Here is a 70357-nt window from a genome sequence, read left to right as displayed (position 1 = left end):
ACTGGTTGAAACTATAGTAAAGAACAAAATTGTCAGACACATAGATGAACATAATTTGTTGGGGAAGTCAACATGGTTTTTGTAAAGGGAAATCATGCCTCACCAGTCTACTAGAATTCTTGAGGGGGTCAACAAGCATGTGGACAAGGGGGGATTCAGTGGATATAGCGTACCTAGATTTTCAGAAAGCCTTTGACAAGATCCCTCACCAAAGGCTCTTAGGTAAAGTAAGCTGTCATGGGATAAGAAGGAAGGTCCTCATGGATTGCTAACTGGTTAAAAGATAGGAAACAAAGGGTAGGAATAAATGATCAGTTTTCAGAATGGAGTAAGGTAAATAGTGGTGTTCCCCAGGGGTCTGTACTGGAACCAGTCCTATGCAACATATTCATAAATGATCTGGAAAAAGGGTTACACAGTGAGGTGACAAAATTTGCAGATGATACAAAACTACTCAAGATAGTTAAGTCCCAAGCAGAATGCGAAGAGCCACAAAAGGATCTCTCAAAACTGGGTGACTGGGCAACAAAATGGCAGACGAAATTCAATGTTGATAAATGTAAAGTAATGCATATTGGAAAACAATCTCAACTATACATATAAAATGATGGGGTCTAAATTAGCTGTTACCACTCAAGAAAGAGATCTTGGAGTCATTGTGGATAGTTCTCTGAAAACATCCACTCAATGTGCAGCGCCAGTCAAAAAGGGCAAACAGAATGTTGGGCATCATTAAGAAAGGGATAGGTAATAAGGCAGAAAATATCATATTGCCTCTATATAAATCCATGGTACGCCCACATCTTCAATACTGCAAGCAGATGTGGTTGCCCCATCTCGAAAAAAAGATATATTAGAATTGGAAAAGGTTCAGAAAAGGGCAACAAAAATTATTAGGGGTATGGAATGGCTTCCGTATGAGGAGAGATTAATAAGACTGGGACTTTTCAGCTTGGAAAAGAGACTACTAAGGGGGGATATGATTACGGCCTATAAAATCACAGCTGGTGTGCAGAAAGTAAATAAGGAAGTGTTATTTACTCCTTCTCATAACAAAAGAACTAGGAGTCACCAAATGAAATTAATAGGCAGCAGGTTTAAAAACAAACAAAAGGAAGTATTTCTTCACACAATGCACAGTCAACCTGTGGAACTCCTTGCCAAAGGATGTTGTGAAGGCCAAGACTATAACAGGGTTCAAAAAACAACTAGATAAATTCATGGAGGATACATCCATCAATGGCTATTAGCCAGGATGGGCAGGGATGGTGTCCCTATCCTCTGTTTGCCAGAAGCTGGGAATGAAAGACACGGAATGGATCACTTGATTACCTGTTCTGTTCGTTGCCTCTGGGGCACCTGGCATTGGCCACTGTCAAAAGACAGGATACTGGGCTAGATAGACCGTTGGTCTGACCCAGTGTGGCCGTTCTTATGTTACGGAAGAGTTTGTTGCCAGATAAACAACCACTGCGTAACCCAGAGGAGCAGTAACAAGTGAGGGTCGACTATCTTCCATTGAACTCAAACAAGCCTGAGGCGTTTGCTGGGGAAAATGCCAGTGAATGGAAAGGGACATGGGGATAAAAATACACACATCACTTAGTGTAAGAGCTAGGTTCTTTTGGGGTAGGTGAAGTGCTGCCGGAATCTCAGTTAAATAATTAACATGAAGAATAAACAATATCAGTGTTTGTAGTCTACAGGATTAAAACCCAAGGAAATAAAGAACTGAAAGCTAACAGACTGGCAGCACCATAGAACTATCCCGACTAAAAATCCACCCAGGTGGTGCCAGGGGGGTCTTGAAACTACTCTTAAAATAGCGTCAGCAGAAACCAACTGAGCACAATTCTGCCATGAGATACACATTCGCGACATCCCACGATGTCAGTGGGTGCTGCAGGTTTGTAACCAATGGCAAAATTAGACCCACACGTGACAGCAATTGTCTCCTACTCCGAATTAGGGGGTATGTACAAAGCCCTTCACAAAAGACCGCAGCATCAGACAGATTCATTAGCCCAAAGGGGCCCACTTCATTGGGGGCCCGCGGTCCGCTCTCAGTGCGGCGCCTAACACCCCCCTAAGGCTGTCCCCAGAGGGCAGCGCAGAGCGGGTCCCATTCGCAGCGGTGTTTGTTTCTCCAGCCTCTTTCCACCGCAGACACCCGGGAGCGTTACACAGGCGGCGAGCACGGGCGCGCCCGCGACGGGGGGAGGCGAGGCGAGGCGCGGCGCGGCACACGGGGAGAGGCACAGCACAGCCGCCGCGCAGAGCTAGGCCCTAGGGACCGGGGCAAACGCCGACCCCCTGCAGCTCCCCTGGGGGAGCAGGAACGCCCCCGGGCGGCGGGCGCAGGGGAGCGGCAGGGCCGAAGGGTCACAGGCGGCACTCACTGGGGCGGGGTCTCAGGCCGGCACCATGGCCCGCAGGTGGCGGCGGCGGCGAGAGAACCAGGCCGACTCCGCTCCGCTCACTTTCGTTTCTCCAGCTCCCCGTCGCGCTCATGGTCCTCCCTCTCTGGTGGCGCGTGCCAGTGACGTATGGGCCGCCCACCTCTCCCGCGCCTGCGCCGAGAGTAGCTGGGGCTGGGGGCCACCCGAGAGCGGGTTGAAAGCAGACGGGGGGGAGGAGAATAAGGAGGCGGGAGAAGGGGGCGGGACCATTAGTCTGGGTCCGTCACTGCGGGGCGGGGCATCCTTGGCCCACGCCCCGCCCCTGGGAGGGGCTAGAACACGACGGGCAGAGCCGCGTTCTGCAGTACCCGGCTTTCCCTTCCTCGTTCCCGCGCCGCCGTGGGCGCTGGCACTGGCCGTCTCTCGGCATAGAAGTAGAAACCCTAAGGCCCCAGGGGCTACTGCCTAGGGCTGGACGGGGAGCAGGAGCGGGGGAGCTAGGCCCAGCACTGCTGCTGCTGGGGGCGGGGGAGCTGTTCCCATTAAGCAAATCGTTTCTCTTTTGGCTGGTTTCCCTTCTCCCACTTTAACAAGGAGTGCGGTGGCACCTCACCTGAAGAAGTGGGTTTTTTACCCACGAAAGCTTATGCCCAAATAAATCTGTTAGTCTTTAAGGTGCCACTGGACTCCTTGTTGTTTTTGTGGATACAGACTAACACTGCTACCCCCTGATACTTCTCCCACTTTGTCTTTCTTCTCTGTTTAGGGCTTGTCTACACTGGCTCTTTACAGCGCTGCAACTTTCTCACTCAGGATTGAAAAAACACCCCCCTGAGCCAGGGCCGGGTTAACCTTTTGTGGGCCCGGCCCCAAACATATTTGTGGGCCCCCGTGGGGGCAAAGGAGCATGGCATGGAGAGGTCAGTCCCCAGAGCAAGTAGACAGCCTGGGGCAATGGGGCATAGCATGGTGGGGCCAACCCAGTGTAAGGGCACTGTATACAAATTGGCAGTTGCCAGACACACACTGGCCTGGCCTGCCCCGCCCTGTGCTGCCAGGGTGCCCCTTCCCCTCGGGGGTGGGCACATGCCATGCCACACAGCCCCCGACTCCCTATGCCCAGCATCCCCCAGAACTGCTATGCCCAGCAGCCCCTGACACAGACCCTCCACCACAAATGCACAGTAGCCTGCACACCACCACCCCTGCCCAGCACCCCCCTACACAAGAATTTTTGTTATAAACTGGGGACGCATCACTTGGAAGTAACAGATGAGGAGAAGGACCTCGGAGTATTGGTTGATCACAGGATGACTATGAGCCGCCAATGTGATATGGCTGTGAAAAAAAGCTAATGCGGTCTTGGAATGCATCAGGCGAGGTATTTCCAGTAGAGATAAGGAGGTGTTAGTACCGTTATATAAGGCACTGGTGAGACCTCATCTGGAATATTGTTTGCAGTTCTGGTCTCCCATGTTTAAGGAGGATGAATTCAAACTGGAACAGATAAAGAGAAGGGCTACTAGGATGATCCGAGGAATGGAAAACCTGTCTTATGAAAGGAGACTCAAAGAGCTTGGCTTGTTTAGCCTAACCAAAAGAAGGCTGAGGGGAGATATGATTGCTCTCTATAACTATATCAGAGGGATAAATACCAGGGAGGGAGACGAATTATTTAAGCTCAGTATCAATGTGGACACAAGAACAAATGGATATAAACTGGCCATCAGGAAGTTTAGACTTGAAATTAGACCAGGGGTAGGCAACCTATGGCACACATGCCAAAGGCGGCACGCAAGCTGATTTTCAGTGGCACTCACACTGCCTGGGTCCTGGCCACCGGTCCAGGGGGCTCTGCATTTTAATTTAATTTTAAATTAAGCTTCTTAAACATTTTAAAAATCTTATTTACTTTACATACAACAATAGTTTAGTTATATATTATAGACTTATAGAAAGAGACCTTCTAAAAACGTTAACATGTATTACTGGCTCGCAAAATCTTAAATTAGAGTGAATAAATGAAGACTCAGCATACCACTTCTGAAAGGTTGCCGACCCCTGAATTAGACGAAGGTTTCTAACCATTGGAGGAGTGAAGTTCTGGAATAGCCTTCCAAGGGGAGCAGTGGAGGCAAAAGACATATCTGGCTTCAAGACTAAGCTTGATAAGTTTATGATGGGATAGCCTAATTTTGGCAATTAATTGATCTTTGACTATTAGCAGTAAATATGCCCAATGGCCTGTGATGGGACACTAGACAGGGTGGGATCTGAGTTACTACAGAGAATTCATTCCTGGGTGTCTGGTTGGTGAGTCTTGCCCAGATGCTCAGGGTTTAGCTGATCGCCATATTTGGGGCTGGGAAGGAATTTTCCTCCAGGGCAGATTGGCAGAGGCCCTGGGGTTTTTTTGCCTTCCTCTGCAGCGTGGGGCATGGGTCACTTGCTGGAGGATTCTCTGCACCTTGAAGTCTTTAAACCACAAGTTGAGGACTTCAGTAGCTCAGACATAGGTCAGGGGTTTGTTACAGGAGTGGGTGAGATTCTGGGGCCTGCGTTGTGCAGGAGGTCAGACTAGAATATCATAATGGTCCCTTCTGACCTTAAAGTCTATGAGTCTCTCTCTGTTCTAGAAGGGCAGCACACTGATGTTTTGTCGAGGGTGGCAGATTCTTTTGAGCAGTCTCTGGCTTAGGTGCAGGATCACTGCAACACTTAGGCATGTACTTCACTTGCCTGTTTAACAAATTGCTAGGCTCGCATTCCCCTCCCCACCAAAATGTACACTGGCATTTATCCACAGCGGGAAGCTACGTGGATCTCAATGTGCTTTACAAATAATTAAACCTCACATCCCCGTGAGGTTGACATGCATATATTATCCCCTTTATACAAGTGGGTAAAACAGGCAGTGAGACGGGAGAGAGACTTGTACAAGGTCCAACAACTCAGCAGTGGCACAGTCAGAAATAGAACCCAAATCTTCCAACTCCCAGTTCTGTGCTTTAACCACAAGTCCATGTTCACCCTAAACCAGGTTTAAACTGAGTTAGTCTGATATGCTTTTAAACCCAATCAGCCAACGCTTCTGAATGTCCAGCACAGACAAGACTTTAATCTGACCTATCAAATAAATACAACTAACAGGAAATGGCCAGAAAATGGAAAAGTCATGTTTTTTGGGAAAAAATAAATAGGATGTACCATAAAAAATGCAAAATTTAACGGTTTAGGTTTTTCCAGAAAAATCCTGTTTCCAAAGAACCAAAACAGAATTTTTTGGCTTTCTAGCTGCCCATGTAGAAGGCTTCTGAAATTGATGAGAGCCCCAGCCCAGCAGCTGGAGAGGCAGAGAACTCTGAAGCTCAGCTGTGGGGATGGAGAGGCAGAGAGCCCAGCCGCTCAAGTCTCACCCAGAGCTCTGGGCTGGAAAGGCAAAGAGAGCCCAGCCCTAGAGCTGATAAGGAAGCTGAGCAGCTGGTCTCTCTGCCTCTTCGCCCCAGAACTACAAGTGTACTGTAGGAACTCAAATATGAAACTGCAGAACTAATAACTGTGGTGTGTAACCTATTGTTTAGATCAGACTCTGTACCAGGTAACTGGAGGATAGCTAATGTAAGGCCAATTTTTAAATGAGGCTCCAGAGGCAATCCTGGCAATTACAGGCCAGTTAGCCTAACTTCAGTACCAGGCAAACTGGTTGAAACTATAAAAGAACAATTATCGGACATACAGATGAACACAATATGTTGGGGAAGACTCAACACAGCTTTTGTGCAGGAAAATCATGCTTCCCCCATCTGTAAGAATTCTTTGAGGGCGTCAACAAGCATGTGGACGAGGGTGATCCAGTTGAGATAGTGTACTTGGACTTTCAGAAAGCCTTTGACAGGGTCCCCCACCAAAGGCTCTTATGCAAAGTAGGCAGTTATGGGAAAAGAGGGAAGGTCCACTCAGGGATCAGTAACTGGTTAAAAAACAGGAAACAATGGTAGGAATAAATGGTCAGTTTTGAAAGTGGAGAGAGGTAAATAGCAGGGTCCCCACAGATCTGTAATGGGACCAGTGCTGTTCAACATATTCATAAATGACCTAGGAAACAGGTGGCAAAGTTTGCCAGCGATACAACATTACTCAAGCTAGCGAAGTCCAAAACTGACTGTGAAGAGTTACAAAGGGATCTCACAAAACTGGGTAAGAAAATAGCAAATGAAATTCAATGTTGACAAATGCACATTGGAAAACAATACCAACTGTACATACATAACGATGGGGTCTAAATTAGCTGTTACCATTTAAGAAAGATCTTGGAGTCAGTTTGGATAGTTCTCTGAAATCATCCATTCAATGTGCTGTCAAAAAAGCTAAAAAAAATTTAGGAACCATTAGGAAAGTGATAGATAAAATAAGACAGAAAATATGCCACTATCTAAATCCATGATATGCCCACTGCTTGAGTACTGCATGCAGTTCTTGTGGCCCCATCTCAATAAGCATATTAGAAATAGAAAAGGTACAGAGAAAAGCAACAAAAATGATTAAGGCTATGGAACAGCTTCCATAGGAGGAGAGATTAAGAAGATTGGGACTTTTCATCTTGGAAAAGAGACTAATAAGGGGAGATATGATAGAGGTTTATAAAATCATGAGTGGTGTGGAGAAAGTGAACAGAGAAGTGTTATTTACCCCTTCACCTAACACGAGAACCTGGGGTCACCTAATGAAATTAATAGGCAGCAGGTTTAAAACAAACATAAGGAAGTACTTCTTCACACAATGCACAGTCAACCTGTGGCACTCGTTGTCAGGGGATGTTGTGACGGCCAAAAGTATAACTATGTTAAACTAGATAAGTTCATGGAGGATAGGTCCAACACTGGATATTTGCCAAGATGGTCAGGGATGCAACCCGTGCTCTGGGTGTCCCTAAACCTCTGACTGCCAGAACCTGAGACTGGATGACAGAGGACTGATCACTCCAAATTGCCATGTTCCACTCATTCCCTCTGAAGCCTCTGGCACCAGCTACTATCGGAAGACAGGTTACAGGGTTAGATGGACCATTGGTCTGACCCAGTATGGCCGTTCTTATGTTCTTAGTCATTGACCTTGTTCTTGATGTAAGCCTTACCAAGGACCTTAAATCTGGGAAAGGGTTAAATGCAAGATGCCAGGTTTTATCCTTACTCTTGTTTTCCAGTAGACATTCACTTACCAGACCATGTATTCTGTCACCACCATAAGGTAAATCTTTTCTTATTGGACTAAGAACTCTATTTGTGCCTTAGAACCCAAAATATGTGAAACTGCCCACTATTGCTCCATTTGAAATATTGCTGTCACCATGTGGTGCCTGTTAAGGTAATCCCACTTAGCAGAACTCACTTTTCACACGGTTGTTCCTTGGATAGTCTGTCCTCAGTGTGTTTCTGCTGTTCTGCTCCTTGCAAAGAGCACATTTAATTTTAAAGGGGGGAAATTTACAGTTGTGAAGGGCTATTTTGTTGATAAAATGTACATGAAGGGGAGCAATGCCTCCCTGGACCTGGTCTATCACATCATCTCATCTACACACAATGCACCTACTACTGACAGTATTGGAAGGTGAGCAGATTTCATTCATCCTAGTCTCCTTGCATTGTGGTTTTAACTGGCTTTAGGGAAGAAAAGAAACCACCCGCAGACACACTGAGAAATTAATTTCTTTGACTTATGTTTTGGAACAGGTATAATTAGACAATGACAGAAATAGCAAAGAAGCAAAATAAATATATTTAGTAAAAATAAAACAGGCAGAAAAAATAATACAGCAACATGGCAAAATACATCTGATAGAAGAAATCTGTAATCCTTGAGCTCCAGAGAGCTTATCCCATGCTAGATGGAAACGGATCTCTTCCACAGAGAGACCTGGGTTAGTGTCAACCATTCTCAGTCCTCTATTGACACTCCCCACCCCAAGTGACTAGCACTTCTAAAGAGACTATACATGTAGGAATTGAATGTCAAGAGCACAGGAGAGCAGGAAACCTCAAGGTAGTGTTGGCTCCTCCACAGCAGGAGAGAAACTTTATATTGAAGTTTAAGGAGGGTGACAGTTACCTGCACCTTGGTTTCTAGACCAGACATTTTGTCCCTGTTACATAAATCATGTCAGGAGGACACACTCGCCTCGTGGAATGGCATCACTCTTCACACATTCTTGCAATGAGTCCTTTCTTTAGCACAGGATAGTTTAAATTAAGAAATACTACATCCCCAGGGTTAGGGTGCTGTGTGTTCCACCTATATTAAATTGTTGGCTTATCTGCCCCAACAAATGCAGGGCAGAATGGTCTGTGTGATTTGTCATACAAATCCCTGAATGCACGAGTCTTTTGGAATCACGTCATAAAAACAGTAAAATGCTGAGGCTGCTCTGACTATCAGAAGGGAAAATATTTTTAACGTTAAGCAACCAGATCTATAAAAATGAGATCAGGACCCATTTTTATCATTTAAGTCAAAAGTAATTAGCAGAATGAAATTTGTGTCCCTGGGTGTGGCAGGCAGAACAGCGGAAATGGTTCACATTTCTCTCCTTAGAAGCAGGAGAAACACAGAAACGGGTAAATACATACACATGGATAGAGAAATACTACTACAGATGATTGTGTTTTTCTCTCTCACACAATCAAATGGTACCTTTCAGCTAACAAAACTAACTCAAGTATATAGGTCAATGAAAACAGAGCTTCACAGTCAGGCGCTTGCAAAAACGAGGCAAGATTTGTTCACCGACTCCTCAGTGAGGATTTTCTTTGCTGCAAGGCTAGTGTTATGTCCCAGCTGAACAGCAACATTTTGTAAACAGTAAAAATATGTAGATACAGTACTTTCCCCCTTCTTGCCTTGTGTTTTGCCACAGATGCTACCAGGCCAACAGGCCATTCCATTAACTCAAATAGCAATAGCACTTCTGAAGAGATAAACGTTCTCTCCGCTTCTGGCAGGGACTGACTAGGTTTTTTAAGTTACTGTTCCTAGATGTGCTCATTTCCCACCTCCTTTAAGCAGGAAAAGGCCTGGAAAGAAAACGACTAAGATGCTTTGTCAGCAACGAGTACAGCACTGGTTCGGGCTGACACTTGGGTAATTCAATCTTCTCCATCTCTACCTAACAGAAAATAAGTGACATCAGTAGAGCAGCCAGAGACCCAGCACCCTAACCTACAATGAACTGAGCACACTGGGATTGAAGGGCGGTACAGGTACTGTCAGCCAAGTGTTAATGACATAAAGACAAGCATGAGTCAAGCTGTCATGTAAAATCACACAAGGAAAACCCATCTTAAACTGGCACTGTACTGGTGTGTTAGGTGTACCTCTGCTATCTGCTGGGTGGAATGGCAGGCCTGCTCAAATAGCTATCCATTCTCTCCACTAGCTGAAATAAAGGAAACGGACAAACATTTGAATAGGTATAATTCAACCCAGCAGACAAGCAGCGGAGCATGCAGGGAAACCAGGACGTTATTCTACTGATCAGGTCACAAGTGATCGTGGAAATCAAAGTTTGTATGTAAATGTACTTAGCATGACAAGCATTAGTTACCCCCACAATTCCAGTTTGGATGCTTTAGAGGGCAAGAAATTATACATTCATTTAAAAACAAAAACAGTGCTTTGATAAGCACTCTTCGTCTGCAGCTCGAATTTCAGGCTGTTCAACGCCTATTTTTCCAAACATCCAATCCATTCACCTCTGATGGCAGTAGATCCAAGCACACTTAGGTTGATTCTGCATGACTCACAGGCAATCCAATCTGCGATATGGGTTTTCAGATACCATAGATATCATAGATATTATCGTAGTCAGAGTCCTCCTCAAAGTCATCACTGTCATAACTGCTCATCGACAAGATGGAATAGATAGAAGAAATGATACTGCTCTCACTGTCCGTGGCTGGGTTCACTAAGACATCCTGTTTCTCTGCATTCAAAACATACACAGATACTGTAGTTAGCTGGTGGCTAGATTACAGTCAGTGCTAATTGCTAGAATTCTCTTTGAAACTTTAGTACCTCCTCTTACTGCCACACTGTACGCTTTACAGCAAGTTTTTCAAGCTGTAGGTCTGGAGACCATCTGCGTGGGGCTTGTCTTTTGTATTTATAATCTTGAAAAAACAACATGATTGGGATTTTCTTTGATTTCTTGTATGCTTATTCCAGTTCCAACAGGGCTGCAGGAATAGCACTGAGGGCAAGGAGACATTCTCTTCACCTCTTGTTAATGCTCTCCCTGTTGGCACCCAACCAAATGCTCCCTTGTTGGTACCAATCAATGTGGAGTCACCAGAGGAGATTGCAGCAGCTGGCTACCTCAGAGCCTTATCAGTAGGGAGGGTGAAAATGAACAAAGTCAAAGCGGGGCATCAAGGAGCAAAAGACTTTGGAAGACAACAAGGGGTCCAATTCAAGCCTCTGGAAACTAAGAGCCTGCTGGGGCAGGGATTGTCTGCTGTTACTTGTTTGCAGAGGCCCTAATCTTTGACTGGAGTTCTTAGGTGCTATTGGAATATAACTAACCATTCCCTGTTGAGCCTGTCTCCCAGCCAGTTCCCTTCTGGAATCCACGTATAACTGGAGCTCATTCCAGTTTCAGCCAATCTTTCCACCACTGCATAGAAACAAGCTCATCCATCTCACTGAAATGTGTCAAAATAAAGGCTATTATAAAGCTTTCTTTGCCTTAGTATTCTATTAATAGTTAAACAGTGTATCGGGCTCACATGAAGGTGGATAAAATCCTGAGAGGATAAAATGTTTGAGAACCACTGATTTCCTGTATGGGAGAATGAAGTGGATTCCCATAAAGACACCATTTCATCCGGTCACATTAACTCCACGACAAGACACTTCAATGCTGCTTTGGTGTACTCTACAGATGTGCATATTAGGATATTACACCTGAGCAGAGTCAGTTCTGCAGAGATGAAAGCAATCCATGAAGCAGTGCTGGAAAGCCTCTGAGCAGTGCAGCATTTTCTGAGGGAATCAGACTGATTTGGCTAAAGGTGGTTTTTTTCAGGTTAGCATTGACAATGTTTAGTGATGTCATTCTGTTTCACCAAGGAGGATCTGAAATATTTCAAAAGCACCTTTCGTTAGGATGGATCCCAAAGAGCTGTACACATTATACATAAAAGGGATCATGCACCCTCCTCTAAAGGGGAACCAAGTAGTGATTTAACAGCACACAGAAACAACCGTTTTTAGGAAGAGCAGTGGAGAATAAATTCTGTATTTCAGCACCTAGATAGTAGTAATGGGTGCTCTAGAAACAGATTTGGAACAGGGATGTAGAATGGTGTTACCCACATTGGAATTGTGTCAGGATATCAAGCTTCACACCCTTACTACTCTTGTTTTAATGACAAGTGGACAGGACCATGGTTTTGTGCCTCAGTCATGCTGAGGCACTAAATTCAATATTGACTCAGAGGGAAGAGTGAGCAACCTGCTGAATGAGCAACACTACATGCAGCACTCCAGTTATCTTCAGTGGTCTCCCATCCAATGCCAACTATAAATTACCCCTCTAAAAAAGCAGATTAGAAAACAATATCCAGCAACTGTGTTCTGGTGCCAAGCTTCTCGCTGGCATGTTGCCCATAGAACTTGCCAACCAGCCCTCCCACCACTCAGCTTTCATATTGATCTATAGCCAGTAGATTTAATCCACTGTCTAGAAGTCACTTGGTAGATTTTTCAAGACCTGCTCTGAGCAATGATAGTTTATTAAAAATATCTCCAAATAAACTAATACTGCTTAGCCTCTAATAGTGAAGTCTTCCCACTTCCCTGGTTTGTAGGGTTCATACGATACAGTCTCTAGAAAGTTGCCCAAAATATTTTACAATGCAACAATCTATGTAACGTATTCTAAACCGTTTCCCATCCTAACCTCTGAAAAGTCTATTGGAAATACTGACACAGCCTTAACCTCATACAGGAATAAAGGTTCATTCCCAGGACTCTGTGCATTTCTAGTGCATTCCTGTGGTATACAGGTGCCAAAGGAAGTTCTGTTGAGGACACGGGACAAAGACTGCATTTCTCACACCTCATCCACCCACCTCTCACCTTTGCGCTCTCGGATGAGAGCCAGGCGGTGCTCCTTCATCTCCAAGTTCAAGTTTTCGACCATCCTGTCAATGCAGTTGTCCAGAACCAGGGAGCGCGTCTTGGATTGTATCTCCCGCCTGCAGATGGGACACTCCACTTTACGTTTCATCCATTCATTGATGCAGTAGGAGCAGAAGCTGTGTGCACAGTTCAGAGTGACAGCCTGCAGAGGTCAGGAGGAAGAATACCATCAGAGCACTGAGATTGGGATAAAAAATTCCTGTGAAACTAGCAAAACATCACATGGGCATTTCCTTTTAGAGAAAATATTACAGTGCCCTTCTTTAGTACCTACTGTCCAAAGATCACACAGTACTTATGAAACAACCAATCCTCACAAGCCGAGATACGTAGAGATTATCCCTATTTTTCAGATTGAAAAACTGGTAAATGAAGTAACTCACCCAAGATTACAGCAAATCTGTGGCACACTCGGGAAGAGAACCAAGAACTTCAAAATTCCAGTCCCGAGCCTTAAACACTAGACCATGCTTCCAATTTAAAGCATATTTCCTGAGGCACCACTCCATAGTGAAACTAGATGGAGTTTAATTTTCTGATTCTCAGACACTAGAACAAGGCCATTGTGTTCAGGTTTCCACTGCTACGAAGGAATTTCTAAATGACCCGTTTAAATTAAAATAAACATTTCTATTCATACTTTAATAGCCGACATTTCAGGCCTAATCTGAGTTGAGTGTCCCTTCTAGGATTACTGAAGGGGAGTCAAATTCTACCCTTATTTATAGCTATGCAACCCCAGTTAATTCAATGTAATTGTGTACGTATAACTGACAATAGACAGTGACAATATTCAGCAAGAGGAGCAAAACACAAAAATTTTGGTCCGTGTGAATAATTTCCTAGATCTAAAGAGAAGAAACTTAAAAAAAAAAACAAAAAAAAAAACTTTGCTTTGACTTTCAAAAATAAAAGCTTCTTAAATCCTTTCCCTTCCAACCAAAGCCATGTCAGTCACTGTACCTCAATGAAGTGTTCAGAGCAGATTGTGCACTGCAGCTCATTCTCCAGTACATCATTCATCTGACTCAAAACCTCCTCCTTTTGCGCTCTCGCCTTCTCCTTCTCCTCCTGTAAGGAAGACACACATGGTCACCTGCTGAGGAGCAAAGGGTTTACCAAATAAGGGGTGGAGGAGCAGTGGAGGAAAGAGACAGATACAGCACACAATCCCAGGGTTTTCTTGTCTCAGGTCTGCATTCTTTCTATATGGAAAGGAGAAGAAAGGGGTTTCAAATCAGCAACCACAGCAGTACAGAGAACAATCCCAGCCAGTGCAGAGATAGTTGTTACAATAAATAGTTTTAACGACTGATGTCCTACTTTGGTGAAGAAGGTACAAGCTGAGTCAGCCTTTCCAGAATATCTTCCAGATCTTTCCTAACTACTTAAAGGATATTTCCTAGAAGCAAAAATTCACCGCAGGATGAACTCGGCATAAAAGATCTAAGGTCCGAAGAACTATTGTAGCAGCAGGAATAGAAAGTACACCTCTACCTCGATATAATGCTGTCCTCGGGAGCCAAAAAATCTTACCGCGTTATAGGTGAAACCGCATTATATTGAACTTGCTTTGATCCACCGGAGTGCGCAGCCCCCCCCCCCCCCCCCCCCGGAGCACTGCTTTACCGCGTTATATCCGAATTCGTGTTATATCGGGTCGCGTGATATCGAGGTAGCGGTGTATCTGTTCAGCCAAAATGGTTCAAATGGAGGAGTGCAACAAAATAAGTAAAGCTTGGGAATTTAAGATGCTTCCTTGCTCTCGTATAGTGATGTGGAGTGAAATGTAACAGGTTGCTAGTCACCAAGGTATACTAGGCATCTGGTCTACTTCCTAAGTCAAATGGAGAAAGTCACAACCGAATCTACATTTAAAACAATCCTACGGTTGTGAAATAACTGAAAGTCAAAGGAAATGCAGCCAAAGAGGAGAGATGCCATGTCCTCCTAGAGTAGACACAATAGGGAGCTCTCTCGATTGCTTTCCATCATGCCCTAGTGCAGGAGACATGCCTTGTTTCAGTCAATTCCTTTGCTGTTTTCAGTCCCAGATAGAGCTCGTTGTATGTATCAGTTTTAATTGTATGAACTTTAACAGAAAGTGAAACACTAGCTTTCAAACTCACTCAGTCTGGTAGGGCTTTTTTTGAGGGAGGTAAGATTGGACCACTGCTCCTGCACATTGTGCCATGTTCCTTTGCTCTGCACTCTCTCTTTGAGTTTGAGCATCCTCCACTAATGCCTATTCACAGTGCCACTCCATATAGGGGACTGTCCAAGCAAGACATCTTGTCCCTGCCATCTGGAAAGCAAGCCAGGCACCTCCTCAATATACAAGAGTTCCACTGCTCCAGGCAATAGGAAGCTTTGAGGAAAGTACTGAACAACCTGTTTCCTCCATGGCAGCAAATTGTGCTGCTCTAATGAACAGAACAGAAAAATCAATTTCTGTTCAGTACCTTAGTCTCTTCCAACTCTTTATTCTTAGCTTGAATTATCTCTTCAAAATCCTTCTTGCTACGGCTCAGCTCATCCATCAGGGCACGATGCTGTGAAAATATAAATCAAGAGAGATTCTCATAACTTGCCCCAATGAAACGTACATGTTCCCTACCATCCTGCTCACTCATTGATTTTTGCCATCTTTTTACTGAATCAATGCAACATGAGCCCAACTCCTAGGGGTTTAAGGACTCCAATTACTTCTTTAGATGAGGAACCAGAAGGATCAGTCTTCTATAAGCAAGTAAAATGTATGCCACACAGTAACGCACAACAGGAAAAAACTCAAGCACTAAGCAAACAGACTCACAGTTAAAAAGGGTAATACCCTTATGTAATACATCAATACATGGGTTAATCACTGGATTCAGTGTAGATCAGAAAATACAAACCCAGTTTATCAGAAGTACATCTCTGGGGAGATATAAATCATACACCAGTTGTGCCTCACTACACCAGGTAGTGGCATAGGAATTTGGGGGTTAAATCCCAAGAGGTTCCAGGGTTTTCCAACTCCCAGTGGGAGTGTCTCCTTGGGCTGAGGGTAACCAGGATAGCCCTAGTTAGCTTCTTATCCATACCTCAGGCCTTGTCTACACTAACACTTACTTCTGTATAACTTATGTCGCTCAGGGATTTGAATAATCCACACCCCAAGAGCTGGTATGGACAGCGCTATGCTGGCCGGAGAGCTTCTCCCACTGTTATAGCTACCGCCTGTCGCAGAGGTGGAGTTATTATGCTGATAGGAGACCTCTCCCGTCGGCAAAGAGCATCTTCACCAGACGCACTGCAGCTGCGCCGAAGTAGCACTTCTAGTGTCGACTAGGCTCTGAGCCTAACAAAAAATCTGGACTCCTTTCAGGAAGGAGCAGATGGTGCTGCCTGCTTAGACCCCAGGACAAGGAGCAATGGAGACACAAGCGCTGTCCCATTCACATTAATTTACTTTGGTATATTTAAACACAAAAAACAGATGAACAAAGTTCCTTTATTTTGGTCAGGCTAGAAAAAAATATAAATAAACCTGAAACCCAAGAGGACTCTTTCTACTTAACCTGGGATAGTCCTACTGAGTATGTCCAGCTGCATGGACTCCAGCCCCACTGTCCGAATTTTTTGTACTACACCTCTACCTCGATATAACGCTGTCCTCGGGAGCCAAAAAAATCTTACAGCGTTATAGGTGAAACCGCATTATATCAAACTTGCTTTGATCCACCGGAGTGCGCAGCCCCGCCCCCCCCCGAAGCACTGCTTTACTGCGTTCTATCCGAATTCGTGTTATATCGGGTCGCGTTCTATCGGGGTAGAGTGTAGTTAAATCAGAATTAAGCAGGATGGAAACTGATTTATGTTCTTTGAAGTCTGACATCTAAATATCGAGATAACAGATTTAAGTATTGTACTGGCACCATCACCATTGTACCTGGGTAATTTCATCACAGACATGGCATGTTTCATAAGCTCCCAAAAGCTGACTGAAAGCAAGAGTTTTAGTTTCAAGCTGAAACTCACAGAAGTGACTTTCTAACACATATGCTAGTTACAAAGGACAAGTCAGTCAGGAGCAAGGAAGCTTTCATCTTCGGCCTCTAGCTAAAAAGCTGAATACTAAGTCTGGGTTACATGAGATTCTGCATGTGAGCACACTCAGGATGAATGAGGGAAGTATTTGATAAATCTGAAACCCTTATATAAGTTCAACATTTTATGCAAAATCAATGTATTTGTTATTTCATTTCTAGGAGTACATGCCCTCTAGTCTTTCTTAACAAATGACTAACTAGAACGTAGATGAGTTAATATCTTTTATTGGACCAATTTCTGTTGGTGAGAAAAACAAGCTTTTGAGCTACACAGAGCTCTTTTTCAGAGTCTTGAAAAGATACTGAGGTCTGGTCTACTCTACAGACCTATATCAGTATAACTATGTCACTGAAGATTGTGAAAAAACCACTCCCCTGAGCGACGTAGTAATACTGACCTAACCCCACATCTAGACAGTGCAGGAGAAGTTCTCCCGTCAACACAGCTACTGACTCTCAGGAAGGTGGATTAACTATGCCAGGAGCTCTCCTGTTGGCATAGAGCAGTGGTCCCCAAACTTTTTACCTTCCCCCCCACCCCCCGTCCTCCCAGAGCCAGGGCCAGGAGCAGGGCCACGGCTGGGGGGGGGGGGGGGGGGGAAAGAAGACACAGACAAGGGTAAGAGGGTGGAGCCTGGTGCCACAGCAGGGGGTGGAGACAGGAGCACAGCCTTGGGCGGGGCCAGCAGCCAGGACCCTGGGTGCAGGGCCAGCAGCTGGAGCCCCGGCCCCAGTGTGGGCCTGGCAGCTGGGGCTGGGGCCGGGGCCAGGAGTGGAGCTGGGTGGCGCTCCCTCCCCGGCCCCAGCGATGCCCCCCCGAATGGGGGTACATCCCACAGTTTGGGGACCTAGCGTAAAGCATCTTCATTAAAGCACTAAAGTGACACAGCTGTATCGGTGCCGCGAGTGTCACCGCTAAATACAAGATGAACAGATAGTTTAGCGTAAGTAGTTAGCACATATTCTAAGGGCCCATTCAAGATGAAGTGGCCTGATAACACCCCTTTAGTCATAGAACAAAAAGTGGGGTTAGTGGGTTACAGATTGTTGTAATACACCATAAATCCAGTGTCTTTCTTAAGACCATGAACTGGCCACCCAAATACCCAGAGAAAATCTGCTTTAATACAGAAATAAAACCCCCTCCAACCGCACTCTAGTTGTCACCTACCACCCCACAATGAACCCCATATGGGGTATCAAACAACTACAACCCATACTCGATGGGGACCCCATCCTGAAAGAATTCTTTCCTGAATCCCCCAGTCTCTCCAAGCTCATCATCAGAAGCAAGCTCCCCAGAGATCAGGATGCACCAACTCAAAGCGGCACCAGACCCTGCCAGAACAACAGATGGAAAACCTACAGACATATCTCCGCTACTACAATGATCAACACCCCCCTTCACCCCCTCCCAACAATACACCTTTCAAGATCCTTGAGTCCTACACATGCCTATCACAACATGTGGTGTACCTCATCCAGTGCACTAACTGCCCCAACAACAACTAGGTGGATGAAATCAGACAATCACTATGCTCTTGAAAGAACTCACACAGGAAAATGATAAAAGACAAAACACACCATATCACAAAGCGATCACTCTATATCTGACCTATCAGTCCTCATCCTCCAAGGAAACCTCCACAACACTTTCAAAAGACAAGCCTGGGAGCTTAAATTCCTAACTTTGCTTGATACTAAAAATCATGGTCTTAATAAAGACACTGCACTTTATTACAACAATCTGTAACCCATTAATCTCACTTTTTGTCCTATGACTAAAGGGGTGTTAATGGGCCACTTCACCTTGAATGGTCCCATCAAATATGTGCTAACTACTTATACTAAACTATCTGTTCTATCTTGTATTTAGCTGTGACACTCTCAGGGCATGTCTACACTACAATTTTAAATCGACCTATGTTCGGTCAACTTACAGCCATCACAGTAATTACTGCGGTGGCTGATGTCCACACTACCCTCCTTCTGTCGGTGGTGCGCATCCTTCCCAGGAACTCTTCCAGCAACTGAAGAGGGGCAGTGAGGGGAGGTGGGGCTAAGAGCCAGGATCCTCAGCTCCACATAGCTCCTCACCAGGAGCCCAGCTGTCCCCCGGGGCATCTCATCTCCCCGCTGGGGGGCAGCCACCCAGGACTTCTTGCCTCCAGCAGGGAGATCCACACCCAGTCCAGCTGCCATGCTCCCAGGACACATGGTGGGTGGGGAGGGGGAAAGAGGAGCAGCAGGTCTCCCAGTGGGGAGCCCAGGTGGCAGCCCATCTGGGAGCAGAAACCCGGCAGCAGCCCAGCTGGGGAGCCGGGAGCTGCTTTCTTGTCAATTGGAGCTGTGAAATTGACAAGAACAACAGCCAACAGCAGATGGAAGGAACCCAGGGTCTACAATGACACTGCGTCACCCTAAATACACCAACATAACTCCATCTCCATGGAGGTATAGGGGTTATTTTGTCAGGCCTTGTCTACACTGCAAAGTTTTGTCGGCAAATGTTACACCGCTTTAATTAAACCACAGCATATGCCAACAAAACTTTGTAGTGTAGACAAGGCCTCAGTGTAGTAGGACACTTACATCGGCAGGAGCAAGGCTGTAGTGTAGACACTGAGGCCTGGTCTACACTGGCAAGTTTTTTTGCCAAAAGGCAGCTTTTGGCACTGAAACAGCAGAGGTGCACACACTGCAAACCACTTTTTGCGCCAAAACCCCTCAGTTGCAGTGCTGTAATAAAACCACCCCTAGGAGAGCCATAAGGCTTTTTGCACTGAGGCTTTAGCGCTATAGTGCCAGTGTGAATGCCTTGATTGCTTTTATCGCTGTGATTGGCCTCTGGTGGTGTCCCACAATGACTGCTCTGCTCGTTGTTTTGAACTGCACGCCCTGCAGGCATGCGCCCCTCCCCTTTAAGCTCCCTTCTATCATTACAGCTACCTAAAGCTTTTAGGTTGTATTTGGATTTTAGTGTATTTTTTCCACAGTATTTCTGTTTGCCAATTATCATGGAGTGTGGAACTTGTCACCTGTATCACACAGATGAAAAGCAGTTGCAATCTGTTCTTGAGGGACAGTCCTCGGCTCCCGGCCAGTTGCCAGAATAGCAGGCAAAGCTTAGGCATTCCCCACATTACACAACTGGATCACGCCTAGCTCTGTAGTAAGTTACCTCCTGCAGAACCTGGGCCAGTTGCTCCTTCAAATTCTCTTCCCCTTGCTGCTTCTTCACTCCCTGAACAAATAAGACACAAAGGGAGAGTTTTGCTGGGGGAAGAAAAACAATTATGGAACCAAACTAAGCAATATAAAGAGGTTAGGAACAGCTAGTCGATTATTTTTGTCAAGATATGATCAAGGTCCAGACTCCAGAGAAAAAAATAATAATAAAAAAAAGATAAGTAAATAAAAAGATTTCGGGGTCCATTCATAAGTGTCTGCCAGTCCGGCTTTGGCCTGCAGTCTGCTGACTGGGCTAGAGGAACAGGGAGAAAGAGAACCCCGTTTTCTCTCATGTTAGAAACGGATAAATTAAGGAAGTGTCGCCAGTGTAAAGCAAACCTAAGAAATATCTCACCTTCAGTGCTCCCCGGGCTCTTGAATGATCAGAGCCATCTAAACTTACACATTATAACTCTTGGTAGACAATATCCTTGAATATTAAATATCTGAAACATCTCCAAGTTATTTTAGCTTTAACTGGACTAGAATGTTCACAAGGCAGAGAAAGGGAAGTAATAGGCTGTGAGTGCGGAAATAGAAATGTTTTAACTCCATTTGGGAACACATCTAAAGAGATTAACCTACCACACTACTGTAGACAACTCCCACTGCTGCTTTGGATCCCTCCTCCAGTATGGGCAGAGAGAGAGAATCTCTCTTCCTGTATGCAAGGTTTCTACAATTAAGTGTTCAATTATCTGGACCAATAGGTTTTCCTGGCTGTTCCCAGTTACTAGGCAGAATGACCAATCCACTTTCAGTTGCATTCTCTCTTGCTTTCAAACATACTTGTTAAACTCAAGAACAGAGAGACAGAGAACAGAACTTTTTTTTTTTTTTTAATCTGACAGCTAGTTACTTATCCGTATGAATGTGTACAGGCCTGTAAGGCTTCCAGATTGAGTGCTTTGTGAAGGAAACCCTATTTACAAGTAAGGAAATGGCCCTTCCTGCATTTTATTCATTAGACAATCTGGATCACTGGAAGTAGCAGTGCCCACTGATTCTCCTGCTTGAATGGGAAAGGGCTTCCAATTCAACTCCGTCTGGACCTGGTAACCTATGTCTAGCGGTAGAAGAGGAGTTCAGTCTCAACGACCCATTCAGTCCTCGTCCTCTCTACAACCACAAGGGAGAACACAGAAACAATATTCATTTCACACAGATCATTCAGCTTTCAGATGGCAACAATGCTTTTACTATCAATTTGTGCTGAACCTGCCTTTGAGGTTAAACTCCATTACTAATCTCTTGCCTAGTCTAGTCCCTCTTGTTTCTACCCATTCTCTAGGTCTGTATGTTTGGAAGTGGCATACTTCTGGAATGGATGATAATGTCTATACAAATGCGCATACCTCCAGAAGCTGCTGCTGCTCCTCATAGAATGTCCTCTCCAGCTGTTCCACCCTCTGCTGCTGATGTTCCTGTTCAGTGCACAGCTGGTCCTGCAATTCCCGCAGCTCCTGCTCCATCACTCGGATCTCTTTTTGGCCAGACTTCCTGCTCTTCTTCACACTCAAAACAGCTGTCTGCTTCTCCTCCACCTTGACTTTCAGCTTCATTATATTTCCCAGGGTTTTCCTCAGCATTTCCAAACCAGTCCAAGACTGTGCCAGACTAGAGGCTTTCTGGTCCTTATGGCTAAGAGACAGAGCTTTCTCAGAGTTCATAGGATTACAATATACTGTAGCTTTATCCTCCTCCACGCTTGGTCCAGGAGAAGGTAGCTTGACATCCATGTTTTCTGTTGGCTGTTTGGCCAGCTCTGCCCTCCCACATGATCTACCCAAAGGTTCACTATCGCAGGACACTCTGTCCCTTTTAGATCTGGAATTCGAAGGGCCTTCTGCTCCAGATGCCTCTGATTCCTCCAAACTAAGTTTACGTTTAGTTCTTGCACCCTTAGGTTTCCCCATCAGTTGGTCATTCCTCGGGGCTAAAAATGGACTAACTTTCTCCCATTCTTCCTTCATCACTTCATATTCATATTCAGCAGTCTCTTTGTTATCCAAAGGCACTCCTAGTTGAATATGGTCTCCTTCACCTATTGGATAGGCCTTTAATGGATCAAGACGTTCCTTATTCAACCAAACACCATTTAGACTCTGAAAACAAACAGAAATCAGCAAAACGTATCAATGTACATTTAAGTGAACTCCTCCACAAGGTATTTTTGGTTGCTGCAAACACAGCCTACCTTTTCAGAAAGAATAGTGCAAAGACAATTCAACAAATTGTCTAACTAGCTTTTGCACTACCCAAACAACTGAGTCAGTGTCGTTCGTGTGTGTGTGAGAGAGACAGAGAGAGAGACTGATTTAGTTATACCACCAGTAAGGATTTCCTTCTACGACTCTTAAGAATAAAATTGATTTAGGCAACCACATGGAAGAAAAGGAAGGAACTGTTTAGGATGGCCTATGATGGTTTAAAGAAGAAACAATGGTCTGAAGCTTAATGGGAAATGCTTGAGCTAGCCCCTAGGAAAGACTCTGCAACAGAGAGATCAATGAGACACTGGTATGATTTGTCAAGAATACTTATTTAGGCATGTCACCAAGAGTTCAAAAACAGGCTACAAAGAAAGGAGGATAAAGGGACTAAATTTATACAAAAAGAAAGCAGAGGGGAAAATGTAAACCAGCTCTGTACAAACGTAGAGAAACACAAAAGGAAGGAGAAGACATACCAGAAGATGTATAACATGTAGCAATGGTTTTATACTGAAAAGAGGGCTATGTTAGATTAGGCACCAAGAGAGGAAAAGCTTCCCAACAATAATCATAGAATATTAGGGTTGGAAGAGACCTCAGGAGGTCATCTAGTACAATCCCCTGCTCAAAGAAGGACCAACACCAACTAAATCATCACAGACAGGGCTTTGTCAGGCTGGGCCTTAAAAACCTCTAAAGATGGAGATTCCACCACCTCCCTAGGTAACCCACTCCAGTGCTTCACCATCCTCCTAGTGAAATAGTTTTTCCTAATATCCAACCTAGATCTCCCCCACTGCAACTTGAGACCATTGCTCCTTGTTCTGTCATCTCCCACCACTGAGAACAGCCTTGCTCCATCCTCTTTGGAACCCCCCTTCAGGTAGTTGAAGGCTGCTATCAGATACCCCCTCACTCTTCTCTTCTGCAGACTAAATAAACCCAGTTCCCTCAGCCTCTCCTTGTAAGTTATGTGCCCCAGTCCCCTAATCATTTTTGTTGTCCTCCGCTGGATTCTCTCCAATTTGTTCTGTAGTGGGGGGACCAAAACTGTACACAATACTCCAGGTGTGGCCTCACCAGTGCTGAATCGAGGGGAATAATCACTTCCCTCGATCTGCTGGCAATGCTCCTACTAATACAAACCAATATGCCATTGGCCTTCTTGGCAACAAGGGCACACTGCTGACTCATATCCAGCTTCTCGTCCACTGTAATCCCCCCATCCTTTTCTGCAGAACTGCTGCTTAGCCAGTCGATCCCCAGCCTGTAGCGGTGCAGGACTCTGCACTTGTTCTTGTTGAACCTCATCAGATTTCTTTTGGCCCAATCCTCTAATTTGTCTAGGTCACTCTGGACCCTATCCCTACCCTCCAGCATATCTACCTCTCCCCCCAGTTTAGTGTCATCTGCGAACTTGCTGATGGTGCAATTCATACCATCATCCAGATCATTAATAAAGATGTTGAACAAAACCAGCCCCAGGACCGACCCCTGGGGCACTCTGCTTGATACCGGCTGCCAACTAGACATCGAGCCATTGAGCCCGACAATCTAGCCAGCTTTCTATCCACCTTATAGTCCATTCAACCAATCCATACTTCTTTAACTTGCTGGCAAGAATACTGTGGGAGACCGTATCAAAAGCTCTGCTACAAGATATATCACATCCACCGCTTTCCCCATATCCACAGAGCCAGTTATCTCATCATAGAAGGCAATCAGATTGGTCAGGCATGACTTGCCCTTGGTAAATCCATGTTGACTGTTCCTGATCACCTTCCTCTCCTCCAAGTGCTTCAAAATGGATTTCCTGAGGACCTGCTCCATGATTTTACCGGGGACTGAAGTGAGGCTAACCGGTCTGTAGTTCACCAGGTTCTCCTTCTTCCCTTTTTTAAAGATGGGCACTATATTTGCCTTTTTCCAATTGTCCAGGACCTCCCCCGCTCACTACGAATTTTCAAAGACAATGGCCAATGGCTCTGCAATCATATCAGCCAACTCCCTCAGCACCCTTGGATGCATTGCATCCGGCCCCATGGACTTGTGTATGTCCAGCTTTTCTAAATTGTCCTTAACTTGTTCTTTCACCACTGAGAGCTGCTCACCTCCTCCCTATACTGTGCTGCCCAGTGCAGCAGTCTGGGAGCAAGACCGAGGCAAAAAAAGCATTGAGTACTTTGGTTTTTTACACATCATCTGTCACTAGGTTGCCTCCCCCATTCAGTAAGGGTCCCACACTTTCCCTGACCTTCTTCTTGTTGCTGACATACCTGTAGAATCCCTTTTTGTTACCCTTCACATCCCTTGCTAGCTGCTACTCCAATTGTGCATAGGCCTTCCTGATTACAGCCCTGCATGCTCTAACAATATTTTTATACTCCTCCCTAATCATCTGTCCAAATCTCCACTTCTTGTAAGATTCCTTTTTGTGTTTAAGCTCACTGAAGATTTCACTGTTAAGCCAAGCTGGTCGCCTGCCATATTTGCTGTTCTTTCTGCACATCGGGATGGTTTGTTCCTGCCCCCTCAATAAGGCTTCTTTAAAATACAACCAGCTCTCCTGGACTCCTTTCCCCCTCATATTAGCCTCCCAGGGGATCCTGCCTATCAGTTCCCTAAGGGAGTCAAAGTCTGCTTTTCTGAAGTCCAGGGTCCGTATTTTGCTATTCTCCTTTCTTCCTTTTGTCAGGATCCTGAGCTCAACCATCTCATGGTCACTGCTGCCTAGGTTGCCACCCACTTCTACTTCCCCTACCAATTCTTCCCTGTTTGTAAGCAGCAGGTCAAGAGGAGCACTGCCCCTAGTTTGTTCCTCCAGCACTTGTACCAGGAAGTTGTTCCCAACTCTCTCTAAAAACTTACTGGATTGTCTGTGCATTGCTATATTGCTCTCCCAATTGAACTGTGCTCAGTACAGACTGTAGGGTCATCAACAATGGAAGTATCCCAAAGAAATATGATAACAAGCTTGAGGGAACAGTAGAGGTGATAACATGCAGCAGGTGCAGCAAGGGGTTACACTTGATGACTTAGCACAATGGTTTCCAGCTACTGCTATATACTTCAGGACTAGAACTTCAGACTTACGTGACTAGTATGGTAGACACCTCTATCCCTAGCTTAACGAGGAACCTCTGTTGCCCCAATGAAAGAGAGGTTGGTATAGCCAATGGTATTGCTGTGGATGACTGGTACTCCCCAGAAACATTGGACACCACAGACTTAGAAAGTCTCTTCCAGCCCCAACTTGTAGGAAACTTTGGAGATCAGTTGTGCAGTATTGTACAAATATTTCAAGGCAACTGACTGCAGGACTCAGCAAGGCCTTTTCCACTCTAATCTCCTACAAACCAGCTAAGGGGTGCATTTCAACACTCTCAGAAATGGAATGAGCATACTTAAAGAATGCCCTATGACTGAGGAACTACTGAGAGAGAACAAAGCGATGCATCATGATGCAGTTAGATATACAACCTCAACATCCAGATCACCTAGAAGCTCTCAGTTGCCCTAGCCCCAGAACAGGAACTGGAGCTTTGATTCTTCACCGTGTATTTCCTTGCCTTTGTAGACAAAAAGAACAGAGGTAGAGCTGCCATCACAGACAACACCCAGAAGAATTTTGAACAGCAAATGTAAAAACAGGAGGTCTCAAGTACAGGAAAGAAAAAATTAATACCTTTTATTTTTAAGTTTACTTTTATAGGGATCTGGCCTATTTCTAGTCTCTATTTTTCCTTCCAAGAAAAGTGTGAAATTTACATCTGAGGAAGGTGAAAATGGTGAGAAGGTGCATATGAACATATGATTATATTTTTTTGGGGGGGGAAGGGGGCAGGGTGGGGGGAAAGAGTTTTCATTTAATCTTAAAACATCTCCTCTCCCTTACTGTCTCCAGTGGGTGCATGTAAGCACACATGCCACTCTGCAATGATTGTAGTAACTGATCTTCTATTCCAAGTACAACACCGCAGCTACTTGGGGCTGTGTGCAGGAGACAGAGGGCTACTGATAGGGCATGAGGGATCTTTCCATTTAAAATTCACTCCTCTCACTGCATTTCACCTCCAAAATAACTGGAATCTATTGACTATTAGGGCATGCTGTAGAGCCCATCTCTTTTCCTGACTCTCAGGGAGGGAGGGATTCTTGGAGCTAGTATTTGTAGATGGGAGATTGGTTATTTTCTGGTTTTACTTTGTTTTTCATGTTAAAAATACAAAGCATTTAGAGTCTTGGCTATGCACTTCGTTTTGGATGCATCAAAACAAACAAGGTTGAGATTTTAAGAACACTCATTGTATGTCTTCTAGTCCCTCCACCTATTCTTGGCCTTACAACTGAATCCTTTATAAGTCACCTTGTACTATAGAACATTCTGAATGTTACATCTAACTGGTTTTCACTCAGCTTCCTGACTTTAATAATTTTCCAGCCTGAAGGAAAGCATGGGGAAAGGGACTTGAATCAAAGGGGACAAGCATCTTGCCACTGTCAGCAAATGAAATAGAAGGCATTTTAGTACTTGGATCTCAATTCTTTACTCTAGCCAAATGATGAAGCTGTGTTTCATGTCAACCAATGGAATCAAAAGCCAGTTTCATGATCAGAAAATCATCTCCAACTTTAATTTATTAAAACTAAATTATAGTTGTGCCACTACAATAACTGGCACTAGTTTGTCATTTAATTAACATTGCAAGAGCACTATCCTTTTTAAGAATGTCAGCCTTCATAGTTATTCTTTGCACAGCAATACAAAGTTCACAGAGGTTCTCAGGACCAATACTCCCCACAGCATTTCACTATCTGATAGCATCGAAGTGCTCTATTAAAGAGAAGAAGCTAAAAGCAGGAAGTATCCCTTGTAGTCAAACATGAATAAGCCTGACTCAGCATCCTGGGTCTCAGCTAGGATGAAGTTCCAGATTCAGGGTGCACAACTAGAAGCACATGTTCCCATAGGTCTTTTACCCAAGTTAGACTATATTACAGCATGACTCAAGGTTACCTGTACTTCCTAACTAGGACCCCGCAGCTACTCAGACACAGCTCCCAAATGGGAAGTCATCTTCAATATCTCTCAGTGCAATTAAAACGCCTTCAATCTCCGTACCTTGTTGTCTGTAACTGTCCACTGGCCTTGTGCATTCTGCTTGAAAACACAGTGGTAACGAGAGATCATCAGTGGGCAGGTTTTTGAGACCAGCTGGTAGGTGAGACCAAATCCTCGGCCTATAGTTACCTAAAGATAAAAACAGTTTAATAGCCACCATTAGCAACAAATACAGAAAAAGTGATCTAACTGCTTTGGTTTTAAATACAGTAAAATAAACACATGGGATGAATTTGCTTTGTACAGTAGTTTCTACTGGGGTTCAAAGTAGTAAGTTTAACGCTAACCACACACATGGTTACTACTTATAACTTTTACTGAATGTGACATAACTTCACGTTTAAATCCAAGAGTCAAAAGCTAGGGGGAAACCTTGAAAAAGCCTGAAGCACAATGGTGTTTTAGGAGTGGGGAACATTTGTGTCCATTTAACTGATAAATCTCCTTTAACAGAGTACTCCAACAACCAACCCTCTTCTGGCTAGAATACTTAGTAAAAAGTCTCTGATGAAGGCTTCAGAAAAAATGATGCTAGCATCCTCACATTTTCTTTGTTCAGAACTGTAGTGAGCGATCTTAGAAGCTTTAGCTGCATAAAGTCCTTCTGGTTGCTCAAGAATCTACAGAGACATTGATGTATAGCAGTATGACTCTCCAATCTTACTTGAGACAGCTAGAATCTCTAGCTGAGCTGGAGGTTCAGACATTGAAGGCTCACTTAGAGGAGAATTTTCTTGGTGAATAGGGAGAGCAGGAGTTGTGGTTCCTCTAACTTGGGAGAGGCTGAAGTTTTTAATTGTTCAATCTCTAAGTCAATTTAACAGAGCATTTGAACAGTTTAGTTATTTCCTCCAAACCCTGTGACTCTCACAGGAATCATTATTTACCTGAAGAGTATGGCATAGCTGAAAGACAGGCATCAATGCAACTTGAAAGTTCATACTGAGAAATGAAAAATGCCATTGTGGCCCAATAATTAATAGCAAAGGCAGCAAGATAAAGGTAACATCATTGATGTACTGTACTTAGACTTGGTAACAAATGACATTTTGATTAAAAAACTAGAACAACGTAAAAATAAATATGGCAGACATTAAAGGGATTAAAAGTTGGCAGATAGGTCTCAAAATGTAATTGTAAATGGAGAATCACCATTGAACAGGTGTTTCTAGTGGGGTCCCACAGGGATTGTTTCTTGGCCTTATGCTATTTAACATTTTTATTAATGACCTGGAAGAAACACAAAATCATCATTGATAAAGTTTGCAGATGACACTAAACATGGGGGAGCGGACAGGCCACTGATTCAGAGCAATCTGGATTGATTGGTAAACTGCACACAAGCAAACAATATGTGTTTTAATACAGCTAAACGTAAAGGTATACATCTAGGAAAAAACGATGTAGGTCATACTAACAGCATGGGGGACCTCATCCTGGGAAGTGTGATTCTCAAAAAGATTTGTGGGTCAGGGTGGATAATCAGCTGAACATGTGCTCTCAGTGCAACACTGTGGCCAAAAGAGCTAAAGTGATCCTTTGATGCATAAACAGGGGAATCTCAGGAAGGAGTAGAGGTTATTTTACCTCTATATTTGACACTGGTATGACTGCTGCTGGAATACGTGTCCAATTCTGGTGTCCACAATTCAAGAAGGATGTTGATAAATTGGAAAGGATTCAGAAGAAACATGAGAATGATTAAAGGATTCCTTATAGTGATAGACTCAAGGAGCTCAATCTATTTAGCTTAACAAAGAGAACGTAAATGGGTGACTTGATTACAGTCTGTAAGTACCTACATGGAAAACAAATATTTAATAATAGGCTCTTCAGTCTACCAAATGGGGGAGGGGAGAATTATTTTGGGGAAGTTCTATGGCCTGTGTTATACAGGAGATCAGACTAGATTACAATGGTCCCTTCTGGTCTTGGAATCTATGAAAGAACAGCATTTCACATATTTACCAAACAATCCAGAATTGTGCAGAAAGTCACATGATCTTCAAGGAAGTGAAAACTTACACATGCATACATCAGTATTGGTCATGTCATTTTCAAGGCCTTGAGTACTACTCCACACATAAATTACTCAACCGGCACCTACTTCGTATTAAGTAACAGAGGGTCCTGTGGCACCTGTAAGACTAACAGAAGTATTGGGAACATAAGCTTTCGTGGGTAAGAACCTCACTTCTTCAGATGCAAGAAGTGAGGTTCTTACCCACGAAAGCTTATGCTCCCAATACTTCTGTTAGTCTTAAAGGTGCCACAGGACCCTCTGTTACTTTTTACAGATTCAGACTAACACGGCTACCCCTCTGATACTACTTCGTATTAGTCATTTCTGATGATTGTACAGTAACTCCTCACTTAAAGTCATCCTGGTTAAGTTGTTTCGTTGCTGATCAGTTAGGGAACATGCTTGTTTAAAGTTGTGTAATGCTCCCTTCTAATGCCTTTGGCAGCCGCCTGCTTTGTCTACTGCTTGCAAGAAGATCAGCCCATTGCAGCTAGCTGGTGGGGGCTTGGAACCAGGGTGGACCGGCAGCCCCCTATCAGCTCCCCCTAAGTTCCCTGTGCAGCAGCTGCCTGCAGTTCAGCTGTGTCCCTCCCCCCACTGCCATGTGCTGCTCCTGCCCTCTGCCTTGGAGCCAGGGCCGGCTCTGCGGGAGGGGGGGGGAGAGGGCGGCCAGAGCCCCGGGGGGAGGGCGGCGAGCCCCGGCGGGGGCTCCGCTCTCCCCCCGGCGGCCGGGGGGAGGGCGCCGGGTGGGGGAGGGTGGCCGGAGCCCCGGGGGGAGGGCGGCGAGCCCCGGCGGGGGCTCCGCTCTCCCCCCGGTGGCCGGGGGGGAGGGCGGCCGGAGCCCTGGGAGGAGGGCGGCGAGCCCCAGCGGGGGCTCGGCTCTCCCCCCCGGCGGCCAGAGCGCTGGGGGCAGGGCGGCGAGCCCCGGCCGGGGCTCCGCTCTCCCCCCGGAGGCCAGAGCGCCGGGGGCAGGGCGGTGAGAGGGCGGCGAGCCCCGGCTGGGGCTCGGCTCTCCCGCCGGGGGGAGGGCGCGGGGGGGGGAGGGTGGCCAGAGCGCCGGGGGGCGGGCGGCGAGCCCGGCTGTAGCCCCGCTCTCCCCGGCGGCCGGAGCGCCGCGCCGCCCCCCTCCAGGTGCCGCCCCAAGCACAAGCTTGGTGGGCTGGTGCCTGGAGCCGGCCCTGCTTGGAGCTGCTCCCCAAGACTCCTGCTTGCTGTGCAGGGGGGAGGGAAGGAAGAGGGGGGCTAATGTCAGGGTGTCCCCCTCCCCCCTGCTCCTGCACCCTGCTTACCCCATCTTCCATAGAGCAAGGGGGACACACCAGGGCTCAGGACGGAGGGAGCTTGCAACAGCTGCCAGCAAGCTGATCTAATTAACAAGGCAGTGTACTTAAGGGAAATGCACATATCTCCCTCCATTCCTGCTGCCTTGTGTAGAGAGAGAGTTAACCCTTGAGGGCTCAGCCAATTGCTAGTTCATTTAGCAGTAAGGTAAATATCTCACCCTCTGACTCCTCCACCTCAACCAAGCTTCACAATCATCATCACTGTGTACCAGTATTAAATTGTTTGTTTAAAACTTATACTGTGTGTGTATATATATATATATATATATATATATATATATATATATATATATATATATATATATATATATATATATAAAAATACAGTATTTTGTCTGGTGAAAAAAATTTCCCTGGAACCTAACCCCCCATTTACATTAATTCTTATGGGAAAATTGGATTCGCTTAACATCGTTTCGCTTAAAGTCGCATTTTTCAGGAACATAACTACAACGTTAAGTGAGGAGTTACTGTACCCTTTTTAGCTTCTGTAAGGTACAGATCAGAAAGACTAATTTTTAAAGAGGATTCTCACCCGTTTCTTACATTAGAAATTCATGTCTTGTTAATCCTGATTTTCTAGTATTGAGAGGGGAAATTAACTCACTGCTTAAAGCCTTATTTTGTTTTTTTGTTCCATTCTGTTTAATATATATCTGGTAAACAGCAGGGTGGAAGGAATCTGTCAGAATTTCAGCACCCTGTTCCTTCAATTAAAGATTGAGAAAGCCTCCACTCCAGTTCCCTGAACCTCTGAAGAAAAAAAATTCCGCTTCCCCTCCATCACCACCCACAAGCATTTTAGGCCTTTTCTATGTCCAAGAGGCAACAAAAGGGCACAAACTCCCCACTAGGACTCTAACACCTGGCAGGACCTGTAACACCTCTGGAGAAGACTTTCACTCATTCAGAGGACTATTATACAAGCAACTCTGAGGAAGCTGCCACCACTCTGCCAAGATTTCCACACACTGCCCTAGTCAGCAAAGAGATCCTCCACCTGTAAAGCAGGGCTGGTTTCCTGCAGAGAGTGGGAGAAGCTTGCACTCAGCCCTGCCCACTAGACCTCGGCATTCCCCCCCCCCCCCCAAAAAAAGACAAGGACTGGAATGGAAACCAACCAACCCTCACCCCATACTAAGGGCTGCTGCCTCATCTAAAGCAGTGGTTCTCAACCAGGGATACGCATACCCCTAGGGGTACATCAGCTCATCTAGATGTTTGTCTAGTTTTACAACAGGCTATACAAAAAGCATTAGCAAAATCAGTACAACATAAAATTTCACACAATGACTTGTTTATACTGCTCTATATACTATACACTGAAATGTAAGTACAATATTTAAATTCCAGTCTATTTATTTCATAATTATATGGTAAAAATGAGAAAGTAAGCAATTTTTCAGTAATAGTGTGCTGTGACACTTTTGTATTTTGATGTCTGATTCTGTAAGCAAGTAGTTTTTCAGTGAGGTGAAACTTGGGGGAACGCAAGACAAATCAGACTCCTGCAAGGGGTACAGTAGTCTGGATATTTGAGAATCACTGGTCTGCAGGGCTCAGGGCCCCATTTCAACAGTGGCTTTGGGGCACATGAGAAACACCAGGGAGCCCTAAACCCCCCATCACCTCACTGCCCCCTCCCCCGCCACCCCCGACCCCTTCCCCCCCATCACCTCCCTGCCACCCCCCGACCCCTTCCCCCTCATCACCTCCCCGCCACCAGCCCACAGACCCCTTCCCCCTGCTCATCCCTCACCGCTAAATCCAGGGTTGTGAGTTCAATCCTTGAGGGGACCATTTAGGGATCTGGGGCAAAAATCTGTCTGAGGTTGGTCCTGCTTTGAGCAGGGAGTTGGACTAGATGACCTCCTGAGGTCTCTTCCAACCCTGATAATCTATTATTCCTCCCCCGCCCCAACCCATCACCTCCCCGCCACCAGCCCCCTGCCCTACAGGTCCCACCCCCCGTCCCTCCCCTGCCACCAGCCCCTGCTCATCACCTGCCCGCCCCCCCGACCCCTTCCCCCCGCTCATCACCTCCCCGCCACCAGCCCCGTGCCCTACAGGTCCCACCCCCCGCCTCACCTCGCTGCCGCTCTCCAGCAGGAGCCACTGGCCGCTCATCCCCACTCGCCTGAGGCACCAGGTCCGGCCGGAGCCCCCCGCGGGCGAGGGGTCGCCGCGCTCCGCCATCCCGCCTGCACCGTCCGGCCTTGGCAGCAGGCAGGAGCAATCGCTAAAGGGGACGATGGCACCATCCAACTCCGGGCGGCAGGACGCTCGCTTGCCTCCGTCACCCACAACAAAGATGGCACCCAACCCACAGCGCCTGCGCGGGCGCAGCAGCCCAGTCAATCGATGCCAGAGCCGTAACTCTAAGGGACAGACTCTATTCTGCGCGTGCTCAGAACTCACACCGGCTGCCACCGTCTTCAGGGGCGAGCCCAGCCCGTCCATGTATTGCTCTGTGCTCCAGTCCCCCAGCCCGGGGACCGTCTATCTATTGCTCTGTGCTCCAGTCCCCCAGCCCGGAGACTGTTGTTGCAGGCTGCTGCGTGGACTCAAGTTAGGGCCAGTTACTGCTCCCATAGGTTACAGGCAGGGCCGGCTCTGGCTTTTTTGCCGCCCTAGGCAAAAAAGCCAGCGGCCGCCCCCCCATTGCGGCAGGGGAGGGCGGCAAGTCCGGCCGGGGCTCTCCGCTCTCCCCCCGGCGGCCAACCCTACAGTGCTCACCCTCTTGGGCATGATACCAACTACTGAGCTGGAGGAAACCAGCAGATCTCCAACCGCCGTTGTGTGTTTATGAGAGGAAGCTGCATGGCTCTCTCCCCCGTGGCCACCACTGCTCTGTCATGTGTACCCATCGTGCTGACCCAAGCCCAGCAGAATAGGCCCACGGACTGTACCGGCAGTACAGGTGAAAGCTTCACATGTGAAAGCCTAATCACCCCTTGCAGAGGGTTGTCAGTACACAAACAACCTGAAGAACGATACAGAGGTCAAACGTTCTCTGATCTTTTCAATTTATGGGACTCAGAGGTATTACCTGTAACATAGTAGGTATACAAGTTTGACACAGAAGCATGATTTTTTCCAAGTTGTAATCTTCCTTTATTTGCTGTTGCCAACTCTCGTGATTTTATCACAACTGTCACAAAATGTTGGTGTCTTTCTGAAAATGTCAGCTTTTGGAAGCAAGGAATTAATTGAGAATCTCGCCTTTCGTTTAAAAAAAAAAGTTTCTGTCCTAGTAGAAAAAAGAAGCTTGAAAACAAGGCCTGAAGGTATCCTGAAGTCTCCAAGAACCAAAAGGCAAAGAAAAAGACCCCAACTTTTTTTTAAAAAATACCATGATTTTTGTGGGCCTGATTCATGACTTGTATACTCAGGCTTAGCAATACTGATTATTATTGAACATTGGAGATGTGGAAAGCGTTGTCCAAAACAAAAGAAACCTGGGCCCCAGCATGCTGAAGTTAATAAATATATGATGCACAGGGCCCCAAATCAGTGGAACTGAACAACAGGCTAGAGGAAAAGTAAAACCCACCAGCTGATAGGCCAGTCAGAGAGGAGGCAGGTGGACAATGCTCAAGAGTCCAGTTTCATCAGAGAGAGGAACTAGGGTTGCTAACCCTCCCAGTTTCACTGAGAGTCTCCCAGAATCAGGCCCTATCTCCCAGAGGCTACTGACACCAAACCAGGAGATTTTAGACCGCTAAAAGTCCGGCAGTGTAGCGGGGCTAAGGCAGGCTCCCTGCCTGCCCTGGCCCCACACCACTCCCGGAAGCGGCCGGCACATACCTGTGGCCCCTGGTGGGAGACAGGGGGGTCTCTGTGCGCTGCCTGGGCCCTCAGCACCAACTCCACAGCTCTCATTGGCCAGGAACTCTGTGCGGGGGCAGCGCTTGTGGTCTGTGTGCTTACACAGTTGGCAAACCTAAGGGAAACTGTCACTGAAGACAAAAAGGAAATGGGCCAGTAACTAGGGTTTATGTAACACTCCACCCCTGCCACCAACCTCCCCAGAAAAGCCGCCTGTGCTCCAGACTGTTATTTGGCCACCAGCTGGTGCAAGCCGAGCTCGCTCCCCACCCTCTGGAGCGGCCGGGTGCATCGGTGCCACGTGCTCGGAGGCCGCTTCATGTAGGCCTGTAAAAGGCGCAGAGCATGCTGGGAGGATGAGTTCCGCACACTAACTGCGGCTCCCCAATCCCATCAGCCCCTGCGGCAGGGCGGTCTCTCTTGCTGCCGCCTCTCTCGTTGAATGGTTTCCCTCTGACGAAGCGAAGCTGGGCCCGGGTTTCAAGAGTTCCGCCCACAGTTAAGATGGCCGCGGCAGGCCATGTGCGGGGGCTGCTCCGGGTCCCCCCGGGTTGGCGCTGCGGCCCCCGCCGGGCTCGCTCCGCCGCCGCCTGCCCCCCGGCCGGGCAGATCCGCCAGGCCTTTCTCCGCTTTTTCCAGGAGCAGCACGGACACCGACTGGTGCCCTCGGCCCCGGTGCGGCCCCGCGGGGACCCCGGGCTCCTCTTCGTCAACGCGGGCATGAACCAGGTGGGGGCGGGCCCCGCTGCGGCGCTGCCTGAGCCTGCAGACAGGCGGCTCCAGGGGCTGACGCAGCCCCACCTCCCCCCGGGCCCCCCAGCTGTAGCTGCTGGGCCGTGCCCGAGCTCCTGGCAGCCTCTCCGGCCCGACCCCCGGGGCTGCCTGACACTGGCCCGAGCCGCGGTCATCTCGCAACCGCATCTTCGCTGCTAGGGGAGCTCTCAGTAACCCCAGAGCTGTAGTCTCTGGTGTCCTCCCCCCCCCCCCCCCCCCAGCACCTGGCTGATGAATGCTGGGGCCAGCCAGTGTCTGGTAAATCTTTCAAGCACTGGTGTAGTTACCCATCCTTACCTATCAGAGGGGTAGCCGTGTTGGTCTATACCCACAAAAACAAGGAGGAGTCTGCTGGCATCTTAAAGACTAACAGATTTATTTGGGCATAAGCTTTCGTGGGTAAAAAAAAACCCACTTCTTCAGATCCATCCTTAGCTGTGAGGGTGGCATACTGCATCGGGGCAAAGGGCTACAGCCGCTCCTCTGGGCAGCACCCATGGTTCCATTGTGCATGTAGTTCACCCCATTGCATCTCTCTGTAATAAAAAATAGCAATTTGTCTGGCCCTTAGCAGCATACCGTCTAGGTGCCTCACTGTCATTGCTGGGAACACCCCTGTGAGGCAGGAGAGGGCTGTCCGTGCCTGACTGATTAAGTGATTTGTTCAAGGTCTCACACAAAGTCTGTGTCTGAACTGGGAATTGAATCCAGGTCTCTTGGGTCCCAGATCAGTGCCTGGATCACTAGCCCATCCTTATGTTTGTCTGCCATGAGGACCGATGCAATATGCAGTGCTTAGTCTCCCATTAGAGTTGAAAATTCTGCTTCACAATGCCTTTTGAAGTTTTCCACCTTGGACTGAAAATGAAACCTTTGGAATGTTTTCCACAAACATGAAATTGTGTTTGGGAGGAGGGGGAAAGGCCTGTGGGAGACTCAGGTTCAAGTCCCGCTCTGTCTTGATTTGGGATGAAAAACTCTGCTCTCTGAATCAGCGACTTGAACCTGAGTCTCCTCCCTTCTAGGCCAGTGCACTAACCACACAGCCAAAGAGTGTGTCTCAAGCCTCTCTGACATATTTCATGGAAACAGATACGTATCTGTGAAACTGTATGAAAATGGCGTGATTTTCTTTGTGTTCCCTTTTAGTTCAAGCCCATTTTCCTGGGCACCGCACATCCCCGAAGTGAACTGGCACAGTATCAGCGTGTGGTGAACAGCCAGAAATGTGTGCGCGCTGGCGGGAAGCACAATGATTTGGATGATGTGGGCCGAGATGTTTACCACCACACCTTCTTTGAGATGCTGGGGAACTGGTCCTTCGGGGATTACTTCAAAGTGAGACACTAGAGCATGAGCTCCTTAGGGCAGGGATCAGGTCTTGCTGTAAAGTGTCAAGTGCACCCTGTGGCACTGTAAAAATAATTGTACCAGACATGTTGTTTCAGCTGCTCTGATGAGCTTGGGATTTTTTTGCTGCAAGTTCCATGATTTAAACCAGAGGTTCCTAACCATAGTCAGCAGAGTACATGCTGTCATTCTGTGGAGAGTTTGCTCGTCTGGAGGGGCTGGCTGATTTTCCAGCTGCCAAATCACACTAAAAGAAGCTACCAATACGTTAAATATTTAGCTAATTCTTCCATGAAAGTGGCAATTTGTGTAGTTGTCATAAAAATGGTATGTGATGGCAAATGGGGTGGCAGGGGATGGGGATGGGTGACACCAAATGGGAGGGAAGGTTTCCATGAAGTAATCTCTGGTTTAAAATACGATCCATATTAGGAAAAGGTTTGCTGACCCCCGGTTTAAACAATGCATCTCCGAAGGGAACCCTGAATTGGATGCTTACCTCTAGGACAGGGATTCTCAAACTGTGGATCGGGACCCCAAAGTGGGCCACGACCCCATTTGAATGGGGTCGCCAAGGCTGGTGTTGGCCATGGGCACCAGCAAGTCTGAAGCCCAAGCCCCACTGCCCAGGGCAGAAGCTCTTGGGCTTCAGCTTTTGCACCCCCGCCCGGGGCTGCGGGGCTCGGTCTTCAGTCCCCCCCTCCTGGGATCGTGTAGTAATTTTTGTTGTCAGAAGGGAATCATGGTGCAATGAAGTTTGAGAATCTCTGCTCTAGGAATTACTCAAAGAAAATGGTGCCAGCTTCAGATGATTTGGGCTAAGAAATGCATGGTTCATGGAACGGGCTATGGAGTCTATGACCCAAATTGGGGTATAGGTTGCAGCCTAATTCCTGGGGAACAGACATCCACACTTCAAATATCACTGTGACAGTCCTAATGTCCCCCTGGTTAACTTACTCATCAAGACTGTCCCCATTGCAAGAGGGTACCACTCACAGTGCTCCGCCTATTGGACAGGCCATCCTGGGATACTCAGGTCACCAGTAGGAAGGTCATAACTTGCCTTACTTAGATACCTGAAGGCCTACCTTGGTGGCCTAGCCCCTTAACACTCTGTGAAACACTATAGAATGGCAAAGGGAGAGTGCAGCCAAAACTAGCTTCTTGAGTGTATGATTCCCTTTCCTTCTACCCTTAATGCTCAAGTTGGAGTCTCTCACCTGGGTGCTCCTGAATAGCTGTGCTCTCCTTTGTTTTTCCTCACTCCATTCAGGAGGAAGCATGTGGCATGGCATGGGAGCTCCTAACACAGATCTATGAGATCCCAAAAGACCATCTCTACATCACCTATTTCGGAGGAGACGCCTCACTGGGTCTGAGCCCAGATGAGGAGTGCAGGGACATATGGCTCAGCCTAGGGTAAGTGCGTGAGAGAAGTGGGACAGGAGTGTCATGGGCAGAGATGGGAGATGCAAGTGCACTCACCTGCTCTTTAGCTGTTAGGATACAGGTGTGGAAGTGAAAAGGATCCATCAGTTCTTTGACTTTCTTATTTGAGTCCAGTTCAGTTGGATTGTTATGAATTCAGTAGTGGCCCGACAGCCCTGAAATGTCTTACCCCTAGATTGCCACTTCAGATGCAGCTCTGGGTTAGTCAAAGTGATTACTGCCTGGCCTGTGTGAAATGAGACCGGTGGTCTCAGTCCTGTCCTTAGTAAAGATGTCCACACAATTCCACTACCACAGTAGATGGTACAGTAGAACCTCAAAGATACGAACACCAGAGTTTTGGACTTACTGATCAACAGGGCCCCTTCTGGAACCGGAAGTAATCAGGCTGCAATGGAGACACACACACAAAAGCAAATACTTTAGTGCCATGTCCACGGGCTGCTCTGGGTCCCCCCGGGTTGGTGCTGCAGGGTAAGGGGGGCTCAGGGCTCTGGGCAAGGGGTGGGGCTCGGGGCTTCAGCCCTGTGGGGAGCACCAGGGCTCCTTTCCCCACTTCAGCGCCCCGTGGGGGGTGCCAGAGCTCAGAGCTTTAGCTATGAGGGGAGCGCCAGCCTCATCCCCAGCTCTCCCCCTGTAGCTAAAGCCCCGAGCCCCAGCACGCCCCACGGGGCAAAAATCGGGAATGGAGCCATGGGGCTGAAGCCCCGAACTCCAGTGCTCCCCCCAGATCTAAAGGCCTGGGCCCTGGTGCTCCCGAGGGTCAGAAGCCTGCCCCGCTCCCCACGGCTGCAGCCCCAACCTCCCCCCCCCCATTGGCTGAAGTCTGTAACTTTTGACAGCAGTAGCCTCTTCTGCAGGTGCAGAGAGAATATTTTCTTCATTTCAGTTTATTCAAGTGCTCAGTTCAATGACTAATACATTGATTTCTTAACTTTCAGCTGGGAGTTGAAAAAGCAGGAAAGCTTGTTTTCCTCTTCCAATATATGACTTAAAAACTAGGTATGAGAGGATGAGATCTACTAGTTCTAAAATCCTGAAGGACATAGTGACCTGAAACAATCAGTTAAATTCACTAACTACAGATAATACTCCCTTTGTTTAGTAAATCAGTTAGTTTTTAAATGAAAAACACGTGTTGATAAACTTTTTGATACATAAGGAAAAAGTATCCAGCACATTTGTTTTTTAATTAAAAAAAATTAAAATGCTGTTTTTGTGCATTAATAATTGAATTTGAATTTCCATCCAAATTGAGCTTGACACAAATCATAAGTAAAAAATTAATTTTCATATTGTATATAAAAAAATGCAATAGGCATCATTTTCTACAATAATAAAGACATTTTTAAATTAAGAATCTGAATATGCATACATTAAGATATATAATTGGTTAAATATATGTGCATAAGTATAATGTATCCTCCAGGTTAGCCAAAAGAAGCACCGGATATAGCATAAAGGCTATATTAAGTTGCAGATCAACATGTTTTCAAGGTTACCAACAATGAGAATCAGCCTTTATTTAGGAAAATAATTTAAAAAGTACTAATGCAAAACAAAATTAAAATCGATGATTTAAGTTTAAATCAAGGTTTTCTACTTGCTGATAAAAATTGATGATTTAAATCAATCCACCCTACTCCAGGGCAGGGAAGAAGCTTGTTGGTGGGAAGTGCTGGTGTGTGTGGGTAGCTTGTACAACAAGGCAGCAGAACATGTTCTTTGGCCCCATGCCTCTCTCTCTCTAGCCCTATTCAGTACCTTTCAGATCTTGACTCTATTGGAGTTTGCTCCAGTGAAGGAAACTGGTTGATTGACCCAGTGGAAGAAGAAGCATCTCCCACATCAGCTTGTGCCAAAGTGAGTCTGTTGGCCAAATTCAGCAGTGAGCAGGGTGCCCTGTGCTGTGACTCAGTTTGTTCCTGCTCAGTGGCCATTGTTGGAATAGAATGTCATTAATGTAGGAGAAAAGGCTAATTCAGCTCCCTATGAGCAGAAGCAAGTTAACCCTATAGAGTTTGGAAGGTGAGGTGGCAATACAGTCAGAGAGAGAATTCCCCCAGACTCCTCTCCCTGACCCATGGTAGCCTGTGGCTTATGCACTCTGAAGGGAACAATCTGCTACCCCAGCCCCGTCAACTCTGCTGCTTTCATTTTTAGGGTGCCTCACAGTCACGTGCTTCCTTTCCCACTGAGGGAAAACTTCTGGGAGATGGGTGAGACGGGCCCTTGTGGCCCCTGCACCGAGATCCACTACGACCATGTGGGTGGCGGCAGGCACGCGGCAGCACTGGTGAACCAGGACAGCCCTGATGTGGTGGAGATCTGGAACCTGGTCTTCATGCAATACAGCAGGTACTGGGCTGCTGGGGGCTGCCCCAGAGGCTCATTTCCATAGTATGACACTTGTACCTCACTAATGACGTTTACGTTCGAGGAGTCCCTGCTCCTCACTAGCAGATGGCAGCACACAGGGCAAGGAAGAGCCTTTCTGTAGCTCACCACTGCTCTCATCTGTCCTGACCGGTGTCCCCTCTTCCCCTGCTGCTTTTTCCATCTCTGCCTTGTCTCACAGACCTCCCCTGCCCTGCTGCTGCTCCTGTCTGTCATGTCCCTGGGGTTGCTCCCTTTTTGCTGTGTAGCTGCACCTGTTGAGTCACCTCTGTGCCCCTTCCTGCACGCTGCCCTGTTGCTTCCTTCCCCAGTCTGTGTCCCCTCCCCACCCCACCAAGATGGATCAGCACTTGGCCTCAGACTAACTTCTACTTCTCTGGCTTGTGTTTTGGGTGTGGGCTGGTGTGTTGCCAGAGAGGCTGATGGGAGTCTGCGTCCATTGCCCCAGCACCACGTGGACACGGGGATGGGCCTAGAAAGGCTGGTGACAGTTCTGCAGAGCAAGCGCTCCAACTACGACACAGACCTCTTCACCCCCATCCTGGATGCCATCCACAAGGTGATGATCAGCTGCCAGGGGGTCACAGCTGAGCCTAAAGCACTTCCCACTCTGGGTGTGTAGAGGTTACTCGCTGAGCATTGAAATGCTACGTCCCACCCCAGAGGGGGCTGCAGCTGTCAACCAATACACAGCAATGCTGCACAACAGCTTAGGACAGGACGTGTGTCCAGTTTGAAGAACAGTGGGAGTTTAGGAAGACGGGAGAGAATTCCCAGGTCGGAATTTAACCAGGACACCAGAGTTGATAACCCATGTTACAAGTGGCCTGGGATTTTAATTGCCCCAAGTGGCCAGAGCCTGGGTTTCACGATGACTCTGACCTACATGAGCCCTGGTCTCTCATGTGCCAGCTAGGTGTTAATGTGGTGCACTTGGCATGCAGGGCAGACTGGCATGAGCGTGGGAAGGGAATTAGACACATACCTGGCATTAGGAGAGAGGACCCTCCCGGGAGTCAGCCCTGAGAACACCCACCCAGAGCAACATTACGCAGAGTTTATGGCCAAATGCCTTTTGGAGCAGCTGTGCCATTCAGAGCTGGGTGCCTCCACTAAAACATCTCCTTTTCTGTCCCCACCCCTCCACAGGGCAGCGGGGGGCCTGGGTACCAGGGCCTGGTGGGGGAGGCCGATGTCGGGTCTGTGAACATGGCCTACCGCGTGGTGGCAGATCACGTGCGCACCCTGTCCGTGTGCATTGCCGACGGCGTGTATCCTGGCATGTCCGGGGCCGAGTAAGGATGCATGATAATGGGGGGAGGAGAGGAGAGTACCAGCAGCAGTAGGGTGGATGCTGTGGCTGGAGGGGGAATGGGTGAGTTGAGTGGAGTGAGATGGAGGTGAGAGAGAATATAGGGGGTACAGGACAGGAGGGGCATGGAGAAACCGGTATGGTTATGCAGAGTTGGCCCTTTAGGGATCAGATGGAATAAGTGTGAGGTGGTGGAAGCTGGCGTGGGCAGGGCAAGGGGAGCTGGCGTTTGGGTTTCTGTGTGGGAATATGGGTGGAGAAGGCAGAGCTGGTTTGTGCATGTGGGGAGACCTGGGCAGGGTGGGGAGTTGGCTTGTGTGTGCAGGGATCTGGGCAGAAAGGGTGAGCTGATTTGGGTAAGGGTCTGGGTAGAGAGGAGGGAGCTGGCTTGTGAGTGAGTCATGGGGGGGAGCTGGGCAGGGAGGGGGAGCTAGTTGGGACTACTCATATGGCTGTCTTAGGAATCCTCCCCGTCTGCAGGCTGGTGCTGCGCCGCATCCTACGCAGGGCTGTCCGATTTTGCTCTGAAGTTCTCCACGCTCCGCCCGGGTTCCTGGCCAGCTTGGTTCCTGCTGTGGTGGAAGTTCTGGTAAGTATGAAGGGCTCTTCTTGTGGGGAGGGAGATTTGCTTATCAGCCAGGGTCTCATACAGCCGGATATTTCTCAGCTGAGCACTGGAGCAGTTTCTCTTGCCAGTGCTTGCGCCAGAAGATTATATCCAGTGGTGATCTCTGACTCTGAGAGATGTTTATCCCAATGACACTCTGCCGCCTTCTTTCTATAGGCTCAGGGCTCGTTGTGATAAACAATACGTTCAGCACAAGCATGATGCGTGAGTGTGAAAGAAGATTGATGGGCTGCCAGCATAGACACTTCTCTAGTGTGGTGGTTCCCAAACTGGTCTCTGGAAAGCTGGCTGGTCATATGGTGCTGGCTCTCCTCCCTTTTGTTTCTTCCTGCTAAATCCTATGAAAAGACACTAAAAATACATTGAATATTTTCCTAATGTTACATTTGCACGTAAGCGTTTGCTAGAGTTGCCCCAGAGATGTCATGCAACAGCGAAGGGAAGGAGAGGTGGAATCGATGCAACATCAAAGGGCTGGAGAGGTGGCTGTGAAACAGTAGCTATTAATCAAAGTGTGATCCCACTCTAGGAAAATGTATTTGAGGCTGTGCATTGGTGCTGTCTTTCTCCTCTTCCACCAAAGAAACACTGTCTTTGTACCAGTCAGGGACCTGCCACCCAGAGTCACAAGGAAGTCCAGAAAGTATCAATTAATTAAGATTTGTTCTGTCTGGGATGCAAGGTGTGAAGTGGTTAGACCAGGGGATTTGGAGGTGGAACAAGTGGTTCTATTCCTGGCTCTGCTGTCGACAATGTCTTCACGTGAGCAAGTCACTGCCTCACTCCATGCCTCAGTTTCCCTATCTGTAAAATGGGGGCTAGCACTTACCTTACAGGGAGGTGAGACGCTTCTTTAATACTTGCAGAGTGCTTTGAGAGCCTCAGATGAAGGTGCAGTACATATGCAGAGGCATCTGACTAGCCCAGACCCATCCCTGAGATGAGGCCCTCTGGGAGAGGGCCAGTGCAAAGGCTATATTGGGGCTCAGACTGGCCTGTGTCCCCAGGTAGGGAGGAGTGGTTGTTGTACTGACACTGCATACAGCTATTCCTGATGCTCAATGAAATTTGCTCTGCAGGGAGATGCCTATCCGGAGCTGAGGAAGAATACAGACCAGGTGAGCAGCATGGAATCTGCTGGAGAGAAGCAATAACCCATCATGGGAATCATTACCAGCCTCTTTAATTATCCCTGACCTCTTGGAAGTGCTGCACAGCAGCCCCTAGCATGCTATCAAGGTGGAGTGGGGGCGGGGGATTCACCTCTTTGGGATGTGGGCGGATGAGTTTGCCCTACCCCCAGCATGGCCACGTTCTCAGAGGGAGGTGATGCGGCGCAGATATACAGAGAATGGACACAGATACTGCATGCAGAGTTGGGAACTAGCCGGGGCATGTTGTGGACTCTCCTGTGGGCGCTGACCGTGGATCTTGAAGGGATCTCCCCTGTGCCACGATTGGCTGGTTGGTGCCCAATGAAGCAGGGCAGCCCCTGTGACTACAGAACTAAGGTAAAGCCCAGGCCTTAGTTGGGTCATGTGCCCATGAGCCTGGTTCCCCTCCCAGCATAGAAACCCTTTGCCCCTCCTGTGGTAACGTCAATATTTATGTAGCTAAAGAGGGAACTAGATGCTTGGGAATCATAAGGGCAGCTGTTGTACAAGCTTCCTCCCTGCCCAGCTCTGCTGATGCCCCTCAATCCTGACCAGCAGCGTGCACTGCTGTTCTAGCCCTGGGCACCTCATGCAGAATTTTCATTGGGTTGCAAATGTGGATGACCTGCCTGGAGTGCCTGGTTAGCCTGATGTCTGGTCTCTCTCAACAGGCAGCTGCCCCAGATAACTATTTCCTTGTTGCAAGTCATGAGCCCAGAGCTGAGGTATAGGAGATGCACAGTGATAGCAAATGCAGCGGCCTCCTTTGGCACCCACTCTTCCTGTTCCCAGCCATGTGGAGGGCTGGGTTCTGGTGGCTGGGCTGAGCCAAGCAGTGGTGGAGCTCACCCACAGGGAAGGAGGCTGAATCTGCTCCTCTTCTTCCTGCAGATTATGAATGTCATCAATGACAATGAGGCTGCATTTCTCTCCTCCCTCCTGCGGGGGCGGCGTATCATTGACAGGACTCTGCAGCAGATGGCTCCCTCCAAGCTCTTCCCAGGTGAGTCCCTCCCTGATTCCACTGGGAAGGGGAGTGCAGCCTGGGGAGGAGCAGCAGCTGGCATCTGCCTGTGGTTAAGGGTGGCTTGGGCCCTTGTTGCCGGGGTGTCTCAGGCGAGGGCTGGACTGTGTTGGGCCCTTTGGGCTAAGCGGGAGAGAGCCTTGGAAGCAGGCACCCTCCCCACAGCTGGTGGCCTGGTGTCCTGTCTTTGTGCTGAACGTTAGGCAGTATTAGGCTAAAGGTTCACACTGAATGACCCCTCCTTCCCTTCTGCCCCAGACAAAGAATCAGAATTCCTCCCAACTTCCAAATCAGAGCTACGATGGATGCTTGCCTACCTGCTGCCTTGCCATGGGGCAATACAGCACCAGCCCCATGCTCTGAGCCGGTACTGCGAAGCAGGTGCTGCTGCTCCATCACTGGCACTCCCCATCTCCCAAACACGTCTGAGATGACTACCTCAGTGCTTTGCTTACCAGAGCAAACAGGCACTTGTCACTGCTAAAGGGGCCCCTTTGGTTCGTAGGTGCTGCAGTGACCGGCTCCGAACAAATGCAAAGGTAGAACAGCTAGCGCAGTACCCGCATGGAGGAGCATGTTTGGGTGTGATAGGGAGAGTGTGGCTTAACCCTTTCCTGCGTGAGCAGATTTGAACCAATTTCTCCCCACCTGCTCACTAATCTGTGTGATTCAGTACTTGGTAGCGTAAGGCAATGGGGGAGTTCCAGCTGACACCCTTTCTTGTATGACTCAGGAGCTTGCAGGGCTGCGTGCTGATACGGCTCACTCTACCTGTATTTGGAACACCCTGCCACTGCTGAGGCCTTCCTATGTGCACGTGCTCTGTTGAGCTCTTGAATGTACCTAATGAGACAGCGGCAAGATGCACCATGTTGTCCTGCTTATGGGAGCAAATGCTTTCAAACCTGTATGGAAACATCTGTGCTCACAGTCTCAAGGGAGCTGAGGGTTGGAATCCCTGTGATTTTAGAGTAATGCTGATGGGATGCAATGGGCAGTCAGTCCTTGTTGGCTGCACAGATTGGGGGGGGGGGATCCTGAGGATCTCATTAGGGATGTGAAGACACCCCCCACACCCTACCCCCAGAAAAAGCAAGAGATTCCCTCCATGACCCTGCTGTGTGTTCTCTCCTTGGCCACCTAGAGTTTGTGTTCTCATTCTTGTCTCTCTGCAGCGGAGGTGGCCTGGTCTCTCTATGGAAACTTGGGGTTCCCCCTAGATTTGATTGGCTTGATGATTGAAGAAAAGGGGATCCAATTGGACTGGGCAGCTTTGGACCAGCTAGCCCAGGAAGATGCTAAGGTAGGATACAAAACCCTGCCTCCCATGCAAGCCTCCATCACTGTGACTAATGCCCTATTCTTTCTGGTCAGGGTTCCCATGTGTACTTAAATCCACTGCAGGTGCTCTCCATCACTCCTATATTCCATCAGAATCATGGAAAACAATCAAAATCTCCTCTAGCTCAGGGGTTTGCAGCAGTGTCCCCCAGGGATCTTCACTGGGACCAATGCTGTTAAACATACTCATAAATGATCTGGAAAAAGGGGGTAAACAGTGAGGTGGCAAAGCTTGCAGATGATATGAAATTACTCAAGATAGTTAAGTCCAAAGCAGACTGCGAAGAGTTACAAAGGGATCTCTGGGCAAAAAATGGCGACGAAATGTAATTTTGATAAGTGCTAAGTAATACACATTGGAAAACATAATCCCAACTATACATACAAAATGATGGGGTCTAAATTAGCTGTTAGCACTCAAGAAAGAGATCTTGGAGTCATTGTGGATAGTTCTCTGAAAACATCCACTCAATGTGCAGCAGCAGTCAAAAAAGCGAACAGAATGTTGGGAATCATTAGGAAAGGGATAGATAATAAGACAAAAAATATCATATTGCCTCTATATAAATCCATGGTAAGCCCACATCTTGAATACTGTGCGCAGTTCTGGTCGCCCCATCTCAAAAAAGATACATTAGAAATAGGAAAGGTAGAGAGAAGGACAACCAAAAATGATTAAGGAGATGGAACAGCTTCCATATGAGGAGAGATTAAAAAGACTGGGACAATTCATCTTAGAAAAGCGATGACTAAGGACAGACATTATAGAGGTCTATAAAATCATGACTGGTGTGGAGAAAGTGAATAAGGAAGTGTTGTTTACCCCTTCACATAACACAAGAAGCAGGGGTCATCCAATGAAATTAATAGGCAGCAGTTTTAAAACAAGCAAAAGGAAGTGCTTCTTCACACAAACCACAGTCAACATATGGAACTCGTTGCCAGGGTGTGTTTTGGATTCAAAAACTGTAACTGGATTCAAAAGAGAATTGGATAAGTCCATGCAGGATAGGTCCATCAATGGCTCTTAGCCAAGATGGTCAGGCACACAACCCCATGCTCTGGGTGTCCTTAGGCCTCTGACTGCCAGATTCTGGGGCTGGACAATGTGGGATGGATCATTTGATTGTCCTGTTCTATTCATTCCTTTTGAAGCATGTGGCAATGGCCTCTGTCAGAAGACAAGATACTGGGCTAGATGGACGATTGGTGTGGGACAGTATGGCCGTTCTTATGAATCCAGCTTGGGTCAGCAGTGACTGTAAACCCCCTGACAACTATTTGGCTGGTGACCTTTTCAGGCCAGTTTCTAGTGGACACATTGCAAAAGCCATCATCACAGCGGCACTGAGCTCAGCAGAGAGGGCAAGCATTGAATGGGTGGTGAAGGGTTAACAGAGGTGGAGTTCATCCAGGACAGGAAAGTGGCCCACTGATGGGGCAGCATGTAGAGATTGGGGTGCGGTTTGTATTGCCACCCCCCATGCTGTGGATAAATCAAGGCCTTCAGCCTCAGGGGTGTGTATGCAGCACTACGCTGTGCAGGGAAAGCGTACCTTAGCTGGTGCTTGTGACTCCCCTGGGGGATGGTGCAGGGCAGTGCTAAGTGCCTGGTGGGGGCCCCAGGTGTAGTAGCAGCCTGGGATTAATTACTTCCTGGGGCAGCACAGATTTGACTGTGTGTGTTACAGGGATGATCTACTGCCACAAAGTCAAAGGCCACAGCCACTAACCTTATAGAGCAGGCGCTCCTAGGGTGCCCCCAAATCAAGCTTTGTCTTCACACTTGTATAGCGGAAAGCTCGGACCCAGCAGGCAGAACAACTGGAGGGCTCCAGCGTGCGATTGGATGTGCATTCGCTGGCTCAGCTGCAGAGGGACGGTGTGCCGGCTACTGACGACTCGCCGAAATACACCTACACGCTCGGGCAGGACGGGAGATATGGTACGAGCTGAGGCATGGCCCAAAGAGCCTGCATGGGGTGGAGGGAGGGCAGTGTCCGATTCATCGCCTGGGAAGCTCTTAGGGATGGATCTAACCAGCTAACCTCCACGCCTACAAGGGGAATTATGATCTCAGGCATATTGGAGAGTGCCCTGTACAGAATGTAAACTCACGTATTATCTCCCTCCTCAGCCTGTTGCCAATAGCACGAAGCAGGTCATATGCGTGTCCACTGAACACATGCTCTCAATAAGGTTCTGTGGTGGTTACTGAGCTGGGAGTTAACCGCTGTTACCCAGCGGTGTAGATGAATTGTATTAGGTGTGGTGTCCGTTGGAGATGGGGGTTCAGCGTGCTGGCGGTCAGCCTGTCTGCAGGAGTGGGGACTGGGATGGTGGGTGCTAGGCATGGTAAACATACTTTAGCTGGGGAGGTCCATGCTGTTAAGGGTTCAGGTGGGTAGGTTCTTTCCTTAAATCTCTAGTTTTTTACATTTGTGGCAGAGTAGGAGGAATAGACACCGAGGACTTGGTTCACCCTAAGAACCTCGGTACCTGCCATTACAGCAGCTGGCCACTAGATGCCCCTGCTACTTTACATATAGTTTAATACAGTTTTGGATGCCTTGGCCCTATTGAAGGAATGTGAAGCTCAGCTGTTGCTGGTCATCAGCTGGACATTAGTTCTCAGGCTCCTGCTGAGAATCCCTGGGCAGGAATCTGAGCTGCAGCCCTGTCCCAGTTTGGGGCTTGGTTAATGAGACACATCATCGTGAGACTGAGCCTGGCGGTGTTAGGAGTGCACCCCATCCCGACCTGGCCCGTTTGCTGAGCCCATGTCTGCTGTGAATAAGTGTCCTTTGCCAGTTCACGTGGTTTGTCAGAGGGCGTTGTCAGAATTAACTCGAGTCCCTCAGGTGTCCCTCACTTGAGTCCTATCCCTACACACGCCCCTAACTGGAGTTGTGGTGGTGCTTTTCACTTGAGTTGGCTGCCCATGAGGGGGTATAGACTAAAGCGCCAACGAGCACAAATCATCAGCCACTAACACAACCACCACATGGTGTGGACGCAAGCTAGCTCCACTTGGGTGTCGCTGGTCCTCCAGTGCCTTCCCAAATTCCCCCGTGTGCCCAGAAAAGACCAACAAGTTCTCCCACACTGGGAAAGAATTCATGGAGCAGTTCAGCTTACCATAGCATCAAGAACCAGCAGTCTTAGGGTATGTCTACACTACAACCTCTAGCGGCGCAAAACTACGGCTGTAGCACCATAGCGTAGACACTTCCTACGTCAACAGGAGCGGTTTTTCCATTGATGTAGTTAATCCACCTCTTTGAGAGATGGCAGTTAAGTCAACAGAAGAATTCTTCCACCAACCTAGCTGCGTCTACACCCAGGGTTAGGTCAGTCTAACTATGGCACAACAATTTTCCCAACCCTGAGCAACTCCTAGGTCAATCTAATTTTGAAGTGTAGACCAGGTCTTAATGCCAGACACTAAGTGGTGCTGCATTCCTCACGCAGTCAATGAGTGCAGCACTGGTGAGTGCACAGTAGCTCCAGTGTTTTGCAATGTGGCTGCTCTCACTCAAGCTAGGCCAACTCGAGAGAAGTCACTCTCAAGTAGATCACTTGAGTTACCCCTCGGTAGTGAGATGAACCTTAATGTCTCTGGTTCCCTGGGGTGAAGAGCTGCCTGTCTATCTCTCAGCCACTTCCGCTGGGAGACTGGAGCTTTCTCCTAGTGTGGACCCAGATGTTCTCAGCGTGCTGGTGGCCCCTAGAGTGCTAGTCGATCACATGGTGCTGGCTCCTTATTTCCAGCTGCTACCTCACTGATAAGCTAGAAACCTTCCCATTGCTCTCTTCCTGTTGCTTTTCTGTGCCCTAGGTGCCACATAGAGTAGGTGTTCCATACAGCCATGAGTGGGAGAGGTTGCACCTGAGATATTCCCCCTGTTAATATGGGGCCTATACTGTGAAGACGTTAGAGACTCCCCTCCAGAAACTTTCCCTTCCTTAATAACCACCCCTGACCCTTTGTCCACTTCTCAGCTGCTGAGGAACATTAGGGCCTCGTTCTTCATCCCTGCAAGTCAGCTTGCCCCACTGCGGCAGCTCTTTGTGCTTCTGCAAACATCTCGCCTGTGGTGCTCACTTCTCACTCACTCACTGTCATTACCTGAAGCAATGTAATTTTTCTGAGCATAGGTTTTTTTTCTGGTACTTCAGGAAGGATGAAGATGAATCAAGTGTGCACACCTCTTGGAAATGGTTTTGAAGCCTAGCGTTAGTGCTTCCACTCAGTGGATTGACGCTGCCAGAGTCTCACATGAGTGTGGGTTAGGGATGATGGAATTTGTTGCTGCTGCTTAGCAGGCACGCCACGTAACCCAGGGTCTATCGTTGGAGACTAAGTAGTTCATCCCCTTTGCTAACCTAGCATTGGTGACTGAGTGTTCTATCTCAGCTGGTGCAAGGTGCAGTTTATCCAGTCAGGTTTAACCTTGTCCCTCTGCCCCAGGCCAGCTACATGCGATTGTTTTGCACAGTCACTTCAAACCGCGCCCTCTTGTGGGCTATAGACGCTCAGCGTCCAGGGAGCATCCTAGACTTGTAATTTGGGGGAGGCGTGCACAGTGCGATCCCATAGCCGAACAGGCCTGTACCACTTAAATGAGAACCGCCCAATGCACGACACTAGATTGAGGGATGGGGAGGAGTTGTCAATGCAGTTGAGATTGCAGATGGACAGGCGAGGAAATTCAGTGAGGGTTCCCACATTACGTATGATGTTAATGGCCTACTAGGTGTAGTAACACCATCTGCATAATACACAGGAAAAATATACACGTCTTGCAGCTGCAGGAGGGCTTGCGGTGAATTTCTTGCGTTTTGTGCCTGGAGTTTGCATTCAGTAGTGAAGCAGCTACATTAATTAGAGCAGAATGGTGACCAAGCTGGCACTTAATCAAGTCATGGTTGGGGCTGGCCCCCTGGGGACCCATTGCCTGTTAACAGATTTGGGGGAGCCTCCTTTACTCCTGGGCTTTTGGAGCAGGAGGTGCCGAGCTCTGTCCCCTCTGTGGCTGTGAAATCCCATGTGGTCTCAGGAGGCAGCAGAGTGAAAGCTGTGAAGTGCTAGGTTTTGTTACAAAATAATCATGAACGTTTCCTTCCTTTTTGTCAGTGTCTCGGCTCCAGCTCTCTTCCCAGAGAGTGAAGTGCCTGGTTTTAAAATACCCTGAATGCTGCCAGGGTTCTGAGATTAACTGAGGCTTCCTCCCCTTGCACAGACTCTGCACTCTGTGTGGGGCGGAAGGGCTCCGGGGTGACTGGGTGGGCCAGTCAAAACCCCCTATGCTTCCAAGGGAAGGCAGAGAAGTGGGAGATTGATGCATGTTGCTGACTTGTTCTTACCCTTTGCAGCGTTTAGCCCGTGCCAGGCCACCGTCTTGATGCTATACAAAGATCAGTCTCTTCAGAAGGAGGTTGGGGCAGGCCAGCGCTGCGGAGTCCTCCTGGACAGGACCAGCTTCTATGCAGAACAGGGAGGGCAGGCACATGATCGGGGCTACCTGGTGCGCCTGGGACAACAGGTGAGTCTGTCTGCTGCCTGAGACTGAAATTACTACCAGGCCAGGCATGACCTTCCTGAAGCTGTGATCCCTCTCCGCTGTACTAGGCTGCTGGCTGGAGTCCTCAGGCTTGTCATCTTCAGGCTCTTCCTCTTCTCCCAGCTGCTTGCTGAGCTGGGCACTAGCTCTGGTCAGTGCTTGGGGTCTGGGAGAAGCCCAGTGACTCAGAGCAGAGATCATTTCAGGGAGCTGACAAGCTCATCTGGCTATCTCTCTAGCCCTTGTCATTCCATTCCTCTCTCTTTAGCCCCTGTTTGTAGCACAAAGTGCTGGGGGTGGCAGGAGACCCTTCCTCCTTCACATCGCTTTCCCTCCAACAGGCTGCCTTCTTCCTCAGCTGGGCCAGGAACATGGAGAAGTTGATCAGTCATCAAAAGGTCCTTGGACTGAGCAATTTCTGCATGGCCAGCCCTAGAGACCTGTTAGTGGTGCCCAGCCTGAGGCTCACTCTTTCCCCTTTCCCTTCTCTCCCGCCCAAAGGCACTGGGGAGAATTGTCCACCGCCACCACCTCCAAAGCATGTTGCTTCAGCCTTATAAAGAGGCTCAAAAGGAAGGAAACTGAAGCCTCTTTGTGGAATTCTAATGCAAAAGCAGAATCTACTGTAGTCCTATGGAGTTGGGCTGGATACAGCACCTTAGATTCAGCCATGCAGTGGCATAACTCCTTTCCCTGCCCCCTCAGTCTTGAGAATCACCCCCATGTCATTGATGCTGCCCGTCTATCCCAGGAAAACTAGCTGGGATTCCTCTACAGCAGTGGTCCCCAAACTTTTTAGGGTCACCCCTCCCCCTCCCTTAGCCTTGTCCGGCCCCCGGGGGCCACATGCGGACAGGGGTAAGGGGGCGGGGCCAGGAATGGAGCCACAGCCGGGAGCCTGGGCCACGGCTGGGGGCAGGGCCGGAGTAGAACTGGGAGCGAAGTAGGGGCTGACCTGGGCCCCGCCGCACCCCCACTCCAAACGTTCCGGGACATGCCCCACATTTTGGGGATCTCTGCTCTGCAGAACTCATCAGTGCTACTCCTTCATAAGCCAAAGGGGATGCTATTGAGTAACATGAATTACTGTCTGTCCTACCCTTTATCCAGCCCAGTGATCTGAAAGCTGTCCCTGTGTGTGAAGTGAGCTAGTGGCTTCAGTCCAGTTCCTAAGGGACAAATGGCCATGTCTCAGAACATCAGGCTCACAGCTGGCATTGTCTCCCCGCTTGCTGGCATTGTCTCAGCAGCGACACGTGGAACCACAGGGCCACAGAGATGGAACTCCTGGGCAGGGCTGAAGCATGCTGGTGGCGAGGATGGGATGGTGTTTGCAGGATGCTTGCCCTGCCTGTTCCCATCCTGTACCTGTTCTGGGGATAGATGGGGGATTCCAGTCTCCAGGGAAGTCAGGCAGCCACCTTTCACGAGCCATTGAACTCCCCTAAAATCCCTGTACTGCCAGGGATTGAGCGTCTGTGCTAACCACTCCTCTCTCTCTCTGTTTGGAGGACGTCCTCTTCCCGGTGGAGTCGGTTCAGCTCTCCGGTGGCTACGTGATCCATGAAGTCACAGCCCCCGAGACCCTGCAGGCTGGGGATCGAGTGCAACTCTTTGTGGATGAGGTAAGGACTCACTGCTCTTAACCCTTTCTTGGCCTTGCTGCTGGAGGGCAGTGTGTGGCACTTAGCAACTGAGCGCAAAGAGCTGCCGCTCGACGGGGCTTTTGTCTGTCTCCCATTCTCCTGATGTTTTGGGTTAGGACATTTCTCCTCATGTAATGGTGTGTGGAGGGGTGCTCCCTATGGGTCCTGTCTGCCATCCCCTAAAGGGGGATGGGACCCTGTCTAGCAGAATCTAGCCTACCACTGGTGTCTATACAGTGCTGATCAGACAGATGGGAGGAGTCAAGTGGAGTCAGATCGTGAGGAGTCCACCTAGTGCGTTTGGAATACCCCATTTGTGCGCACACTAATGATTCTCTTCCCCCGTCCTCCCCTAGCCCCTATATGGTGCAGGGTCCCCACATGGACTCTGTCACACTTAGGATACACCCACACGCTCTCCTCCCCTCTCACTAGTAGAATTGTGAGATCCTCCTGCTTGACCTGCGGCGTGTCTGCGGTTTCAGGCTCAGCGGCTGGCCTGCATGGTGAACCACACCGCCACCCATCTGCTGAGCTTTGCGCTCCGCCGTGTCCTAGGAGACCAGACAGAACAGCGAGGGTCCCACGTGACTGCTGAGCAGCTGCGATTCGACTTCAGTACCCAGGTGATGGGGATCCCCAAGCGCCCCACTCTGGAAGGGTCCCTGAGGGTCAGGGGAACATCCCTTGTCTGTATAAATCGCCCTCTCGATTCCTCTCTCCTGCCTGTCGCCAGGAGAACTAAACACTCGAGTCCCTCGTCTCTTTCAGCCATTGCTGAGTGTCTCCTAGGTGGAGCAGGGGCTGGGCTTTAGCTGTGCTTCACCTTCTCTTGTGATGGGATTGTTCCATATGAGTCAAGCCAGGCTTTGGCTGGCTAGAGGAGACAATGCGCTCAAACCAATCCCCTGAAGTAACCTGAGCCCTGCTCTGACTAGGGCCCAGTGTGACCTCTGTGGGGGGAAGGGGCGGGTGGGTTTGGCGGTACAGAGGATTGGCAGGGGGGTCCTGGGGTGATAGTGATGGGATCTCACAGACTTGGGCTTGCTGACTTGATTATAGTATGTGCTGGGGCATGCTTTAGCAGACACATGGTGTCAATGCCTTAGTGCTCTGAGGGCGTCCTTCCTGGGGCAAGGGGAAGGTGTACAAATGGGTTACACAGGCTGTCGGGGGCAGATAAGGAAACTTAGTGAGTTCATTCTTAGTATGTGGGTAGTGTCTCACTTGAAGGACTTTACTAACATTGTTGGATTGATTCTGGCCTGTTTCACGGAATGGGGCAGCGGGGAGGGAAGGGTCGTGATGATCACGACCCCCTTTACACATTGGGAAAACCAGGCACAGAGAGGAAGCATTTTATTCAAGATCTGACACGGAGCTGGGAATAGAACCCAGGAGTCCTGGCACTGAGCCTTCCTGCTCTAACACACCACTTCCTCCTTTGTGACACCTGATACTGTGCCCCTCAGGGGACGTTTCCTGATGGTGGATAATCTCCTCTCCCAGGCCCCAGTGACCTCGCAGCAGCTGCAGGAAGTAGAAGGTGTGATCCAGGGAGTGGTTGACCAGAATGAAATTGTCTACATGGCAGAAGTCCCCCTGGCACTGGCAAGTGGCATTCAGGGACTCCGGACCATGGATGAGGTACAGTAGGAGGGCATGTAATAAGCTCACAGGCCTCAGCAGAGGGTAGCTCCCAACAAGGGTTATGAGGGTCATGAGAGCTGTACAATGATGGACTCCCCTAACCAGGGAATCTCCATCTAGAGCATGGAAAGGGAAGTGTGCGCTAGAGAAGGGTGAATGAAGGTATGTTCCTGGGGGTGCCCAGGCAGCCTCAGGTCTGGTGATGTGGAGGCTGCCTGCTACACGGAGGTGGGCATGGAGCTGCAGTGTGGTCCCACTAATCTGCTCTCTCAATTGTTGTTTCTGAACAGCAAACCCGCTATGTGTCAGCCTGTGGGAGGAGCAGTGCTGCTGTCTGCCGCTGGATCTGCTGGGGGGTGCAGTGGCTGTGACCTGAGGCACTGACTGGTTCTGTGACACCGCATGAATCCTCTTGTTTGTTTGCAGCTGATCTTTCTCCTCTCAGGTGTATCCAGATCCGGTGAGGGTGGTATCCGTGGGGGTCCCCGTGGAAAGTGCACTGATGCCCAACTCCCAGGCTGCGATGCAGACTTCTGTGGAGCTGTGCTGTGGAACGTAAGTGCTCTTCTCTAGGGTCAGAGAGAGCTTTGTGGGGGCAGGGCGCATACTCCTGGCTTGTCTTCCCATCCAGATCCAGAGGCAGGGCTTGACTGAGAGTCTCTAAACAGTCTGTACCAAGACTATAGGGGGAGAGCATGTTGATCAAGACACAGGAAGCTGAAAGCAAAACCTGGCTCCCTGTTGGAAAGCTGAGACTGAATCTAGATAATGGACACACGCTGATATTTCTCCTCTGTCCACCTCACAGGCACTTACTGCAGACAGGAGCTGTGCAGGATCTGACCATCACCTCCGAGCGTCAGCTGGTTAAAGGGATCAGTCGCATCATCGCGTTGACCGGGGAGCAAGCCAAGCAGGTGAGACAAGGGAGGCTGAGATTTCCCTGGTTTGATGGCACTGAAACTGGGGACTGCTGTATGCTCCTCCCACTCCCCAGCTCTGCTGATGCCCCTCGGGCCTGGCCTGCGGCAACCTCTTATCTCCCCGTCTTCTCCCTCCCACCCCCAATGTGCAGACAGCTCTGCCATTGTACTTCACCGGTGATCTGTAGCCCCCTTTCTTGCCAGTCCTGGTTTCCCCACACATGGCTCTGCCCAGGCCCCTCACTCCTGATCTGCAATACCACTTCCGCGACGATAATTCAGCAATGAATAGCAGGAACCCTTGAACCTCTCTTCACAGGTGGGATTTAAACCCAGGTCTCAGATAGCAGTCTAATGGTTTGATCCTCTCTGCCCTAGTTTCATTTCATATCACAGCAGCTTTTAGCTGCTGACCTCTTGTGCTTATGGGGCTCTGGTCTCATTCTAGCAATTTTTACTTCTTGGCTTTGATCTTTGACTCCTGCTCAGCAGTGATCCTGGCTGGCGAGTCCGTGTGCAGAGCAATTGACCTAGTTACTCTGTGCGTGGGAAGCCCCGATGTGCTTGAGCACCTGGAAGTTAGGGATTCGGCATCCCTTGCCGTCTCCTCTCATGCAGCAATACAAGGAGAGTGCAGCCATCAGGAAATGACGTTTCTCTTTGGTGGAACTGCAACCCTTTACCCACCCCAGCAGATCTGTTGCTGTTTGATTCTCCCCTATGCATTCCTGACAAGCCGCCTCCTGCCGTGGAGGAGTGAATGCTGCAAGGCGTGTTTGCCCTGCTTGCTAGGAGCGCTGACCCAAAGCCGCATGTCAGTGCTTCACATTCACCCACAGGTTGCTGTTGTGTTTGGTGCCGAGGTGAGCGGCTTGCAATCAGGGCTGTGCATGTTAATCAGCCTGCGGATGCCAAAGAGCGGCACAAAGCCAAGGGAACGTAGCCAGGCTGGGCAGAACACTGTCCCTGCTCTGTGCCAGCTCTCCCCTTACACCAGGGGTGGGCAAACTTTTTGGCCCGAGTGACACATCTGGGTGAGGAAATTGCATGCAGGGCCATGAATGTAGGGCTGGGGTTGGGGTGCAGGAGGGAGTGCGGGGTGTGGGAGGGGGTGCGGTGTGCAGGAAGGAGCTCAGGGCAGGGGTGCAGCGGGAGTGCGGGAGGGGGCTCAGAGCAGGGGGTTGGGGTGCAGGAGGGATGAGGCAGGGGGCTCAGGGCAGGGGGTTGGGATGCGGGGTGCAGGAGGGGTTTGGGGTGCGGGCTCTTACCTTGAGCGGCCCGGGGTGGCAGCAGCACGCAGCGGGGTGAAGGCAGGCTCCCTGCCTGCCCTGGCCCCGTGCCGCTCCTGGAAGCGGCCAGCACCACGTCCGTGGGGGAGGGGAGGCAGAGGGCTCCAGGTGCTGTCTTCACCTGTGGGTACCTCCCCCGAAGCTCCCATTGGCCACGGTTCCCCGTTCCTGGCCAATGGGAGTTGCGGGGGACGGTGTCTGTAGGCGAGGGCAGTGTGCAGAGCCCTCTGCCCCCCCTCCCCCGGGGCCGTAGGGACGTGGTGCCGGCTGCTTCCGGGAGCGGCGCGGGGCCAGGGCAGGCAGGGAGCCTGCCTTAGCTCTGCAGCACCATGGGGCTGGCAATCCCGCGGGCCGGATCCAAAGCCCTGACGGGCCGGATCTGGCCCACTCCTGCCTTACACCCACTGCTCTCCAGGGACAAATTCCATGGCTTCCTCCTCAGCTCAGGATGGGCACAGATCCCTGTAGGATTCTGTTTCCTTCCTCCTGGGTGTTAGATGGAGGCACCACAGGGAGAGGATACTCCAAGCTGGGAGAGTAAAGGATGTCATCAGGAAAAAAGAAATCCTGCCAGTAGAGATCTGTGAGCCCCACCACTTGGGATGTTAACACTAGACTAGGTAATGCAGGTAGAAAATGCACCACACAATCCTATACTGGCTCCCGGGGGGATGCGCTAGAAGAGTTAACAGGTCTCCAACCCCCACAGTGCATCTGTTAGTGAAAAACAGCCCAAATGATGGGGCTCAGAGCTTCTCCAGCCAGAGCCCCTGATGTCGCTGTCACACATTTAAACACGCTGTGAAGTGTTTGTTGAAGGGCCTGTCCTGTGGGTGGCTCGGTCCCCTACAACTGGCCTGTTTATCAACAGCTATAAATCTATGGCAAGGATTGTCTTCCAGACCCTCGATATTTCAGACACCTGTTTGTCACTAATAAAATCCCAAACAAGAGCCACTTGGTGACAAAGCACAAACCTGTACAGCACCCACTTTCTAGCTGTCTTCCTCTTGGAAGTTTGAAGGGTTAACGCCTGTGATTTCACCCATTCTCGACCCTGCTCCTTCCCGTCCCTGCTGAGTGTCTCTCTCCTGAAGGGCTGTTTCTCTTGCTCTCCTAGGCCCGGGAAGTAGGCCAGTCCTTGGCTAAAGAAGTGGACTCGCTCTCTGCGCGGGTGAAACAGGGAAGCTCTTCCCTTCCTGAGGTGCAGAGCCTCTCCAAGGAGGTGGGCTACCTGACTGAAGTGAGTGCTGTGTTCCTTATGCAGAAGCATCCCACCAGGAGTTTGAAATGCCAGGTCATGTCTCTCTCCACCACTAGGTTCCACTCTCACCCAGGTCAGCAGCAGCAGAAAGCTGCTGCCACCGGATGATCTGTTTGGTGGCTGACATGAAAGGAGTTGGAGAGGTCTCGGTCCACTTCCGAGTGTGTGTATGGCAGGAAACCCTGTGGTCACGTGGAACGTGGGAGGAGGTGGCAGCAGGGGGAAAGCTGGTCTAGCTTTGGAGATGATGCCCAGATCATTAAATCACTTTCCTCCTTGGCACACCCTTGGGGTGTGTGTGTGTGTGTGTGTGTGTGTGTGTGTGTGTGTTTTTAAGCAGCTGCTTGTTTTCCAGGAGGTGACCAGCACTGCAATGCCTCAGTGGCAGAGAAGGGAACTGCAGGCCATTCTCAAAGCCCTGCAGAGAACAGCAAACACAGCGATTAGAAAACTAGAAATCAGTCAGGTAAGGATGCAGCAGCAAGATCTCTGGCAGCTTTGCAGCCTGCTGAAGGCCACCAGATTGTTCTCCACTGAATGGGCAGATTCTCTCAGCTTGATCTTTACTTACACGAGAACCACAGCTGTTCTGTTCATCAGAGTGACCTCTCCAAGAAATCAGGTCCCTGGGAATGCGGGGGAAAGGGAGGCCATTTCCAGCTGTGTAGGAGAAGTTCCATGTTGCACTTTTGGTTGCTGATTCACCTAACCTACACAGCAAGTCGTCCAATTTGGTTTAAGTGCTGAAACTAACCTTTCACCAGGGGCAACCTCCCTGCACTGCGAAGATGGGGAAACAACATGTGAGTGCTTTCTCACAACCCCCGCCCCACTGAGAGGCAGGTAGACATTATCCCCAGAGTTACAGGTGGCGACACTGAGACACAGAACTACAAAATGACCTTCCCCAGGCTACAGAGCATCAGTGGCAGAGCAGGGACTAGACTCTGGGACTTCCTCCCATCCAGCCCCTTGCTTATTGCTCTAGCTCATTCGGCATCCAGCAGCAGTCTGTGTTTTGTTCGTTAATCTGATTGTATTTGACACTCCAGGAATGGTGGCTAGTCATTGAATCTCTGCAACTAGTTCTGGGAACTGGAGTCTTTTCAGAACGCTAGTGCTAACCACTCGGTTGCTGCAAAACATACCTGGGATGTCAGACTGAACTTCCCTCTCCCTTGGGGGGTTGGGGGGGGGGCAGGGCACGGCTGAGGTGTGTGGGTAGGGAGTGGCTTGCATAGCCTGTTCAGTGGGTAAATAGGGGATTTCAGTCTGCAGGGCTTAGTCTGGCCCCTGCCATGGCATTCAACGGCTCCCCACCCCATGACAGCATTCCCTTCCCTGTGACAGGGCTGGATGTCCCCTCCATCCTCCCACGTCATGGGTGATCTCCCACAGTGCTGTGTTTCTCCTCCTCCAGGCTGCAGAGAAGGCGCAAGGCCTGCTGGAGAAGCATACCAAGCAGCCAGTCATCATCGATACCATCCCGGCCGACTCGCTCTCAGTGAGTGTTTGAGAGTGATCTTTCCGTGCAGTTGCCTTGCCCCCTAGCGCAAGGGAAGTCAGTAGGGTTGGGTTCTGGAGCTGGCTCGGGGCTGGGGCAGGTGAACTGAGGCGCAGGGGAGCTGGCGCAGTGGTTGTAGCAGTTTGGGGGTGAGGTGGCAGAACTGCCAGAGAGCAGAGTAAGCTGAGCTGCTCTGCCGAGCAGCACACTGGCCATGCAGTAACCTCCTGCTCTAGTATTTCATCAGCTTAGTCATCTGCTCAGGAGTCTTCCCCTCCCTTCCTGACACTGTCCCTCCATGCCTCTCCTAGATCCTGATGAAGGTGGTGAACCAGCTTTGTGACAAGTCTCCTGGGGCTTCGGTGTTGCTGCTCAGCCCGCAGGTGTCCGGCGAGGTGCTCTGTGCCTGTCAGGTGTCCAAGGTACGCAGCTGGGAATCTCTGCCTGCAAAGGGTTAATGCCCCGTCTGTGTTCTGTTGTGGGGGGAGCTCGTAGCCCAGAGTGTGGCCAGTAACCGCCTCTGCCCCGTTTGGGAGACCGGACCTGGGCTGCAGCATGCACCGTCCAGCAAGGACTATATGGGGTTGCCCCTGGCAGCCTGTCAGTGCTGCTGCTTAGTCATCTGGAGGAGTCAATGATGAGACACAAGGGGCTCAGGCTGAGCCTGGTGTGGCCCTGGTGCTTCCGGCCTCTGCTGGCCTGGAGAGGGAGGAGTCGGGAAAGAGGCCCACCTCTGCCATGGGGCAGGACAGACCACTAACCGCTGGGCTGTTGGGCTCCACTTCCACAATACCGCCAGTCCCTACCGGCTCAGGGAGCAAGGACCCCAGGCTACCTGTGTGCTGAGAAAGGGCCCTACGTGCCCTCTTGGACCCTTCTTTCCCCATCCAGGCCGGGGTGCCTCCTGGCCCGCAGTCAGGCTAACCTCTCTCCTCATGTCTCTCCCCAGAATGCCCTGCCCATGTTTTCCGCTGCGGACTGGGCCCTGGCTGTCTGTACTCACATGGGAGGTAATGCAGGGGGCTCTGGCATTGTAGCCAAGGGTACTGGGAACACCAAGGACCTTCAGAGGGCCCTGACTGCTGCACTGGAGTTTGCCCGGAGTAGACTCTGAAGTAAGGATGATTCCTTGTTTTGTGGGGTCAGCTGGAGCCAGCAGAGCTGCCCGTCTCAGGGATGTTGCCACAGAGCCGTCCCTTTGCTGCACCACATTTCAGCCTCCGACCAGCTCTGTGTCTTGGGTGGCTTAGCAGCTCCCATTGCTGAACGCTGCTGCCAAGCACTGTGGATCAGGGATATCTGGCTTCCTGCCACCAGGGGTCAACATAGGAATGGGGGCGGAGTCGGGCCGACCATCCTGCCCCATAGGACTGACTGGAGGAAGCAGCTGACTCTGCTTCTGGCTGTCTAGCCTGGATTCATGGGGATTGTCACAGAAGGAGCCAGTTTTTCTCCGGCTTGCAGGGAGGCTGTGGCTGCTAGAGGGGTGATGCTGTGCCATGGCTGGGAGAGATTTACCGCCATGTGAGCCACACCCACAAGGAAGCTCAGTGGGGGAAAAGGGGAACTGTGCAATGGTATCCTGAAGCTAATAAAGAACTGAGATTGGCTGAGCTGCTGACACTTTTTTCTGATTAACTGCAGTTTCCTTTCTGGTCCAGTGCAGCAAGGCCTCATGGGAGTTCTGTCCCTGCAAACCCTACCCTCAGCAGCTGCTTTAACTCTTCTCCTAGCAGTGCTGTTCACCTTCAAAGTGCAGGTCAAGGACACACTCCACCAGGGCCGGTAGCGTAATAGCATCGTCCCCATCTTACAGAGTGGGGAGCCAAGCAGCGCAGAAACTGGACTGGGAAAGTCCTCTAGCTCACTGTCTCAGTCTGCCCAGCCAGTGCGGGGTAGCTTCTGCAGTGTCTAGGGCTGTGTCCAGTTCCAGGTGGTGGGGTTTGCAGCCCTTCCCCAGGGGAGCTCATCCTGCAGCCCCAGAAATATCAGTGTTAGGAATGTGTTCTGGCTATTCAGCCTGTTTGCTTTGTGTGCATCCCATTAAACCTCCTCCTCCCCCCTCCACCACTCTCCTAATGCTTCCCTTCTCAGGGCTGGTGTCCTGCTCCTCTGGTTTGTTACATTCAATCCTGGCCCTTATTCACATACCAAGAGCAAACTCAGCCATTGGGGGATGTCTATAGAGAGTCAGGAACATGTTTCCCAGAACATCCTGGGCAGCAAACACTGTTGCACTGGTGCTGATGTCATGGCTGTACCAACATAGAAACAACCTGTGGAACTCCCTGTAGCAGGAGATAGTAAGGCCCAGGCTGCACTGGACTTAAAAGTCAACCAATCCTTTTAATGAGCACTAATGGCATATACAACTCCACAAACTCACATGACCTGGGTAATTTAAACCTCATTATTATGTGTATTACAGCAGTGCCTAGAGCCCCTGCCACAGGCTATGTCGATCTAAAGCGAAGACACTTGCAAAGGCCTTGCAAAACTTGGCTTATGCCAAGATGCAGAAGGTGGGGGGAGAGAAGGACTGACAAGGTAAACCGTGAAATCACTGTAAGCAGTAGAGGTAGCTCACCCCTGGCCTGGTCGTTATCAGCTGCTAGGGTTTGGGAGGCATCACAGCAGCATTGAGCTTGAAGGATGAGGTAGTAGCGGCATGGATTTTCGGGGGAATTTTCCCATGCATAAAGGGTGGGATGGGGGAAAGCCTGGATGCACAAAGGTACTTTGGTGTTGCAATGCTGAGTGTCACAGCGCCTAACTGTTAGGGGGTAGAAAATCACAGGAACATGCTGCAAGTCACAAAGCCTGAGTTCAGCACCTATCCTCCCTACATAGTGCATGGGTGAGACAAGCGCTTTAGACTGCACATCCCAAAAGCCAGCATGGTAGACAGGGAGCTGCCTAAGCTAGCCCATGGGAGATGCTGACCAGCAGAGGATATGCTAAGCCCTGCTCCTCTCACAGAGACAGGCATCTAAGTCCAGGCAGGGAGGTGTGTATCTCTGCCAGCATTCTTAGCCAGGAACCCTCTTTGGAGTTAGGCACCTTTGCCACTTTTGCAAGAGGCTGGGTGGGGAGGAGGGCCTTTTTCATAAGTTTTAGCCCAGTGGTTCGGATTCTCACCTGGAAGACCCCGAGGTAAAATCCCCCCTGAGGATTTGAACTGGGATCTGCCCCATCTTAGGTGAGTGCCCTAATCGCTGGACATGCGTTTACTCTCTGTCTCCCTGGCCCAAAAGACTAATTATTTATCCACAGTGGAACAGCCTCAACAGGAGAGATTCAGGGAGCTCCACATGGGACTATCCCATAGCTCAGTGGTTAGAGCACGCTCCCGAGAGGCGACAGAGTCCAGTTAAAATCCCTTCTCCCCCTCAAGTGGAGAGGGGACATGAAACGGGTGCTCTCCCGCATCCCAGGTAAGCACCCTAACCACTGGGCTAAAAGAGCGATGAAGGAGGGCCACTCCCCTGGCTGACTTGTGTGTGCCTGAGGGGCCCAACTGATAGGCAGCCTCTGAGCATGCCTACGGCTCAGGCCCCATACATGACTTAAGTGGCCAAACTCCTACTTCCCCCCATGGGGCATAGGCAGGAGCCAGGCATCCAGACTCCTACAGGGAGGCAGCAGTGCACATGCCCAGAGCCTCAAACACTGTCACCACAGGAGCTTTTACAGCAGAAATGTAGGCGCTGAGAGTGTTTAGGCACCTAGAGGGTTTGCCAGTTTTGTGAATCACCTAAAACTGGGACATGGGGCCTCGACCCAGACTTAGGTGCCTAAGTCCCTTTGTGACTCGAGGCCAAAGTGACTGGGTAGTGCAGTCAGGGAATGCTGGCAGAGCAAAGGCAGCGTCTCAGCAGCACAAGGAATTAATAGAGCAGCTGGGGCTAAGTTGTGAAGAGACAGAAAGGTAAGTAGCTCGTGGAGAAGGGGAAGCCAGAGGTGGGTGATGAGCTGGGAACCTGATGTTAGCAGCACTTTGAATGCACACAAGGGGGCAAGAGTTCAGTGGTTAAGGCTAACCAGGAGGAGGTCGCTACAGAGTGTGTGGCTGCAGCAGGCAACGTGTGAGTGAATGTCCCGTGTCAGGATCTGAGCTGACCACTGTGCAGGCAGCCGTGGAATCCCACAGCCAGCACTGCACAGCTGCCAGCACTGTCACACCATCCTCTGGCACTGGCCGCTACCCCACTTTGGCCCAAGAGCCGTGAGTTTGTTGAGCGGCTCCTATGGGCCTGGAATTCAATCCCGCACCTGATGATCAACTCAGAGGCTAGGTCTGCACTACGGGAAGGGGGGGGGGGGGGGGGTGATGTCGACCTAAGATACGCTGAAGTTGCGTATTTTAGGTCGACTTACCTGGCTGTGAGGACGGCGGCGAGTCAACCGCTGCCACTCCCCCGTCGACTCCGCTTCCGCCTCTCGCTGCGGTGGAGTTTCGGAGTCGACGGCAGAGCGATCGGGGATCGATTTTATCGCATCTACTCTAGACACAATAAATGGATCCCCAATAGATCGATCGCTATCCACCGATCCAGCGGGTAGTGAAGACATGCCCAGAGTCATTCTTAATAGGGACACAGGCTAGTGCCATAACACAAGAGCCAAATGCATAGCTGTAGAGTGAGCTGTGACACCACATCCTTTGAACTCCACCCCTGGTTAAAGAACCCTCCAGCCCTTCCCTGCTGCACCTGGCGCAAGACCCTGCTCTGGGCAGAGGGCTGCCTTTCCTTTTCTCTAGCTTCACGTGTGCTGTAAGAGTGTGGGTGGGTTGCTTGGTTGGGGAGGGAGGAAGTGCAAGCACCTTGTTCTGCCCAGCTGCCTCCAGTCTGGAGGCAGAGAGGGGAAGGTCTGAATGAGAATACTGGACCGACCTATTATGTCAGATAAGCAGCCCACCTGTCCCTGTCTCAGAGCTTAGGCTGGAACTGCCCCGGTGGCTGCAGCTCTCAGATCTGGAAACTCCATGTGAGGCTTAACCCTTAACATCACACAGATACCCCACTGTGATCTCGGCTCCCAGCCACTCTACGAGGACTCTTCCTATGAGGGCTGCTCCCTGCCATGTGATTAATGTTAACCTGGTCCTTTGAGCAGGAGGTGGAAATGCTGGCGGGGGGAGGTATTGGCCTTTTCGTGGAGGGAGAGAGCAGATCTGGTGCTCCCCGGTGCACTGAATCAGCTACTGCAGCAGCACTGAGAATGCCTCAGCTCTTCTGGGTTCAGCAAGAGCTTGTGTCCAGCCTGGATAATTGAAACCCGCCTTAATGAGAGGGACTTCGGCCAAGCCTCCCAGGTTTTCTCTCCGTGCCAAGGGACCTTGAACTTCCAGCGGGGTGCCCAAGCCTTGCTTTACCATGCCACCCTACAGCACAGGGCCACTGTTCCCAGATCTCTCTCCTGGCTGTTGGCTGTTTGCCTTCCCTGTGTTTAAAAACAGCTCAGAGCTTGATTTTGCAGCACACCGGCCACCTCGAGCTGCCACTCGTGTTGCCAGCGTTACGGCTCTGCATTGGGTGCTGTAGGCTAGCGCGCTTTCTGTCCTGGTCAGAGCAGCACCGGTACCGCGGGAAGGGGAGGAAGCTGAACTCGTGCTGACCTCTTGCCATTTCCAAACACAGAAGTGCGGGTGCTTGTATCTTCTCTGCTGGAGGCCTGAGTAAAGAGAGGGAGTTACAACATCCAACTCTGTGTGCTTACAGGAGCGGAAAGGCCCTGTAACAAGCTGGAGGAGAGGGGGGGACATTGGGTTTGTGTAGGTCACCTCCTGCCCTAGGCTGTAGTGTGTTGTTACTGTCTGCTGTTCAACAGCTGCTGGGTTCCAACCCAGAAGTGGCTGTATTGGACAATGGGGAGGGATGTTGGTATATGGAGAAAAGTGGCTCCAGCCGTCCAAGGTGCCATTTGTTGTGGGTGTTGCTATATGAACAGCTGCTGCAAACGCCACCTCCTTCCTGTACTGGCGTGTGGGTGGGAGGAGCAGCTTGGGGGCTACCAGCAGGAACACCAGGCTGAGCCCCTTTGTGTCTTACCGAAGTCGCCAAGCTGCTGGCAGGAGCATTTCGTAGATTAACCACCTCAGGCCTGAGTTCTGAGTTTACAGCCAGCTGCGACCCTTTGCTGGCTGCCCCTGTTCCCTTTAGGGGTGGGTGTGCAGACCTGCCCACTGACCTTCAGGGCAATGCCCCTGCTGACGGAGAAGGTGTAAGTGACGCTGTCCTGCTGCTTGCTCCCCTTCACGTTGGCGCGCTGCTGCAGAGGAGGCAGCTGGAATGTTTGTGGTGGGCCCTGGGACCGCTCAAGCAGGGCCCGTCTCTGCTGTAGGAGCTGCTGGGCTCTCAGCACTGCAGAGGGAGAGATGGTCACGAGAAAGGGTCTGATTTCTCATTTTTCTCTCCACACCCATCCCAGGACTCCATTCCCTCTCCTCCCCCCCGGCCACCTAGGGTTCTGCAGCCCAAGCTAAAGATCAGGTGTGGTCAATATTCGGCTGAGACTACCCCCTTCCTCCAAAGGGAAGTTCAGGATGATTCAATGGGGGTAGGGGAGGTGGGTGGACTCTTCCTAAAAGCCTGTGCCCCAGCACGGTGCCAGATGTAAAGCCAAAGTCTTGGCTTCTTGTCATGAGAGATCCTCTTGCACTTTTCCTCACAGGCAGGAGACTCCCCCTGGTGTTGTGGTCAAATCAACTCTGGTAATAATATTCTGCCGCTCTTTAGTCCCCCTGCGGTTTCCTGTGGACGCGTGATACTTCACTTCCCCTGGTGTAGCGACTGGGGCAGCGTGACTGCTGTGGCTTACCCCCGTGTTGGCTGCGCTTAAGTAGCACTGATTCTTGTCTCTACGTTGTCTGTAAAGCTTTTGGGATGAAAAGGGCTCGGGGAAGAGTAAAGGATCTGACACTGAGCCCTTGGAGGGACAGTTCTCTCTGCCCCAGCTCAAGGAAACAGCTTAAGTGCTGCCAAGGGACTTCTGTGGCTCAGCGTTTTGAAAGGGCAGCTTTGCGCCTAGAGCACCTGGCCAGCGTGGAGGAGAAATCTCTCAGCTCAGCATCGTCCCTGCAGATGTTTACTGATGTGGGTAGAGCAGGCACTTAGCCTGCACGAGACAGGAACTGGTGGTAAAAGCCTGTCGGGGCAATAAATACTCCATTCTACAAGGCAGTCCCGTGGGGAATTCATCCCTGAGGGCAGGACCACCCTTCTGCAATTGCTAGGGGTGAAAGGCCCTACTAGCCTCAGCATGATTTCGGTCTGCACGGGGGACAAGAGACGCACAAAGCTGAGCCCTGGGGGTGCCCTTTCCTGGGGCCAGAGCTGCACCATGGGCTTGAGATAAACTAGGTGAAAAACAGCCCTTCCTGCCCAGAGAATGAAAACCAGGAGGGGGGAAACATCTGGCCATTCACTAGGAAGTGACCTGCCCCACCCAATGAGAGGTCAAAGGTCCTTTACATCCTGCCTCAGCTCTGGGTAGCTCAAGGTGCTGACAGGCTGAAGGGAGCTCAGAGATGAGTCCCACAAAGAGCAGGAAAGTCTAGCTAGGAGCAGTGGATGAAATAAAGCAAAAGGAGCATTCAGGTGGCATCACTCTTGCCAGGGTAAGCTACTGGGCTCTGGCATTATTTTCCCAAGGGGAATGAGGAAGGCTTCATGTGAGCCACACAGGTCATTTTTTTCAATTGGCCATGGGCCTTTGTGAGAGCCAGGCCTGCACATGCCGTTTCTTTAGCATGGCTATTGCACACAACTGTCTGCACATGCCCCTTCAGCCTCTCTTGCTTGAAGTGTGCTGCCCAGCTCCCACAGCAGGGAACCGTCCTGGAGCAGCTGCAAAATCCCTGCCATCTCCTGCTCCTCGGATTCTCCAGAGAAGGAGTGGGCTCCACAGCCTGACAGGGGCTCAGGGTGATGAACGTACCCGGGGCTCTCTGGGCACTCTCAAGCGACCGCTTCAGCCAGGCCTTTCGGAACCCAGCCCAGTACGGCAGTAGGGTGCTGAAGACAGAGTCCCTCAGCTCATCGAACAGGCCGGGAGGTGGTGCTGGGGCATCCTGCTGGAGGGCCTGCTCAGCTGCCCGGACAGCTCTCCCCAGCTTCTCAGCATCCACCGCCACCTAGAGAGCAAGCCACAAACACGCTCAGGGGCCTGGGGCAGGGGAGCAAGTCTCCATGTTACCAGCTGCAAAAAGATCTGCTAAATATCCCAGCTGCTTCTACGCCAGTTTGGCCTCTCATTCTGCACATGCTGGTGCTGGGCTCTCTCAGCCCAATGCTACCAGAGCGCAGGTGCTGCTGTGCAGGGCATTTCCCAGACCAGGTGAGCTGAGAACGGGCTTGGGGGGGGCTGAGCTGGGGAAGGGGGGAAGCTGGCCTGGGGATTACGTTGGGGTTGATCACTGTATTTCATCATCTTGGAATTTTTTGGGTGGGAGAGAAAATTGGGAACTAGCCAGTTCCCCCTTACAGCATTAAACATGGCCATTGAGGCCCAGTCCTGCTGTCACTGACTTCAGTGGGAGCCCATAGAGTTTACACACCCACCACTCTGTTTTGCAGAACTCCTGTGTTATCTATCAATGCTTTAGATCCAGTTCCTCCTCTCTCTTGCCCTAGGCCTGCCTGACCGTCTCTTTGCCCCGTCCCTACTCCTCTGTCAGAGCACGAGGCCTACCTGCAGCCGGGGCTCCAGCTGGGAGACAAGGAAGCAGTTGCGGATCACCTGCACCTTCTTCCTCAGGAGAGCCCTGTCCGGCATGGTGTGATGGGCGTTCTTGAACTTCTGCACCTCCAGCTGGAAGTGCAGGCCGTGCTCCAGCACAGGGGGGCCATGGACTTGCAGGTGTTTGAGGAAGTGCAGCATCTCCAGGGTGGGCCAGCCTTCGGCAGCAGCCCTGAGGAATTGGCAGAAGGAGGCCTTGACTTCCTGGCTGGGCTGGGCTGTAGCTGCTGACCCCACCGCAGCTTTCCTGTTCTTTAGACGCTTGAGGGCCACCTTGGCAGCCAGCAAATGCAGGAGTGGCTGAAGTTTGGGCCAGCCCTCGTCTTGCATCTGGGAGGGCTGTACTCCGTGCCTGCCCAGCCCCTCGCTCACCTCAGCCCAGAAGCTCTCGAAGGCCGGAGCAACGTGCGCATACAAGGCAGCTTGGATTTCTTCCATGCTCGAGTCGCTTACTCCTCCCTGGCCCACCTCTGCCCTCAGTCTCTTCCTCAGCTCCCTGGGGAGGGGAGGACTCAGCGGCCCAGCCCCTTGCTGGTCCCAGAGGTCCAGGAGCTTCAGCACACAGCTCAGCCGCATCCTGCCCTCTGGGGCTGCCTGGCACTGCTTCAGCTTCTCCAACAGCCCCAGCACCCTCTGGAGCCCTGCATCTTGCATTTCCTGAGCCGCCTTTCTGTAGGCTTTGAAAACCACCTTGTTGTTGAGCAGGTCCAGGGCACGCTGGGGTGTCACTGACCCTTCCCCGCTTGCCAGGCCAGCCTGGCCTGAGCCCTGGAGCTTGGCTGCTGCTTTCTTTCGCCGCCTCCTCTGCTGCTCTCTGCCTTCCTGGGCATGAAAGCCGGTATTTTCCTTCCTCTTCCTGGCCCTGCAAGGATGCAAACAGGTTCTCAATACAGCCATAGCACATCAGGCTATGATCTTGTTGGATCTGATAAGCTGAGCAGCATCAGGCCTGCTTTGTGCTTAGATGGGAGACCCTTCCCCCACTCCACAGCCAGGGAAACCAAGAAGCAGTGATGGTGGTTTTGAGGGGGTATCTACACCGAGTCTGTGCTGTCCCTATGTCCTCACATGATGCTGGTGGCTGCTGTGCTGTTGGAGATGTTTTTCAGGGCCTGACCACTTACGGTCATTGTAGATCCCATGAGACGGAGGGGTTGTCCTAGCCCTATTCCAGGGCAGGGAATTGTATCCTGCCTCCTAACTTCCCTCTGCAGTGGGGTGCTGTGTTCTTCATGTCCTCTGCAGTGTCTGTGTGATGGGGAAATAGCTGCCTTAATCCACCCCAGATGCAGCCGTATGCCAGTGGAGGGCACCGTGATTCTCAGCATGAGAGTTCTGTGAAGTGATTTGGGTCTTTTCACAAATGAGGGGTAAGATCGAAGTATAAGATCATTATCAGTATAGCAGCCTGCATTCCCCTCTGGGCATCAGGGCTCTATCGTGCAAATATCATCCCCAGGGCACACGTTCTTAACTAGACGCGTGCCGTAGAGGCTACCTACACACAGTGGGGACAGTGGGCAGCAGGGGCTTGACTAAAACGGCTGGAATTTTAGCTGTGAAAATGATTCATCAGCTTGGTAACCCCTCTGGGAATCCAAATGTCCAACTGGACACCTGAGTTCCTTTTGCAGCACTCACAAAGCCGGGTTTGCCAGCCCGAATCCCAAGCAACTGTGCCCCTTTGCTGAGTTCAGATAAAGAAGTACCTGTCTCTTCTCTGCTTTATTCTACTATCTTTGCTCCTGACATCCTGCACTTCCAAGTAAGAGGCTGGGGTGCAGTACCTGCAAGAAAGAGGGTGGCACAGAGCAAATGAGCCAGGTGGACAACTGTCTCGCTTAGCAGAGTTTAAAAGATTTTTGCGACGCACATTGGCCGATTGGAAAGAATTCT

At 49.8% G+C, this 70357-nt stretch overlaps 3 protein-coding genes across 3 annotated transcripts in view; 1 reads left to right on the top strand and 2 right to left on the bottom strand.

Moving 5' to 3' along the window:
• The window catches only part of CMTR1 (cap methyltransferase 1), a 47495-nt gene extending 44996 nt beyond the window's left edge, over positions 1–2499 (bottom strand). The window contains exon 1 of the mRNA XM_065400769.1: positions 2400–2499. The gene's annotated coding sequence lies outside the window, so the exon portion shown is untranslated. The remainder of the gene's footprint in view (positions 1–2399) is intronic.
• A 7723-nt stretch (positions 2500–10222) lies between these two features.
• Positions 10223–33079, bottom strand: RNF8 (ring finger protein 8). Its single transcript, XM_065401836.1, has 8 exons — positions 32708–33079; positions 27254–27382; positions 21274–22023; positions 19869–19931; positions 15056–15145; positions 13557–13664; positions 12531–12735; positions 10223–10374 (listed from the first exon to the last, which is right to left on the bottom strand). Exons 1-8 carry the CDS (start codon positions 33077–33079, stop codon positions 10223–10225), a joined length of 1869 nt encoding a protein of 622 aa, XP_065257908.1.
• A 1872-nt stretch (positions 33080–34951) lies between these two features.
• On the top strand, positions 34952–61321 carry AARS2 (alanyl-tRNA synthetase 2, mitochondrial). Its single transcript, XM_065401042.1, has 22 exons — positions 34952–35176; positions 36371–36559; positions 37848–37993; positions 40187–40381; positions 40835–40979; positions 41570–41715; positions 42213–42321; positions 43440–43478; positions 44406–44517; positions 45714–45841; positions 47674–47824; positions 51256–51425; positions 52955–53068; positions 53575–53715; positions 54599–54736; positions 55185–55294; positions 55548–55656; positions 58072–58194; positions 58571–58681; positions 59636–59719; positions 60031–60141; positions 60669–61321. The coding sequence occupies exons 1-22, from the start codon at positions 34952–34954 to the stop codon at positions 60831–60833; spliced, it is 2961 nt and encodes a 986-aa protein (XP_065257114.1). The 3' UTR covers positions 60834–61321.
• Positions 61322–70357: the final 9036 nt, after the last annotated feature.

Source organism: Emys orbicularis, chromosome 3 (genome assembly GCF_028017835.1).
Source record: "Emys orbicularis isolate rEmyOrb1 chromosome 3, rEmyOrb1.hap1, whole genome shotgun sequence".
NCBI lineage: Eukaryota > Metazoa > Chordata > Testudines > Emydidae > Emys > Emys orbicularis.
This window is presented reverse-complemented; position numbering and strand designations above follow the sequence as displayed.

Bases quoted from the DNA above. Each gene is read 5' to 3' on its own strand.
- AARS2 (XM_065401042.1), top strand. From the start codon at position 34,952: ATGGCCGCGGCAGGCCATGTGCGGGGGCTGCTCCGGGTCCCCCCGGGT. The intron at 43,479-44,405 runs GTGAGCAGCATG...TTCTTCCTGCAG, and splicing joins TGAGGAAGAATACAGACCAG to ATTATGAATGTCATCAATGA. The intron at 53,716-54,598 runs GTGATGGGGATC...CTCCTCTCCCAG, and splicing joins GATTCGACTTCAGTACCCAG to GCCCCAGTGACCTCGCAGCA.
- RNF8 (XM_065401836.1), bottom strand. From the start codon at position 33,079: ATGGACGGGCTGGGCTCGCCCCTGAAGACGGTGGCAGCCGGTGTGAGT. The intron at 13,665-15,055 runs GTACTGAACAGA...TCTTCCTTACAG, and splicing joins AAGAGTTGGAAGAGACTAAG to GAGGAGAAGGAGAAGGCGAG. The intron at 10,375-12,530 runs GTGAGAGGTGGG...TTTTGAATGCAG, and splicing joins TCTCATCCGAGAGCGCAAAG to AGAAACAGGATGTCTTAGTG.